At 40.7% G+C, this 60,948-nt stretch overlaps 1 protein-coding gene across 1 annotated transcript; it reads right to left on the bottom strand.

Annotated features, from left to right (window-relative positions):
• Positions 1-30,082: 30,082 nt before the first annotated feature.
• Positions 30,083-50,991, bottom strand: LOC308290086 (tyrosine-protein kinase SYK-like; the record flags this gene model as incomplete). The annotated part of the gene is made up of 9 exons (XM_080731861.1): positions 30,083-30,244; positions 31,421-31,610; positions 31,857-32,048; positions 40,320-40,407; positions 41,847-41,960; positions 44,073-44,222; positions 44,413-44,516; positions 50,057-50,141; positions 50,973-50,991. 9 exons carry the CDS (start codon positions 50,989-50,991, stop codon positions 30,083-30,085), a joined length of 1,104 nt encoding a protein of 367 aa, XP_080587987.1.
• Positions 50,992-60,948: the final 9,957 nt, after the last annotated feature.

A 60,948-nucleotide genomic window follows, 5' to 3' on the forward strand; every position in this document is an offset into this window, starting at 1 on the left:
ACAGGGACCAGGAATGCAGTGGCCGGTCAGTCCTCTGCTCCAGGGCCATCGCCAGCTGCAAGTGGTAAGATAGTGACATATGTAAGATATTTGACATGATCGTTCACTAATATATTATTTCAAAGGAGGGTGAGAGGAGCACTTGTCAACAAACAAAAATGCAAGGAGACTAAACTGAGTGCTGGCATCTTTTCTAAAGTACACTAATATATTATAAAATGTGAACAAAGGGGTTCTACAGCGCGCCTCAGCCTACACGGCTATAGTCTGGTGCATCACAGGAGCAGGGACAGATGTATGCAGTAGAGAGAAAGACACTGGAGCAGCTCAGACGGTTCTAGCCTTTTTATTCAGGTGCCAGTAAAACAATTGACAATTGTTTCGATGCTAATGCATCTTTGTCAGAGATGACTCTGACAAAGATGCATCGACACGTTAGTCAATTGTTTTACTGGCACCTGAATAAAAAGGCTAGAACCGTCTGAGCTGCTCCAGTGTCTTTCTCTCTACTGCATATTATAAAATGCATTTGAGCTAAATGTAATAATTGGGGGGCGGCCGCTGGCCTGCTGGTCAAGGCGCGGCACCGAGTGCCGCGCTGCGAGCTTGTAGATCTGCTATTTTTGTAAAAGTCATCAACATGTGTGCCAATCTTTGAATATGCATTTTCAAAGCAAAGGTTTGTAACTCAAACTTTGCTTCTGGTTGGTCCCTGGAACTAGATATTTTGAGATGGGGGTCCGTGGCCAAATACATATAATTTTGGTGGTCCTTCACATGAAAAGGTTTGAGAACCACATAGCAGTCTCTCATGAACAGGCTAACTGAGCTCCAGTTCAAGTGAAAAGGACCTTTTCTTTGACGATGGCTGGCCAGATTGCTGACATCGGGTCAAATTTCTAATTTTCAAGATTTTTTAAAAATAGCCGATCTACAAGCTCGCAGCGCGGCACACGGTGCCGCGCTGTGTTTTGAGTCGGCCGCATGGCGGCACTATGAAATGTTAAATGTAGGACTGTCACAATTATTACATAGTCGTCTAATGGTGATTATTTGACATTATCGCAATTATTGTGTCATTATCGTCATAATCGTGAATGTTGAAAAATGTCTGAAAGAGTGGAAATAGCCGATCTACAAACTCACAACGCGTCGCATCGCGACGCGTTGTGAGCTTGTAGATCGTCTATTTCCACTATCAAAGTTATTTTTTAAGTAGTAAGTTGTGAAAAGGCTAAAACTCCACACACACTGTCTTCCAATGCAAAAAGGGAAATTTAATAAAGTAATGCAACATTTCGGTATTTAAACCTTCATCAGGCAAAACTCCAGTTTTGCCTGATGAAGGTTTAAATACCGAAACGTTGCATTACTTTATTAAATTTCCCTTTTTGCATTGGAAGACAGTGTGCGTGGAGTTTTTGCCTTTTCAGTTCACCGTGGTCTCTCCTCGACAGCACCTGTCGCTGTAGGTGTGCAAAAGCCTTTCGTTTCAAGTAGTAAGTTGTCAAATATGTCAGTAATTTATTTGTGTATTTAGGTTATGTTTCATATCTGCCATGTGCAATTTCAAAGCCTAAAAACCAAACAGAAATGTAATTATCAACGACAAAAACACAATTCAATCGTTAATCGCCAATTATTTGAGTGACAATTAATCGTCCTGTAAAAGTTCATATCGTGACAGCCCTAGTTCAATGGCAGTCTTTTGTTTTTGCTTCATCAATTATTACACGTTGCAACCAGGGTTTCCGGCCAATCAATTAATTTATCGGCCATATTATAATGAACGTCACATATGTGTTTGCAGATGAGATAGGTCTACTGTATGTGCGTGTGTATGGTGCACCCAAATGATAATTACACCATTTTATGTTAGCGCTGGGCTCCTCTTTATTACAGATGCAATTGCAATCTTTTCCTGAGTTAACGAAATAATAGCCTAACTATCTACTTATGTAGGTCTAGATCGCTTGCCAAAAAAGAAGTGAATAGGTTAAAGTGGACGCAACTCAAGCGAACCGTTTGCGTGCCCTGCCACACAGTGGCCTACAAATTAATAAGTTAATAGTACTATATGATTTTGGCTTCACGTCTCATTAAACCTTAATATGCAAACATACAACCTTTGTTTTGTTTTGTTAATGTTATGTTATGATATGACAATTAAATATTTAACCGGCCAATGGCCGGTAAATACCGGCTAACGGAATCTCTGGTTGCAACACTTCAATTGATGCCATTTGTTAGATTTTGTCTTTATTTATAAATTGATTGTGGAAAAGGAAAAAAAAATGGGATCAGATTGAAGAAATTTGTATTTATTTTTGTATCGTTATTATTATTGGAGAAAAATAAACCAGTTCTCAAACTACAATGTTTTAGTTGTCTATGTGAGGATTGACATGATTCATTCATTAGATTTGACCTTGCATTAACAATTAGGAAATGTTTTGTTAATGTAGTTTGGTCACATGGAAGTGAGCATTGTCTAATTCACTGTGTGACACCACTTTGACCAAGTGTTACAATAATTACCAAGTGACTCGGGAGGTTGAATGGCCGTCTTGTAATTGGAAGGTTCCCTGTGCCATCCTCTTGCTGTGTGTCGTCTCAACTCTCTCTGATGACCAGCAGTGGATTCCTAGAGACACAAAGAGTCTGCTTTATTCCCTATGGAGACACAAAGAGTCTCCTAAAGTTATTGGTTTAGGAATGTGACAAAAACAAAATAATGTTTATCCATAATTTCTTGTCTCCATGGGGTGAGAAATTGATAGAAAATCTCATTTTGGGGGGGAAATATCCATTTAAAGCCACAACTGCTACAACAGCTGTATTTCTTTTTTCTAAGATTGTTGGACAACCACTTCAAAAGCTATATACCTCTCTGTATGATAACAGCATTATAAGGTTGGCAGACAATGCGCTCGTCTTTATGTTTGCTGTGTTATGTCTATGTGTGTATGTGTTTTGCATACAGGGTTCCTGGGTCACAACTCTGAAAGGTCTGTGTAACAATAACAAGAACATACTATATGATATTATGTTAGTACTGCTTTACAGGTACTTTACCTGGGATCATAGTTTCTTCTGTCGCTGCACTAGTGATTCCTTTGGTTTGTAAGGGTGGCTGCTCAGAGGGCTGTGGAAGCAGTCACCACTCACTGTCACGTAAAGAGCAGAACGTGCTCACTATGTGATGGCAGCAGTGAGGGATTAAGATACGACTGAAGCTTTTGGAAATGGAGTAATCTGTGAGAGGTTGAGAAAATAATCAGTGTTAACAAACAAGTGCGGTTGATATTTATTGTTCAGGTATATAAACCTCTGCATGTCTATATAGGATGTGTCATAATGGCTGAACATTCTGCTGAGGTGGACAACAAGCAATGACTGGTACAAGCTCATAAAATAGATGTATAACAACACAATATGTTTAGTCTGCTCCTTTTATAACGCAATTCACATAGAATGATTAAGAAAACACTCTCTTGACATTTTAAAGTAAAGGTTTTCAAAAGGTTGTACTAATGGAATGTTGAAATTATAACTTTTCACTCTATATGTAATACCATTACATATTAGTCTCAAATGGGGGTATGTGTACAAAAGGGGGAATGTGAGAGAAAGTTGAAATTGGAAAAACTGAACAATTTGGAGTTAATGTGCTCAGGGTGCTCTAAAATCTAGTCTTTCACTTTCCTTATTTTTAATTATATATTCTTCAAAAGGTGGCTTTTGGTTCATTCGTAGCATGGGGTTATGTCCAAAACCCCCAATTCAGCTTTTCTGAATTTCAATTCAAAAGTTACAAAAATAGCAGATCTACGGGCTCCAAAAGCAACATGTTATGAGCTTGTAGATCCGCTATTTTTGCTGCTTTTGTATAACACTGTAGGTGTTGTATGTCAAAGTATGGCTTTAATCTACAAATCCAAAGGTAAAATATGGAAATATATAGGTTTTGACTGACAGCAACGATATGCTAAATATAGTTTGTGTGAGCAAACACTTTGTGGGAGCATTTAGACCAAGTGTAACAATATCATTATTACCAAATAAGCTGGAGGTGGAAGGGCCGTCATAGAATTGGAAAGTTCCCCGTTTCAGCCTCTTGCAGTCTTTGGTCTCAACTCTCTTTGATGAACCGGCTTACTACGTGACAGCAGCGATAAGGGAGTCCGGTGCGAGGAAGTGATAGGAATGACCAGTGCCAAGGTATCTGTGAGAGAGGTAGAGACAATCACAATGTTAACAAGTCTGTTTGAGATTTATAGTTCAGGAATATAAATGTTATTGAACCTTTGCATGTCTATACTGTGTGTGTCATAATGCCTGAACATTCTGCAGAGATAGGTGGCCATTAAGGAAAGAAAGCAGATGTCCAAGCTCACGGCGTGAGCATGTTCTCACACAGTGCAGTGGGGAAAATTAGAAGACAGATTACTACATGATACAACTGCTTTACCTTGCATCATAGTTTATACTGATTTGCACCATGCATCTTCCAGACAGTCTATTTAGTGACTTCCAGGTTGTGGCCACTAGCATGGCTTTGCGTTGGTGTGAATCCCCTTTCCAAACATTCAGGAGCTTGTGTGTCATTAGATGTTGGCCCTTGTTTCTTGTTTGGTTTTCTGGAGAGGCATGTCTGTCTGCATGAAACTGTCTCAGGATCGGAGCCTGCGTGGGGGTTCTATGTGGGCATGCAAGGGGTGTCTTATGTCCATGTCCTGTGCTCTCCGTCCATCTTCGATACCTAGTCATTTTATTCGCGGGGGAGAGATGCCGGCTAGCACACAGAGGCAGGACCAGGTGATGTCTTGGCGCATCCGGTGATGATGTGGCAGGTGCTTTTTAAGGCTTTGTTGACCATTTGGTATGACGTGATCGGCTCCAGCTTGAGCAGCCAGTCTCTGTTGTAAAGAAACACAGGGCCATGGGAGTTGCATGGACAGTTGATGGATCTGTGCGCCAAGCGGGGGGGGGGGGGGGGGGGGGGGGGGGCTTCTTTTATAGGAAGTGGGTGTGATTTCCAGAGGGTGGGGGCTGCAACTGATGGGGTTTTGGTGAGGAGGCAGGCTGCAGAGTTTTGCACATACTGAAGTTTTTTTTGGTACTTTGTAGGTGTCACCGTAGAGGAGGCTATTGCAGGAGTCGAGTCTAGATGTGCAGAAGGTATGGATGAGTGTCTCTGCAGCAGTTAGGGATAGTGTGGGACGGAGGCGAGCAAGGAGGAGGCCAAGCACAGAGCCCTGGGGGGCACCATGGATAACAGATGTTGTGATGGATTTGAGGTAAGGTAGGATTTAAACCAGGAGAGGGCAGTGCCGGTGATTCCAAGGGTGGACTGGAGACAGGAGAGGAGTATGGGGTGGTGGATGGTGCCAAAAGCAGCAGTGAGGTGAAGGAGGATGAGGATGTTGAGTGAGCCGGTGTCGGAGGAGAGCAGGAGATCATTTGTACTTTGATGAGGGCAGTCTCTGTGCCGTGTCTGGAGCAGAAACCGGATAGGATTTTTCAAAGAGGTTATTGGAATCAAGGTAGATGGTGATTTGGGTGGTGACCTGGTGACAATGCGTTCCAGGATTTTTGACAGAAAGGGTAGGTTGGGCCTGTAGTTGTTGGGGTAAAGACCAGTTTTTTTGAGGATGGGTGTGACAGCGGCAAGTTTGAGGGGAGGGGGGACAATACCAGAGGAGAGGGAGGCATTTAGTCAAGAGAGCGTCCTGTCCAGTGTAACATCAAGATACATGGGGAGTGTCTGGTTTCGCAGGGTGACTGCTCACGAGCAATAGTGTGTAGCTACAACATGTGGTAGTTGCTCATGGTGACACTGCTCACTGTTGGAGTTAGGCTGATGGCATCAATTTCTTGTGACAAAACCTTGGAGGTTGGCCAGGTAAAATGAGGGATGCCATGGGTAGGTTCCCTTTCTGGAGGATACCTGTGCGTCTGTGTTACATGGGGAGACAGTCGTGGGTCAGGATCCAGTCGCTTAAGCTGGCCATACACTAGCCGATAATCGGGCCCGACTGAATCGGGTAGAATTAAACACTACAGGATCATTTTTTCAGATTATTTTACCAGATAATCTAAACGGACTCAGACTAGCCGTTTTGAACAGTCGGGCGCTCCGCACGCTACAGGATTCTATCCCGATTGAGTCGGGCTCGCACACAGCAATAATAAATAATATAATGAATACAAGATGCCACGGGGGTGTTCTGAGAGCTGTGCTTTGCAACACGCACGCACACGCACATACAAACACATGACGTTATCCACTGACTCAACACACAACACCGCCTCACGCAACGAAAAAAAAAAAAGCTTCAATATGGAAGTTGTGTCCTATTTTGACGATATGAGTTCACTTGACACGTTTCATGTACATCCAACTCTGACATCCCCTCTCTCTCCTGCGCTAAAGCACCGCTCCGTCCTTCTCATGGCTGAACAGGCTGATGGTGCCTGATTTATGATTAGTCGTATGACTGTGTAGCGCACCCAGAACAAGATCTCCAAGACCAAACTGTGTCTGTCCCGTGCCACGTTGTAAGCTTGTAGATCAGGATGGGCGTGTACTTCTTTGACTCCTAGAGATGGGATTTATGGTCCTTTGAAGTGAACCGGATCTCTGGGATCCGTTCCTTTCAAAGAGCCGTTCAAAAGACTGGCTCATTAGTTACTTTGTAGATTTTGATTATAATTACAAATAACTTCAACCCTATATACATTTATTTCTGCCATATATAGGTAGGCCTACATACCTGCCATTTGTTGCATTGTGAGCTTGTAGATCGGCTATTTTCAAAAGATTTTTCTACATTTTATTCATTGGAAAATCTGTGAAACAGGACATTCTGCCTACTTTCTACTATTGGTACTCTGTAGGCTACATTAATTAAATATTGAATGATACCAATACGTTTGTACTTTTACTCAAGTATATTAGCATTCCAAAAACCTCTACTTGTGGCAGAGTATTTGCTATTTTCCCACCACTGTTCATTAGAAAGGAACGGCTCCCTACTGCGAACCGGATCCCATCGTTCATTTCAAAGAGCCGTTCAAAATACTCGATTCGTTCGCGAACGTCCCACCTACTTGCAAGGGATGTGTGCTGGTCGCGGTCTTTCTTCTGTATGTTTGATATGCGCTGCCGTTGAGTTTTAATTTAAATCCCAATCATTCATGATACAACCTGATGGACGGACGGACGCTATGAAAAGTGTGTCTGTGTGCGGGCGCGCTTGTGTGTGTGTGTGTGTGTGTGTGTGTGTGTGTGTGTGTGTGTGTGTGTGTGTGTGTGTGTGTGTGTGTGTGTGTGTGAGAGGCAGAGGCCGGGAGAGGTGGAGAGAAAAAAAAAGAGATGGATCTGTCACTCAGTCAGATGTATGCTCAGAGACTTGCGTCTATCAGCGGCTATTTTCTCTCAGTCCCCTGCTGCCCTTCCAGTCTTCCAGACAAGTACTGATCCAGGAAAATATCAAACATGTTTGAAAAGAGTCGGGCTACCCCCGATCGTCCTCCGAGCCACTCGGCTGGGCACCGAGTGGATCTGTGAGACCTCACGCTAGACGACGTTCATGCCCGATTGTCGGGCCCGTTTCAGTCGGTGGCAGCCCGATTGTCGGGGGGGTAATTAAATAGCCCGATTATCGGCTAGTGTGCGGCCAGCTTTAGAGTCCAATACAACTAGGGTCCGAATGCTGCTGCAGCCTAAATATTCGCCTTCCCAGGTGCTGTGATGCTTAGTCAGCCTGCCTCTTGGTTGGATCGCACTTTGTCTGGAACCTCCCCCTTGAGCTTTCCGCCATGGGTGACCCTACCAGGAGCAAAGCTCCCGACGGCATAGCTCTCAGGTTCATTGGAACTCACAAGCTTCTCTACCACATCAAGGTGGCGATCCGAGGAGAAGAAAAATTAAATGGAAAAGAAAATGAAACCTCCCCTTTGACCTTACCGCCATGAGTGGCCCTTACAGGAGCAAAGCTCCAGACGGCATCGCTCTCAGGTTCATTGGCTCCACAAGCTTCTCTAAAAGAAAAAAGAAAAGAGAAAAAAAGAAAAGAAAAAGAAACCTCTCCGTTGACCTTACCGCCATGGGTAACCCTACCAGGAGCAAAGCTCCAGACGGCATCGCTCTCAGGTTCATTGGCTCCACAAGCTTCTCTAAAAGAAAAAAGAAAAGAGAAAAAAAGAAAAGAAAAAGAAAACTCTCCGTTGACCTTACCGCCATGGGTAACCCTCCCTCATCAAAAAACACTACTGAATCACTACTCATCACTACTACTAAATGTCTACACAAACACTACAATTTCACTACTTGATTACTATTGCAATGTGTAGTGATTTATGTAGTGATTCCCAGTAGTAATGAGTAGAGAAATGGCTGGTTTCACCCACTGAATCACTACTGATAATCACTACTTAATGACTATTCAAATCACTGCACGACTGCTACTTAATTACTACAGTATCACTATTGGCTTTTGGGAAAGTACTATCCAATCACTACTCAATTCTTTCACATTTATTATTGAATTACTACACAATGCTTACACGTTCACTTCTGTATCTCTTCACAATCCCAATGGAATTAATACATCCTTGTATGTGTAGTGTTTATGTAGTGTTTCTGTAGTGTTTTATCACTACTGAATTACTTTTCATCTCTACACAAACCCTTTTGAATCACCTTTGAAACTCTACACAATTATCATTCAATCACTTCTGTCTTACTATTAAACAAACCCCTTTGAATCACTTTTGAAACTCTACACAATGCTTACACATTCACTGCTGGATCTCTTCTCAATCCCTGTGGAATTACTACATCCTTCTGTAGTGTTTAGGTAGTGTTTTATCACTACTGATCACTATATGAATTACTTTTCATCTCTACACAAACCCTTTTGAATCACCTTTGAAACTCTACACAATTATCATTCAATCACTTCTGTCTTACTATTAAACAAACCCCTTTGAATCACTTTTGAAACTCTACACAATGCTTACACATTCACTGCTGGATCTCTTCTCAATCCCTGTGGAATTACTACATCCTTCTGTAGTGTTTAGGTAGTGTTTTATCACTACTGATCACTAATGAATTACTTTTAGTTTCTACACAAACCCTTTTGAATCACTTTTGAAACTGTACACGATTATCATTCAATCACTTCAGTCTTACTATTAAGCAATGACGACAACTGCTCATTCCTTTTACTTTTACACACTGCAAAAAAGCCCCAATTAATCCAAGCAAAATATTCATTAATCTAGACAAATTGTCTCATATCAACCAAAATGTTTAAAATAATGTAAAAAGATCATAATGAGAATGAGCACAGAAGGAACACATGTTTTCTTCATTTACTTTTTATTACATTTTATTTTAAATTTTAAATTCTCATGCTTTTACTAAAACTGCTCTTCTTACTGAACAAACAGTATAGCAATGATTGCTATGGAAAGAGATATTTAAATCACATTTTAACAAAGACATCACTTACAGCACCTTTAAGGTTAATGATCAGTTCCGGGGTCAGCCGATACAGTCCACTGTGCAACCACAGACTTTTTTGCCTTCGGGCCATAGTATTTTCCTTTAGTCATGTTGCACTTGGGGTATGTGAGGTGAAAGGTGAACACGTTATGAGATACATCGTCAACACAGGCATGGCCCCAATTGTGCAGTTGGTTTCACCGACGATCACGGCAGGCCGAGTGGTCTCGCCTGCAGAAAGGTATTGGGGTCTTCTGCAGATTGTCACAAACACAAAGAGAAAAACAAAACAAACAATATCACAAACAATTCACTTATTGTATTTTTAATCGTATAGTCAAATATGAAAGTTTGTCAAGCATGTGATATCCTAGTTCTGGTCCATAGCGTTAATGAAAAATAATCCACCTGACGGAGACACTCTTCCTGGTTGAAGACTATTTTATGAAACAGCGCTTCCAACGTCACAGAGATAAATAACACCCAATGAGACTTTTCATTTCGCCTATATATGTATTTTAAGTGTGTGGTGGGGGGCCCAGACTGCATCCACTAAGTAGAGTAAGCTTTCAACTGTCCACTAATACCTTTGGTTTGGTGAGGGCGAAACAGTTTTTATTTTTTTTCGGACCAGACGAGCGGGCTTTCCGATTTTGCCAAGGAGGTGTGGAGGTAGACTAACATAGCGTTAGGGAGAACTCCACTAATGCTATGGACCAGAGCTAGTGATATCCTAACGTCAACTCATGTTATGGAAACATGTCGGGCATGCTGCAATGTTACGTGCTGTAATGTTAAAAACATGAATTTATGCAGCCAGTTATTTAAACAAACAATACTTCCTACCTTTCCAACTGTTGAACCTCCTCTGGAATGCTGCATCCAGATTGTGTTGATCCAGATGGTGGAAGATCTCTCTCTCTGAGATGGTGGAGTCATTGGTGTCTTGACTGTCTTCATTGGAAACGTATGGCTGCTCTGAAAGCAAAGTCTCCCTCTTCTCTTTCTTGAAGGGATCACTCCTTTTTTGGAGTTGTTGCTTTCTGAACCGTCTTCAGAAGCTGCATCTTCACAAACACACAAATTTGTTTTTTGTTGTTATAATTAATTTAAAATATATATATATATATTGCCATAGTGGGAACAATGAACATCAAAAGTGAAAAACAAACTATATAAAACGTGGTCAAACATTGGCCAAATTGTCAAATGATATAAGAAAGAGGCAACAATTGTGAATAGCAGATCTACAAGCTTACTACACAAGCTTACTACTCCAAGTGCTTGTCAGGGTGGAGGGTCCCCAGCTCAAATATGATTATTTAGGGGGTTTGAATGGTTAACAGTCAACAGGGTCACTGATTAGACCTATATGAATTAATATTATGTCAATACATCTATGAATGAATGCAGATATCATCAATGAGTTATAGGGGTGGATATCACAGTCACTATGCACTAGCAATGTACAAATTTAGCCGCAAATTGCAACACTAGATTTTTTTTAATTGGTTGAATCTAGGGTTGCAATACCTCCCATAGGCAGCCAATGCATCAAAACAGTTTTTTGCAATCTGATTATATTAAACGACGTCAAACTCACCAATATTGCGCTCTATGGAAAGCTTGAATTACCGGTATCCTCTTGCTATCTGCAAAGTGTTTGTTACATAAAAATCCACATAGACATGTTATGATCTCTGTCAAGAAATTCAGTTCAGGTTCTAAGTGCTGGAGTTTGGAAGCGCTCGTGGGAAATCACTCAATGGTCCACTGTACCACCTGGATCTAAATGTCACATAATGTAGGAGGCAGCGGGACGTTGCGTTATTGAAGACGAGCACTTCCAAAGTTCAACACTTAGGAAAAGAAAGGGAGGTATTGCAACCCTAGATTCAACATATTAAAAACACACACACACACACACACACACACACACACACACACACACACACACACACACACACACACACACACACACACACACACACACACACACACACACCTCAGCTGAGCCCAGAACTGGTTCTCCAACGTTTCAATTTCAAGGACCCCCAGTTATGCATTTGGCTATAATCCCCCATAACTCCCCTATACAGTGTTCAAATGGGTCAGGTCCATTTGGTTCCCAACTTCTAATAATATAGCATGGGGTCCCAGGAGGCTTTACAAACAAATAGCAAATAGCTACTGAATGTAGACATAATGAGAAACAGGAATGTATAACATTCTTGTAACAATAAAAACAATAAATAGCTTCTGGATGTGGATACAATACAATGAATAACCATTCACAACAGTGTTTCTTCAAATGTCAAGGTCTTCCTTAACTCTGACAGTGTAGAGAAGAAGAACTGCTAAATAACTCTGTTAGCTCTGTTACCTACAAATACTACACATCAAAACACCTTATGATAATACAAAACAAAAAAATGACAGCTTCTATCAAAAGGACATAGGCCTACTATAAGCTGTCCACAACACAATTTGAAAATTCAGTTCCTTTAGGATGTACTGTAATAACTTTAGCATCAGCTAACGTTAGCATTAGCTTAGTATTTGTTTACTGGTTAGCTGCTAGCAGGCAGGAAAATACACACTTTCTACAAAAACACAACAGAAAACATTCTTAACATACATGTAACAGCTACATTATCCAGTGTTTTAATTTTCACCTACCGAAAAGGAATAAATGAAATGACTCCATGAGAGCTGGTAAAACTCCTGGCTGTTAGCAGCAGCTTCCCACAAACCGGTTTAAACTGGTTCCAAGGTAGAACAAGTAGTGTTTCTGTAGTGTTTTTACTACATATTCACTATATGTTTTGGGTCAAACACAGGTGTTTCAATTGTTTGATTGGCATAGAACTAATAATGTTCTACTCCAATCAGAACACCTGTGTTCCCCCCCCCCCCCTAAAAAACATGGCCGCTGTAGGACTACAATTGCCACACACTATATGAGCAAGTAGTAAAAAACTCTACTTGTTACTACATATTCACTACACAAGTAAGTAGTACAATCTCTACATAATCACTATTTAAATGCCCTTGTAGTGAAGCAGTAGTGTTCTAACAGCTTTTTCACTACTCTGCTTGATTACTACTGGAAACACTACTGTTAAACTACAAAACTCTACTGGTGTGTCATGAGTAGTGAATATGTACACTGTAAAATAATTCGCTGTAAATTTACAGTAAATTACTGGATAATAATTGCATTACTTTCACAGTAATTTTCACAGTAAATATTGAGCAGTAAATTACTGTAATTTCACAGCTGTGAAATGTTAGTAATTTACTGTGATTTAGCAGTATGTATTGCAGTTATTTACTGTAATATTACAGTAGTTGCCTGTATTTTTACACTATTACTGTGAATGTAAGGCTGCTCAGTAGCCAGTAATTTACTGTAAATTTACAGTAAATTGTATCTAATACAGTAAAATATAGTAAATTTGAATTCATAGGCCCATTCCCACTGGGCCAGATAACAGATTAAAAAAAGCTCTTTCTCCAGATATTTTTCCATTCAAAGTGGATGGTAGATACAGATAAAAAATATCTGCCACAGATATTTCTTTTATCTGTGACAGATATTTTTTATCTGTATCTATCATCCACTTTGAATGGAAAAAATATCTGAAGAAAGAGATTTTTTTTTATCTGTTATCTGGCTCAGTGGGAATGGGCCTTAACTGTGATTTTACCATACATACACAAACATGCTAAAACAAAAACAAAAAAAATACAACTTCATTCATTTAAACTTTTTATTGTACAATTCCAACACAAAGTGCAACATTTCAAATGGACAAAGAAGAACCACACCAGTCTCTCTTAAAGCCTTTTACTCAGTAGAAGTGTTAAGTCTACAAACACTCCTGGAGTTTGGTCAGGTGTCTGGAGGCACTCTTTTTTAACCAGTTTGAAAACTGGTTGTCATAGACTTTAGTTATTTAGGAGACTGCAACACAGTTTTCCTGTGAAACTCCAGGAGTGATTTTGTGGACTAAAAAACTTCACCTGACTTTGTATCAGCATGGTGGTGAGTAGATACAACATTTTCCCTTTTGGGTGAACTGTTCCTTTAACTGCAAAATAACTAATCTACTCACCCTCATGCCAGTTGGAACAGAGGTGAAATGTGTCCATATAACACAAATGGAGGTTGCCTTCACAACTTGGGGAGAAATGGAGACTGGTTCTCTCTGGCAACCCTCCTGTGTGTTATATGAACACACTTCAGCAGGCACGAAGTATGTGAAGTACACCTCAACATTGCACTCAGTCACATAAGTCCTGAAGGTATAAGGCAACACAGCAGTGTTAAAAACAAAGCTACCTAATGATTACAGTATGCACCTTGCTAACATGCAGGCCGAGACAGAAGAGACAAAAGTGAAAGGGCATCGGCAAAGAATATTGGCAATTTTACATATCCAGATAAGAATAATGGCTGGTGGAGTTGGACAAACAAGAGTAGGGCATCTGAAACACGTATGAGTGTGTCTCATATTGGAGTCCTGAATGCCATCGACCATTCAAAGTCCACAAGTTTTCTCAAATGCGTATGAGTGTGTCTCATATTGGAGTCCTGAATACCATCGACCATTCAAAGTCCACAAGTTGTCTCAAAAGTGTGCTCACGTGTGGGTTGATACCGCCACGCTTCTTCGATTTGGAGCCTCTCTCCCACGAAGCACCTGTAAACAATAAGACAAGACAACAACTTTTAGTTTCACATAGATATATATTGCATCGTTTATACAAGGCACATGCAGCGGTTCCCCTTTCCCTTAAGTAAACGCTACACCAGGGGTTCCCAAACTTTTTTGTCTCAGGGTACCCCATAAATATCTTTTTAATCCGAAGCACCCCTACATTATAATTTTCACTCCCAGCACCTTATATTTATAGCATATCTACGTTGTCGGGTGGAAACCTTGTCCAAAACCGTTAGTTTTGTTTTTATCATCCATAAAATGTACTAAACTAGTGAAAAGTGATTATGTTGAGAGGATAACGTTGCGATAATAGCCATTTTGGTTAGAGCTGTACTTAAATGATACTAAATATTTGTCCAAATAAATACATTCCAAATATTATCAAATGATCTCGCGGCACCCCTGGACTGCCGTCGCAGCACCCCAGGGTGCCCCGTTACCCACTTTGAAAACCCCTGCCCTACACACCACAGAAAGAAAGTAGTACTGAGAGTAAGTAACATTCAAGTATCAATGTTGCAAGCAATCCAGTATAATGTTTCAGTACACACCATCCTCAGGAGCAGATTGAAGTTGTAGTAGATCGCGAAAACCACAGCTATCCAATAATGATCCCATCGTGTTGTCCCATCACCACTTGTTCTTCAATGGACAGCATCCAGGCCATAGACTTCATTAAATCACCTGAACAGAGATACCCATTATGTGATATTGTAGAGGTGAAATGCTAATTGAACAAGAGTAGAATTTCAATGATCAGCAACATCACAAACTGTGACACAACTCACTTTATTTTGATTTAACGGGCATTTAGGACAATTCTCAAATTAGGGTCAGATTCAGCAATGTTTTTTTGTCTGGGATTTTGAAGGGTTTTTGAAGGTAAGACAGAAATATAAGCCAGATTTAGTCACTTTACTTACACTATTTTTACAACCAGGTTGATGAATCGTCTGGGGACCCCCAGGGGTCCTTGAGGGAGTTCTAGGGGGTCCCCAGCTAAATGATAATTAGGAACTAAATGGACCCTCATTGGGTATGTAACTCAGAACCAAATGGACCCTAACATGTCAATTTTGTTCCCATTTGTACACTCAGAATTAAATTAACATAGATTTTACAATATACTGTAGATTGGGGTCTCAGAGATTGATATGCTATTAAATGGGGGGTCTGTAGCCTAATCTTCTCTTATGGGGGTCCCTGGCATTGCTTTTCAAATGGGGTCTACTGGCTTGTCAATTCGGGGGTCCTTGACACGAAAAGGTTTGAGAACCACTGCTGTAGATCAAGACACTGATCAGCTTATGTGAAAAGTAGCTTATGATCATGTAGATTATAATATAAAATCCAGATATCAACAGTACCTTGAACAATCAAGCAGGGGGTGCTTGGTAATTTCTCTGTCCTCTGCACATCGGCGGCTGCGGCACACGCCTGTAAAATAAATAAGACAAGACAACAACCACCTCAATGACCATGCCCAAGAGATCTCAAGCTGACACCAAACTCTCTCCAGGACCTCTAAAACCTTATCTAGAACCTCAATCAATTTGTCAATCACATTAGATCTACTTTGTATTATTCTATGCCAAATTCTATTAACAATGTTAAATTCAGTATAATTAATTTTCATTAGCCTATAAGTATAATACCTTTGGATAAACTCCAGAGTGCACGTGCCATCCTCAGGATACTGCAGACATACTTGTTCTTCAATGGACAGCATCCTTCCAGGCCCAAGGTTTCATTGTATCACCTGAACAGAGATACCCATCGTGTGATATTGTTAAGAGGTGAAATGCTAAATGCATTCCACAATCCACACACACACACACACACACACACACACACACACACACACACACACACACACACACACACACACACACACACACACACAATTTATTTATGCCCACAGAGTGGTGTATCACTCTGTGGCATGTACTGTTTTGGTACATTAAAAAAAAAAAATCTTTCCAAAATGTTCAGTTTATTTTACTTTAATATTATTTGATGAAGATAAAAAATAAAATCTCTATTCAGACACATTCCAGTATTTTCTGACTTACATTATTTTCTAGGTATGCTTACATTATGATATTAAGGGGGAAAAAAATCACCCTATGTCACCCTAATGACCATAATGTCTCACATGTGGAGAAAAGGGGAGGGGCGAGGAGATTCCAACAAAGTCAAAACAAAGTTTTAATGTAGGCAATTAAATATATAGATGTAATCCATGCATAAGGATTTAAGGACATTATACTTATGATGGGATTTCTGACAGAAATTGAATTTATGCTCCTACTGCAGTGGACAGCACAACGTCAGGTATGCTAATAATCAATCATTAATCTGATGGTGTCACCCGTCGAATATAGACCAACTACAGCAGTGGTTCTCAAACTTTTTCACGTCAACAAACCCCAATTTAACACTTATCTGCCAGTGGACGTCCATTTGAAAAGATATACACGCCAGGGACCCCCATAAGAGAAGATTTTTAAGGCTCTGTAGTGATTCCATTTTAATTTCAAGGACCCCCAGGACACCCATTTAATGGCATTTCTATCTCTGAGATGATATATGTTAATTTAACTCTCAGAATGTACAAATAGAACAAATGGACCTGTTATCATTTAGCCAGGGACCCTCTGGAACTCCCTGAAGGACTCCTGAGGGGTCCCGGACCCCACTTTGAAAACCAATGATCTACAGACTCCTGTGTCGTGACGCTTGGCTTGTGTTGTGGATCGGTTGCTTTTACAACAGCAACTTTTAGCCACACTGGAGCATAAAACCTCCCCCGCGGTGCAAATATTATCATTGATATAGTTGAGAACCAAATGGACCCGGCGTAAGTAACGCGTAAGGATACAACAACTGACACAAGGATTGTCTGTGGTTCTCAAAGTGGTGTCCGGTCATTATCGCGTCTGGGTGATGAAGTTCCAGGTGGTCCACAGCTAAATGATAGGAACCAAATGGACCCGCATTCTTCCCCGCGCGTCGGCTGTATTGAACCGGCGGGGCGAACGTTCCCTACCGCTAGTAAGCAGCCAACATATGACACTAAGCCCCGCTGACGTGAGCCTGTGTCCACACCGAAACCACACAATGGACCCGCGTAACTCGTGCGTCGCGGGAGAGCTCCCCGCGCGTCGGTCGGCGAACATTGCGTAGCCGACTTACATAACACTAAAGCCCCATGGACGTGAGCCTGTGAGCGGCACAAACCACACACACACTGGCTTGGCTTACAAGCTCACAGCGCGGCACCGAGTGCCGCCGCTGTGAGCTTGTATATCTGTTATTTAGTTACTTATAACGGTGTGTGAGGGAAACACACATTTAAAATGTTATTACAGACATGAAAAACTTCGGCGGCAGTGCTGCACACAATTTGCTGGAGCAAGACTGATAGCACAACTATAAGGTGGAGGAGAGAAAACTGACTTACCTTAGCAGAGCACTGTTATGAACTTCACACGACTTCTGAAAGCTCCTTTGAATTGAAAATAATTTCATAATTCCATCTTCACCATCAGTTCACTGCTTCTCCCTCTCACAATGGATGAAAATTTGAAATGAAATCCCACAATGCAGCGCGGTTCAAGTTATTTGTTGTGATATCACAATAACATTCTGAACACAATATTTTATTGTGAGATATATTGTAAAGTGTTGTGTAATCCTGATAACAATTTAGAGTACAGTCATTCGTTGTGTTATCACAGAGGATGGTGTGATTACACAGTAATATTCAGAATACAGTATTATATTGTGAAATAATAATGTAAAGTATTGTGAGATCCTGGTAATAATTAACAGTGTAGTGTTGTGACTACATATTCACTACACATAAACAAGTAGTAAAATTTCTACATAATCACTATTTAAATGCCCTTGTAGTGAAGCAGTAGTGTTTTAACAGCTTTTTCACTACTCTGATTGATTACTACTGGAAACACTACTGTTTCACTACAAAACTCTACTGGTGTGTCATGAGTAGTGAATACATTACAGATTTACTACACAATTGCTACACATGACTACACAGTCACTACTACACGAATAGGTTTTGTGTAGTGATTCAGTAGTGTTTTTTGATGAGGGCTACCAGGAGCAAAGCTCCAGACGGCATCGCTCTCAGGTTCATTGGCTCCACAAGCTTAAAAAAAGAGAAAAGGAAAAGAGGAAGAACACAGGGGATTAAAAACGGTCATACTGCCAAGGCACAGCACCGGCTGGTGAGCAGAAATACTCCATGAAGGTGTTTTGCACATAGAGCTCCTCTGTACCAGTGAAATGCCTCCTCACTGTTCCACCTGCAGCATCTGGACAGATGTGGGCTGTGTCCTGCTGGTCCCATCTGAGGAAGTTGTGGAGGACAGTGGTTGCTTTCACAACTTTCTCAGCGTGCTCAGGGGTCAGCTCGATGAGGCCTTTGTAGACCATGAACTTGGAGGTCAACACCCCAAAGGCACTCTCCACAATATGGCGCGCACGGGACAGCCGGTAATTGTAAATCCGATGCCAGTCGGTGTGGAGCGATGCGCGCGTGAATGGGCGAAGCAGATTCCTCCCCAGAGAGAAAGCCTCATCAGCCACAAACACATACGGAAGGGGCCCCAGGTGCTCAGCATTTGGGAGCGGCGCTTCATCGGGAAGGTCCAGTGTTCCCTCCCTCAGAGCTCGACCAAAGTGAGACACTGCCAGGACCCCACCGTCACTGCCACCGCCAAAAGCCCCTACGTCCACCACACGGAACAGGCGGTTTGCATCTGCCACGGCCATAAGGACGATTGAAAAGTAGCCTTTGTAGTTGTGGAAGCGGCTTCCTGACCTGGCGGGTGCCTTGATGGCAATGTGTTTGCCATCGATGGCACCCACACAGTGAGGAAATTGCCACTTCTCACAAAAAGCATCGGCTATAGCTCTCCAATCATCCTTATCTGGCACTGGCATGAACTCCTGCACCATGGTATCCCAGATGGCAGCTGCCACATCGGGGACAATACCAACCACAGTGGAGAGGCCAACACGGAAGGCTTTGGAGATGGAGGGGAAGTCATGTCCAGTGACAAGATATCTGTAAAAGGGGTAGAGACAATAATCACAATGTTAACACAGAACTGACATGTTACCAGTGTAACACAGAACTGACATGTTACAGGTGTGGTTAATAATCATAGTTCCAGTGTTGGGAAATATTACTCAGGAGAGCAATATGTTACTTATTAGATGGCTCTCCTTAAGTAATAATATTATACTACCTATGTTTTGGAATAAAGTGTTATACATTTTTACCTATTGTATTACCTTTGAAATCGCAATAATAATAATAACAATAATACACCAGTTAAAATTTAAATATTGAAGTAATATATTGAAATGTAATAGTTCTGGTATATCACAGAACCTCAGCATCCTTCTACTGGATGTGTCATAAGGGCTAAACATGTTGCTGAAATACGTATACATAGGATAAAGACAAGCTCACGAAAGTCTGAGAATACATATTATCAAATTTTCCCTTTTAACTGGGGACCCCTACACCCTGACGAGCACTAAGAGTTGAGGCATTACATTTTGTATAACACTGTTCTATTGTGACAATAGCTGATCTACATGCTCACAACGTTGTGTGCATGTAGACTGGCTTTTGTCAAAATTTCAGTCTAAAATATTTGACAGTTTGGCCTAAGTTTCATTTGTCAAAAAGTCCTGAAATTGACACTTTAGAAATGTGCAGATACCCTCTTTATACACTTAAACTGTATATGTGTTTCTTTACTGTTGACTGTGAGGAACAGTGTTGCACATTGAAGGAGCTTTGGTTACATTTTTCTTGAAAAACGGATAGTAAAATAAAACTAATGTTTGGAATTAAGCTTCATATGTGTTGTTTTTCAAAAATGACCACAAAAAGCGGAAAAATAATGATAAAATACTAATTGTGGCCGTTGTCAGGCTGACTTTGGTTACATCTCTCTTCTATTATTTTATATGGATTCCATATATAAGAAGGGATGTAAACAAAGTTAGCCTGACAACGTCCAAAATGAAAAGGTTTACTATAGCTCCTTTAATTAAGTTCGGGTTAGGGTTTATGAAGCAATCTGCATGGTCACAACGCATGACTTTTTAAAACAACAAGTGGATGGGGGTTCCCATTCCAAAGGATCATTTCAGTGAATGTGAATGTGAGCGTCCTTGACATGGAAAAGTTTGAGAACAGCTGCTTTATGCAGTGGTTCCCAACCATTGAGAGAGATTAGACACTAGCCCAGCACCAAAACAAGTGAAAATATCAAATCTACAGCCGCACAACGTGCCACTTTGTGCTGCATTGCAAGCTTGTAGGTATACGTATATTTCACTAGTTGTTAAATATGTTTTGTTATATATGAAATTTCTAAGATTTGTCTGTTTGTCTCTAATTGTGATCCAGACAAATTGGTTCATGACCCACAAATGGGTCCTGAGTCCTGACCCACTGTTTGGGAAACAGTGCTTTAGTGCTTTACAGTAACCAGATCATGGGACCATTTGGTGCTCACAAGAACCAGTACAGTAAGCATAGTATTATGATATTTCATTCCCTCATTCGTTCGGTGTCACATATTGTTGCTGATGCAGTTTACTTTAGTTAGTCATGTATGTCACAGACTCACAGTCAAGTGTATTTAAGGGTCCACATGTGGACGTGCTACATGCAGTACAGATGTGTGACAGATGATATAGGGAACCAGTGCAGTACTCCAGTAGCAGGTATAGCAACCTCATGTATGCTCTGCAGTATGCTAGATAGGAGGTTGCTACAATCCTGTTGCTATTATGGTTTACAGTTTAGACGTTTAAATCAACCTGCCATTTGTTGCTGAACAGCTTGATTACCTAGTTTGCTAGCTACTGATCACTGGGTAAAGGGCAGCAAGCAGGGATGTACGTTGGGATTAGCGTTCATTACCGTAAACAGATGGCGAGCCGTTCAGCTGGGCTGATGGCTTCCCTAAAGAAAGTATCTTGCCTCTGGATCTGTGGCGTCACCCTCTCCAGCACGAAGTCGAACTGCTGCTCCGACATCCGAAATTCTTGATAGAACCTGGATGGATTCAGCCGCAGCTCCGACACGAGCGTGTGGAAAGCCCCCAGCTGTTTACGCAGCTGGAATATGGGGTCGACCCACACCCTCCTTCGCCTGCGGGCCACTTCAACCCCCCTCGCGGCTCTTTCCTCCGCCTCTCTCCGCGCAACTTCGCGGAGCTCGCGCTGTCTCTCCTCTTCCCTCGTTCTCCTGGCCATTTCAAGCCGCTTCTCCCTCCTTCTCCTTCTCCTCGCCACCAACACCGCCAATATAAGCGCCCTTTTGCGTCCTCTAAACAACATTTTGCCCAACAGGTGTCACCAAGCAGCAGCAGTACTGTCCACCGACGCCAACTCCAAAAAGACTACACGCTCGAAATCCACTTCCACTTCCGCCTCTCGCTGGACGGCCCACGTCCGCAAAGCATTGTGGGAAATGTATTCTTTTTTGGAACAGACTTTGACTGAACACACAACTTGCACTAAACACACAGTGAGTTTCAGTGTGAGTGCAGCCAGAGGAGCAGACAGACACACATGCGCCAGCCCAGTACACACACACACACACACACACACACACACACACACACACACACACACACACAACGTGCTGCAGGCAGCCCCTCGGCCCCTCCCCTCTACTAGTACACACTGCACTTTTTCACGTGTAATGTTGCTGCCGCGGGACATACTGCTTCGTATCGTCGCTACTACTCGCTGCTAAAAGCACAAGATGGCATCTGCGCAACAACCACAACGACCCACGTTGGTCGAAAAACAAAACGCCAGGAGTGAAGTGTGGAAATACTTTGGTTTTGAATCGGATGATCACGGAAGGGCAAAGGACAGCTCCAAGCCAATCTGCAGGAGATGCTACAGAAACGTTCCGTGCAAAGGAGCCAACACCTGGCAAAGCATCTCAAGGAGTCAAGGACAGACATCCTGATCTATACAAATAATTAAGAGAGGTTGGTAACAGTATAACTTGGCATTAAACTCGGCCCGCAAGCCCAGTAAACCTGTTGACGAGTGCATTGTTGTCCTGTTAGCAATAGCTATTGCTTTAAGCTAACCAACAATAGCTGTTGCATTATGCATATCCGGTCTGGAGAGGATACGGAAAAGATTCTAAGTTTGCATGTGTTTGGGAGGGAGTGGAACTACTTTGAGTAGGCGGGCTTTAGACCGGATGCATGGGTTAATATGTGATTAGAAACCAAGCTGATGCTGTTGACATGGTTACAGTGTTAGGTCCGTACCAGAGCCAAGTGGTTATCAACCTGTGGGTTGGGACCCCCAGGGGTCTCAACAGTAAACAAACCAACAAAGTTTTGTTTAAAGTGACAATTTGAGGACCTTTTAATACTTTAATACTAAAATGACAAATTAAACAAACTGTATTATACTATGGTCAGAAATTAATTAATGCTTCACTACTTTACTTTTATGTATACTTTGGTTTATTTCTTAATTTCTCGATTAATTGATAAGATAATAGTAATTTTAAAGGCCTAATTCAAAGAGAAAAAATGTTTATAAAAAGACTAAAAAATATATTCTCTCTCTTTTAGCACCAGAGAGAAGCTGAGCAGACTGAAGCTCAACATGCTGCAGCCAGACCAACACAGTCACAGCCTAAAATAACAGATGCCATAGAACAACAACAAGTATGATGACAACTCACGTGAAGCCAAGAGGCTGGACAGAGCTGTAGCAACATACATTTGCATGGATCAGGTCCCTATTTATACTGTTGAGAAACCTGGATTCCGACAGCTTCTCAAACAGTTAAATCACAGATATTCCCTTCCCTCACGTAATTATTTCATGGACACAGAAATCCCTGCCCTCTACAATGAAATAAAAACAGAAATCCTAGACAGTCTTATGGGCAGTCCCTTCTTTTCATGCACCACTGACCTATGGAAGCTGGAAGCTCTTGAGTGTTACAGTATTTTTTGCACTGTTTTTGTTTGTTGAAAATGCAGGTCCTGAAAGCTCTGAGTAGCTTTATTTTTGCACTTTTTTTATTTTCCAAGGGCAGTAAAAAAGTGCCTTTACAGTGTGACAATCTGAGGCTTTTGAATATGCACACTACCTCAATATTTACAAGTGCAATGCATGCCATGCACTCACTGTTACTGTGAAAGAAAAATATTACTGTGAAAGAAAGTGTAGTTATTTCTTCCAGACAGTTGATAGTTAATTTTTTTATTTGTGTATTTTTCTTTAAATAAAAATATTTTTTTTTGCACTAAATTCTCCGTGGTTGCGTGGTATCGAAAATGGTATCGAGTATCGAAATTTTTCAAAATATCGTATCGAAGTTGAAAATCCAGTATCGTGACAACACTAGATCAGGGGTCTTCAACAGGGGGTCCAGGACCCCTAGGGGGTCCTCAGAGTTACTACAGGGGGTCCTCCAAATCTTTGAGTGATAGAACGTTTTTTTCTCCTTTTTCATATTAACCACTTGAACCCTAGTTTCCATATTCTGAGAACTTTAGACAAAAATAGCCGATCTACAAGCTCACAACGCCTTGTGCTGCGAGGCGTTGTGAGCTTGTACATTGGCTATTTTTGGAAAAGAGCTAGAGCTGTAGAGGGGAAAAAGAGCAGACTAAGTACAGAATGAAAGGTCAAATTTATTAACTATTGGCATAGTTCAAGTAGTAGTTCAGTTTAGTTTGATGAATATGAATCAAACTAATTTGATAATGTTCTCATCTTTCTGTTTAGTCTTTGCATCAGTGGTTCCCAAACCTTTTAGCCTGTGACCCAAAAAGAGAAATTAGATATTTGCCCTAGACCCAAACTAGTGAAAACAGCAGATCTACAAGCTCACAGCGCATTGTATTCATGAAAATCTTAGCTTCTGTTTTGAAATAATAATTGGAAAGTAAACATTAAGGGACCCACAAAAAGATGTATGCGACCCACAAATGGGTCCCGACCCATTGTTTGGGAACCAGTGATTTACATGAATATAAATAAAACTAATAAGATAATAGGGTCATGAACAATTAGATCACCAGGCGTTATATTAGCCTACCATACATTACTGAAGGTGAGTTAAACGCAAATATACTGTATGCCTATTTATTCTTTTATACATAATATGAAATTGACCAATGTATAATATATGTACCAGAGCAATATTGTCTTTCCTAAAACTACCAAATGTTTTTCATGAGTTCTTTATTTAATTTTTTTTTAAGAACATACATATCAGGCTTGAAGAGAATAAGATGATGGTTAAAGTATTATTTGTCGTTGACATTGTGTGTCCAAAACCATCACTTGTCACGAAACCCCTGTTCCAACGTATACAGATTATGTATTCACAAGCTCGTGTTAATAACTTCATTTGTTCAATATTAAGTAAAGAAAAACAGACACACCCAATGGGGTTTAAAATCTCATTGTGGTCTTGTACAAAAAAAAAATGAACGAACTTTTAACAATGCAATACATACGCTCAGTTTGAAAGAACACATCGCAAATCTTGTATGGGGATTCCCTGGAACAACATATTTTCAGATGGGGGTCCGCGGGCGGCCATGAATTTAATCTGGATGTCCTTGATATGAAAACAATTTGAGAACCAACTGATCTAGAGCAATGGTTCTCTAAAATAATCATATCTGTGGGCGCCTGCTGGCCTACTGGTCCAAGCGCACACCACATACTGTAGGCTATGATGCCTGACGGCGTGTTGCCGGTTTGATTCCCGGTCCGGACGACCTTTCCCGCATGTCACTTCCCCATTTCCTGTCAGTCTACTATCCTGTCTATGAAGGCATAAAAGCCCCAAAGCAAATCTTAAAAAAATATATAATAATAATCATATTTGAACTGGCAAGCACATGGAATTGTAGGGAGTTGAGTCATCACATTCAGTCTGAGTCGGTTCCACAGATACATTTATTTTCACAATGTATGCTTCATTAATGTTCATGGTAAAATAGTAAAAAGAAAATCTACTCAGTCTGTGTCTCATAGGAGGGCTGTGGACAGGTCAGAAACCTATCGTCCAGTGACATCATCGATAGGGAATCCAAGCTATTAGAAAATTCAGGCTTGATGATGATGGGTTTCTGAACTTCCCACAAAATTCCCATGTAAAATGTTACCGATATATCGTTTAGCTTGCGTTGAGGGGAGCAAATGTAAACATTGTCTCACTTTACCCTCTGTGAATCCTCAAGTGCCGCAAAGGTAGGCCTACCTTGTTCACTTTACCCCCTTGATTTCTCTCATCCGTCTCAGTTTACCCTGCTCAAAAATTGCTTGTTTTTCTAGACCAGTTGCCTTTTTCTCCCAGAATATATGGCAACCACGCGTACACGCACACACACACACACACACACACACACACACACACACACACACACACTACATCCACATTTTTTATATATATTTTCAAACATACAAAACGACATCGGTGATGAAAATATGATGTTATTGATACATGTTATTATTATTGCCTTCATGCAAGAATTGTTTGACTGACTGATTGATTGATTAAATACTTTATTAGACCAAATGTAAACAGCCCAGCAGTACAGAAACACAGAAAGGAGTTATGTGTAAATAATAATCAAAATGAAATACATTTGATTTGATCAGTAGTTCACACATAGAGCAAAACATTAACGCATAACCATAGTGGGTCTCATTCACCAAGAGCCTGATCTGATTCTTTACTATATTTCTATTTATCATTTGATTTTTGAATCTCGTTCTTGACCACCAATGAAAAAATCTGAGACTAATAAAAACTAAATTTAGAACAAAGCATTTTCCCCGAATAAGAACTAAACTTGCAACCCCCCCCCCCCCCTTTAAAATGAAAAAGAAAAAAAAAAAAAAAAAAGAAACAATACAACATATTGTATAGATGAGATAGAGAGATATAATACTAGCCTACATGTTGTATAAAATCGTCCTGCAGATTAAACTTTTCGTACATTTCATAGATATATTCATAGACTCCATAGACCAGTGGTGTGTAAATCAATTGTGTTTACACATTCATATTTTTCTATATATTATATATTTCCTCTTACTTACGCTGAATAAAAAAGTCATTAAATACAAGTAAGAAACCAACATAAAACAGAATAAAACCTGAGATAATAGTGATCCGTGGTTACTTAAAGCTGCACTATGTAACTTCCCTCTACTACCCCGGATGTGATAAATTGAATATCGACCTTCAGGTCAAAATCGGTGTAAGATCATGAGTCTAGAGGAGGCATGACCTTTGACACCATCTAAACGTCTCAATAGAAGAGTAAGGAGACAAAATACAACCATCCCAATTGTAGAAGTCATATAATTACCTTTCAAAAAAACTTTTGGTCATTTTATCATCTAACCAGGCTTTTATGAACACACTGAACATTTGTTTAATTAGCTTCATTCAATATTTAGATATTTGATGTAAATGTTATCCTGCCCTCCTCCTCCAGGGCCTCTCCCCATACACACCTATTGTAACTTCAAACTCCATTTTAACCATGATAGATATAGACACATTATTTTTTTCTGGTGACTCATACTACCCTCCTAATACGTGAGCGGCATGGAGGGCCTGGTAACATTTACATCAAATATCTAACTGCTCAGGGTGTTCATAAAAGCCTGGTTAGATGATAAAATGACCAAAGGTTTTTTTGTTTTTTTTAAGAGAAATATCCCTTTCACATACTCTATACTCTATAAGTTATATTGTATCAACATACGGATTACAATCAAATTACATTTTATGAATAAAAAGTTTACATAGTGCTGCTTTAATGAATTGAAGGTTGCAATCATGACATTCACCCTACATTTCAGGGTTAAAATGAACCCTTTTTGGTTTAACCCTTCTATTGTGTCAATTTTACATTTCTTTATTGCAACAAGGCTTCATGATATCCTCAGAAACAGCTATTCTAACACAACGACATTCATTTTTATCATCATATTAGCATCTCCTACGGATTCCAAAATAGCATAGACACACGGACGCCTACAAATTCACGCCCACAATTGAGACAGCGGCCCCACTTAGGGTAAGGGAGAACGGTGCACTGCAAGCCAGCCCATAGAAAGTCATCGCAATTCAACTGTGGTTAGCCTAATATTAAAATAATCCTACACGAACTGAAGACTATAGTGATTTAAATAAAAATATGTTTTCAAATGTATGGCCTGACCCTGACAACATATCTTCTTGTTTTCTAAATGCATGATGTGTGTCACGTTTAATTTGCCACTTGAATGGATTACCCATAATGTTAACAGAGAAGAGGGGAAACGGCAGACAGAAAACCTGTCGCTTTTCAGTGACATCACTGTCTTTACTGCTATGCATTTACGAGCGCCGACTTTGAAGATCCCGACCTTTTCAACTACAGAGTGAATTCTCCAGGTTAGTATTAACCAAAAATAACCTGCAATACTCCGTTTGGAAGAAGCAAGATGCCACAATGTCCCAAAAATAAATAGCCTAATTAAACATGAGAGACAAGCGTATCTGAGTATTGAAAACCTCAAGGGATGCGTCCATGACGTGTGTACCATGCGACCACTTAAACTTAAGATTTCCAATGCTAGCACTTTTGACTCACAGATGAAGTATATTAAAGTATATTGTAGGTAGTGTATCAAGATGACAGATATGCCACTTTAAAAATACCAAATTAAACTCATGGGACACTTAATTAGAACACAATAAAAATCGCTACGGCCTCAGTAGTCAACCACTGAAATTATTATATTTCACGATGCCTCTCATTGGGATTACATTGGCAGCTGCAGTGCACCGTTCTTCCTTACCCGAAGTGGGGCCGCTATCACAATGGGGGCGTGAATTTGTAGTCGCCCGTGTGTCTCTATAGGCCAGTGTTGACATTTACAAAAGTGGATTTATCTTGTACCACCAGAGGGGGCTCAAGTTCCACCAGCGGTATTAGTAACACAGGTTGAGAACCACTGCTCTAAAGCAATGCAAACCACAACACAGAGCCATTTAACACTTACTTTAACCCCAAAACCCTCTTATAGCACCATTTCATGCTTTCATGTTTACATTCCCGTACTAAGCGTTGTGCGCGGTCCACCTCTCTAATCTTTGCATATTTTGATAGTTTCCAATGTTGGAAGGAAGAAACTAAAGCCTAATTCATGAAACGGGTCTTTAGTTGTACTTGTCGTAATAATACTCCCGTAGCCTGGACTCCACCCCGGCAAAGGAAGGCCTCTCCTCCCAGCTGGAATAACAGACATGTTTACAGTTAGTGTAGTCTCTCATAGCCAGACAACTATTCCACAATCTCAGAATGCTATATAGAGTCTGGAACTATACAGCTCCCAAAAGCTGCGTAGCGGAAGCTGGCATTTCCTTTCACGAAAATATATTTCGAAATATCATTTCTGAAAAGCAGCAATATATATGCTTAGATTATGTTTTATTTATATTAGGGTAAATGTGCGCGACTGTATAAAGAAAACAGGAGTGGGGAGGAGGCTTCACATCCGCTTTATCCCTTCTCATACCGGGTGTGCATGATTAGAACTTCTGTCTCCCAGACTTCTATGAAATGTATATAAAAAAAGACAGTCTCACCTGTAGGTCCAGCAGTGCTTCATGAGCTCGTACATCTCCAGAGGACAGTTGTTCGGGGGGTCCAAGCGTCCGCCCTGTTCGATCATCTCCATCACCTCTTTCCAGTATGTGCCCTGTCGGCACACAGTGATGATGTCAGCAGTGGTGTAAAGTAACTAAGTAAGTACATGTACTCAAGTGCTGTACTTAAGTACAATGCTGAGGTAATTTTAACTTTACTGAAGTATTTCCAGTTTTCAGTAGTTTTCTGTCCCTGTGAGCAGGAACTCGTTTCATTCTCAGTAAAGGGGGTTCAAAGCATTGGAACTCTTCACCTGTGGTTCTAAAACTAGACTCCTCTCCCTCCTGGACCCCTGTAGCACTTAGAACGGCAGACTGACTCCCTAGCTTCCACCGTGGTCTGAAGACTCACCTCTTCAAACTTCACCTTTACCGTGGCAATTGCCTTCCCTCAATGAACATACATGTAATTTAGATAGCATTTTTATTTTATGTTTATTATTTTTATAAAGTTTATACTGAATAGGTACTAGGTCTACCTATGTTCTTCTTAGACTGATGTTGATGTATTGATGTATTACCTTGCTATTGGAGCGTCTGCTAAAAGCCTAAACTGTAAATTGTAGAGACAGATGTAAATGTGTTTTTACAGAGGACTCAAGCTATGGTTGAAATCAAATCAACTTTGCTCAAATGAATAGTTTCTGGTTATTGGAATGATGGTTATTGGAATGATGTCTACTTTTGTTTACTTTTGTTTCACAAGCTAACATATTGGGTCAGATGTTGGTGATGTTAGTTGATTATTAGCAGTACAGTATAGGCTATACACATTCCATTTTGTACTTGATTGGGTTTTAGACTAGTATTGTTGTATTTTAGAAAAGCCAGGGGATGAAAACTAGCATTTGTGCTACATTCACTATAATAAATTCATCTGGTTCATCCAATGTAATTGTGGTGTCCATGTCAAATACATAAAGACAACACAACACAACACAACACAACACAACACAATACAACACAATTAACACTTCTGACGTAAACAAGACGTGTTTAACTGTACAACATTTTTTTTATTGTATTGACTATTTCTGTTCTCCATTTTTTGTCTAATAAAATATTCAATCAATCAAAAACATAACCTACCCTGTAGGGTTCCTGTCCATAGGAGTAGGCCTCCCACATCAGCACCCCAAAGCTCCACACGTCACTCTTGGTGTAGAACTTCAGGAGGTTCATACACTCTGGAGCGTACCATTTGAAGGGCCACTTCCCGGGGGTGTCGGCCTGGAACGGAAGGAAGGCACACAAATCTGGGGGTCAAGTGTTGCCAGATCTTTTTTATGAAAACAAGCTTAAAAGAAACAACTGTAGGCCACGTGAGGTATTTGAAAATAGCCGATCTACATACAGTAATCGTTAGCTCCTTTCAGAACCTCTCCCTCCGCTGCTATGCAGCTCCGAGATGAGGATCCTCCCTGTCTGGGTGGAAAATCCGCCGTTAGCGATTACTTCTTACCTTTTGTGAACATTCTATCCAAAAAAGTGAAGGTTTTCTGCTGATATCTCATCGTTTTACTTCTCAAGAGTGGAAGGAAATCGAAGCAACGTGTTGAAATAAAGACTTTATATCGTTCATTTTGTCAGCTGTTTCTGTGTTTTCCCCATAGACTGTAGCACTGGAGCCTGGTGGTTAGTCAATGGGGAAAACACAGACACAAACTTTCACTTTTTGGATAGGGAGGAACCTCATCTCGGAGCTGCATAGCAGCGGAGGGAGATGTTCCGAAAGGAGCTAAGTAATCACCTAAAGAGACACACACACTGGCTGCGGACACCGCACGCCAAAACAGCCACCCCCATTATTTTCAATGAACATACCCACACCGGCGGCGCGGGGGTGCACGTTCACGCCTCACCAGCTGCTCCGATACAAAGCAAAGCTGCCGCTGTGCAGACAGACAGCGGCAGCTTTGCTTCGTTAGTTCTCGTACCGGCACATCGCTAACTGTTCAGTAGAGCACTACACTGAATGTGAATCAAAATGACATGCTCTAAGTTCGCTAACAAGAGAAAGGCGGACAGTGAAAATTGTCCGTTCAAAGAAGAAATATGGACAGACAAATATGCTTTCATCCTACCTCCATCAAGTAGCATCAAGTACTGTAGTGTCTTGACACAATGTACTGTAGGCTACCATAGTTACTTTTGCACATTTCTTGACTGAGATAAGTTGAGGTCATTTACCAGAGGATAAGAGGGTTTTGTTTTAGTTTTTTTGTTAAAAGGAAAAGGACATTCACATTTGTTTTATTTTAACATGGTGTGAATATTTGACACTTGATTCCCTTTTAGTGGAAGAACAGCTGACCCCTCCTTTTCCTATGCTCCCTTGAATCTGTATTCATACAGATACAAGAAGCTTCTTAATATAATAGATACATATATATAACTTATCCATACCTGATAGAAGTCCTCCTCCTCGGTCAGGGCCTTGGACAGGCCAAAATCAGTGATCTTGGCGTAGTGCCGGTTGAACAGCAGCACGTTGTGGGCCTTTAGGCCTCTGTGCAAAAAGTTGCGTTCCTCCAGGTACGTCATGCCCATGGACACCTGGTGCACCAGCCCTGTGATGTTCTTCACCGTGAGATGCCTGGCACACAGTGGTGGAAAAAGGACTCACATGTTTTACTTGAGGAAAAGTATCAGTACTGCAATGTAGAAATAGTCTGTTACAAGTAAAAAAAAGTTTGGCATACAAAATGTACTTGAGTAAAAGTAAAACATTTACCAAAAGTACCTGGGCCCGTGTTGATCGGGCCCAGGTCTGCCAGCTCCATGATGAGCATGAGGCTCTAATGTACATGAGACAGTCAGACAGCTAGAGGGCAGCACTCACTTGTTCTTCTGCAGGAAGTTGTTGAGCGGGCCCAGGTCTGCCAGCTCCATGATGAGCATGAGGCTCTCTGCCTCGCAGATGCCGATCATCCTGACGATGTATGGGTTTTCCAGCTGCTGCATCACCTCCGCCTCGTACACGGCGGGGTCGTCACTGTTCTTCAGGATCTTCACCGCTACCGCCATCTCCCTCCTACGAACAAGCAGGGTTAGAGTTAGGGTTTGGATTAGGTTTAGGCATAGTAGCATTCACCAGTTTAGCATTTCACCAAGTTAGCATTCACCAGCGCCAAACTAATGACGTCGAACAAATGTTACGTCGCAATATCGACACGCTCCCATTTTGTTTTAGTCATATTTTAGTCATCTGAAAACGTTTAGTTTTAGTTAAAAATCTACAGTCGAATTTTTTATTTTGGCAGGCATTGATAGTGATTTCACACTTGGTTGCTTGCTGAAAATAGCTGATCTACAAGCTCACAACGTGTTGCACTGCGACACATTGTGAGCTTGTAGATCAGCTATTTTCAGAGCGCAACACCGGAGGGCAACCAAACATAAAATAACTTGTGGTTTGGTTCTACTAGATCTCTTCTCCACTAGTCCCTCCCTGACGTTTTAGTCTAGTTTTTATTTGTTGACAAAATATATCTAGAGAGAGAGGTCAGTCAGTCAGTCAGTCAGTCACAAAATGCATTATCTATTCACTCGCTTCAGCGACTGATCTCAAATTTAACATGGCATTGGCCATTAGCATTATACACACGGTGACGGAGCCCGAATTTCATTTTTCCCGAATTCAAGCTATTTATTAGCGTTTCTTCTCTCTACAGCTCTACAGCCTGTTGTCAGGGTTACGGTCCGTTCCTCCAGGCCATGGGATCTGTAGCCCCGGGCCCACACACACCTCTCTCACAGTTAGGAATGTTATCTCCCCCCCCCCCCCCCCCCCCCCCCCCCCCAACGGGTATGGAAAAATTAAGCAAGCACATACATCCCCATACTTCTATTCACCTAATTTAGCTGTTAAATTATTTGCATCCATCATAAATATACACTCCTCCATGAGCTGCTCCTTACATTATGATGCTCCCACATATTCTCACGCACGCACCAGTTACAGTTACTTTCCCCATAACCCACACTCTGCACATATTTTGCAGCACATATCTTCGAACGGGTAAGGTCTAGTTTAGTCTTAATTTTAGGCATCATAGCTTAGTTTTTATTTAGATTTTAATTGACATGAATCATTTTGTAAATATCTAGAACTGCTCTATACTCTCAATATAGTCTAAACTCTTAATGATTATTTAGTCTCCCAAAACTAGACTAAAACGAAAACTTTTCAGATTACTAAAATATGACAAAAAAACGAAATGAACATTTGTAACTCAAATGTCCCTCGAGATGGGTCAGCGGTCAAATACATACTGTATAATTCTAGGGGTCCTTGACATTTAGAGGTTTGAGAACCACTGATGATAGAAACATTATTATTTTTATTTATTTTTTCAAAAACCTTAGAAGGATTTAGAAGACATTTATAGATTGGGTCAAAAATATTCAAAGACTTGCACAAGTGTACACGATTTTTCAAAAATAACAGATCTACAGGCTCGCAGTGCTGCACTCGTGCTGTATGATTGTATATCTGCTTTTTTTTTATAGTTAAAGCATAAAATAATGGTTAAAGTAATAATGCGTAATAATGTGTTGCATACTTCTTCGTCTTGTAGATTCCTCTCATCACGGTTCCAAAGCTCCCAGAGCCCAGCTCTTCCTCCAGGAGGATGATCTGTTGGGGATCTACCTTGAAACTCCTCTGATCGTCAGGGTCTCCGTAGGGGTCCTCGTACACCTCTTTCTCCGCTGTAAACACTGCACACACACACACACACACACACACACACACACACACACACACACACACACATGATTCTTAGTTTTTTGGGGAGTTTCTACCAGCATTAGATAAAGGTCCCTAGATGTATGTACTGTAGAATGTTTCATGCAAATTGCTAAAAAAAATCCCAGGATAGAAACAGGTTTAAGTGTTTAACAACCTGCTAAAATAGCTGGAAATCTAAGGGCGGAGCTTACTGAACATAGACAAAGATGTGTTCCCTCTAGTCAAGGCACGCGTGTAAGCAAGTTGCATAGGTCAAATGAGGCATGACTTAAGTTGGCATTTTCCAAGAATTGCTATAGTAGTGGGGTGCCTGGACGCTCAGTCATTTGTGGTGGACTTGATCACCTGCAGTAATGTAGACATCCTTGTCCTCTGGAAACTGTGCATCTGTTAACAACTTCATCGTCTGGGACCAGTATCGTGAACCAACAATCAAAGGAGGCACAAGGGAAAAGCGGGGAACAGGCACCCGACAACGTGTATCTGGTACTGCCAAAATCCTAGGAAATTGGCAAAGGTTTCCGGCAAACATTGACAACAAGAAGGAGCTGTTCTCATTCCTTTCAAGTAAGTTGTTAACAGATGCACAGTTTCCAGAGGACAAGGATGTCTACATTACTGCAGGTGATGTCGCCAAGGACATATTGAAGCTTGATGTGAAGTGCACTTGTAAAAGTCCCTGTATGCCAACCTGCACTCGATGCAGTTGCATGAAGGCAAAATTGAAATGCACACGTCTTTGCAAATGTACTTATGAGAACTAGCTAGACCAGAGCAGACTGTATATTAGATTAAAATGTTTATTCTTTGTTAAAATATTGTTCTAGTAGTTGTTAAAGCCAATGGTGCTATATTGTGGTACAGTTAAAACAAATGTAACTGTATTGTTGATTTTGAGTGTAATAACCATGTTATTGTCTAATTTGTGTGAAATATCAGAATATTCAAAACAAATATTTGACTCCAGTTGATTCCTCACACAGTATTGACTTGATATAGCAATAGAAAATATATATTACACAGCAATTGTGGGAAAATTAACACACCGGGTGCCCACGAGGTGTTAACGCGTCAATCTCTTTGATCTTTACGAGTGCCCAACGACGCGTTTGACGCATTGTACAGTAAACTATACTGTACTGTGCTACTGTACTTGGCTACCGCGGTGATGAAACAAACTCCATTTCCCAACATGCAGCGCGCAATTACGTCACCCGGATGCGCCGTCGGCCTCGTTGACTTCCTGTCTAGCGGCTGCACAAAAGTGCTGTTTTCTACGGATTCTCTTCCTTTTTTCATTTTTTTCTCAAAACGGCAGCCTCTTCTACCGGCCGTCACACAAACAATGTGGCTCAGAATTGATAAAAAACGGTCCTGACTGAAGGAGAAGATTTTCGCGAAATAAACAGGACATACTCCGATTACATTTACTCGGATTACTTTTCTCGCCAGTACTCTCGCCGGTAGGTAAAATGACGCATTGCCATGGGCACCAGCAAACACACACACGTCATACATCCGGGCACCCGATGTGTTAAGACATGTAAAAAAATCGTAATTCCGATTTTGGTTATTTTTGTTAATAGTGTAGTGAACCTGTAGATGGAGATGACGTAAGCAATGACAAGCGTCACTCACAGACTGATGGCACACACCGGACTTGAATGAGAGACGGAGCGCTGATCAGTCACGGCTGGACATGATTGCGTTGGGTGAAAGGACAATACAAAATGGTTTGCTCAGTACGACAGAGTCGTGTCTGGAGAGTGGAGCTCAGTCCACGTTACAGAGGCTGTTAGCCTGCTGAGCTATCGAACAAGTATACGTGCACTCACTACGGGGGTGGGTGCCGCTCGCACGCTGTTTAGGGCTGCCGGCGGTGAAGATAGAAAGTGGGACCAAGGCCAGGTTCCTGTGTTAGGCAGGGCGAGACATGAGATAGTGGGGACGCAATAGGAGTGCTTTAATTCCGCTCTCCAGTGTGTGCGAGCTGTCTCCTATTGTCGACGGAGACTGCTCATACGGCGTTGGACGGCACCGACGCTGACTCCCACAACACCTGTCTAAAGCGGCCGTCCCACGCCAAGCTCAAAGTTAAGTACTGACTTGAGTGGCTTCGCTTTATAGGATATGTCAATGACTGAATAGGCTTATGAATTATGCGGCTGATGATGAAATGTAATGCTGGCGAATGGTAATGTTGATGAACTAATGGGGTTGAATTAATGCTGATGAAATGTGTTTGGGCTCGTTATGAATTAGACTAGACTGTGACATGATTATGAATTCAGGCTTTTAGAATATCAGACTATCTGCTGGCAGCTCTGGTAATGGGGTGGGAAATGAATGGGGTTATTAATGAATGAATTCAAATGCGTGTTCTCTGGTACATTTATTTAGTTTTATTATTGTAGGCTATCATGTGTTTTACTCTCTGGTGTAGTTTAATAAATAAAGACTGTTCTTGATAATTGTGACAATTGAAGTTCTGCCTCCATCATTAATGTTCACAGTAGAAATATTCTGTGGGCAGGCTCTTTACATTTCTCATACCTGAGACAAGGTTTATTACAATAGGGTAAAAAATATATTTTTCTTCAATCTGGTGTCTTGACACTCAAACCAAAATTGTTCTATAGACCATAATCTAGAAGTTGGAAGTGAAAAATAAACTTTAACACAAATTTAAAATGAAAACAAAAAATTATGTACAAGGAACCCCACTATAGCTCCCCCTTTGGCCAACTGGAGTAAGATTGGTTTCAATGTATTTGCATGTATGTGTTAGGGGCAGAAGAATAACTTTTATAAAACTGCAATAGTCATTGGCTCATAAAAAGCATATTTTTTTACAAAATAAAAGAAGAAAACACTCATAAAGAATGTGTAAAACGTTTGTTCTATCTCCTCCCAAGAGGAGATAGATTTTGAACTGTTTTTCAAATAATTCAAAATGATATAGGAGATCTAAAGGTCAGAGGTCATAGATCAGAGAGTAAAAGTTGTTTGGCGTGAGAAGATGCACATGTATTGAACATGTGTATTGAAGTTTCATGGCTGTAGGTCAAACAGGGCATGAGTTATACTGTTACAAGTTTGGATTTTCAATTGAGTGCTATTAATAGCACCACCCTTTGGCCAATGGTTGTGAGTTTTGTGTTTTCACCGTTTGATATAGCCCTCTACTATATTGCCAGGTTTGGTAAAAAGCGACTGCACGGTTGCGAAAAGTGGCGGAAGAAAAATTATGTCAATTTCAATAGTGGCTCAAGGCTTTCAGACTAAAAATCTACTTACAAAGTAACAACGTCCAGACAGACACATTAGGGTAACGGGTAAATCTCTCTGGATGTTCAGAATAATGTTGGTGTTGTGGTTTATAAGTCACCTTCACGTTGTCCTCTGACAGGATGAGCCGTCTGTTGTTTTTGTTTTATTCTGTGTTTGCGTCCAATGACAGGGGAGAGGAATCTGTGAAAAAAAACACATGATAAAATATCACAACTAATTAAACACTTTCTACCTCTATTCTGGACATGTAATATACGCCAACATTTTAAAATTAAAAAAAGACATGTAAAGATTAAACCCCATATCGGTGACAGGAGTACCTCAGGGCGATGTAGGCCAACTACGTGTTGCATCACATTGTGAGCTTGTAGATCCATTATTTTCAGCCAGATCTTTGTGTGATAGTGTGATTTTAACATTAGCCACTTGAACCCTAGCATCCCTATTCATTAGCCGAAAATAGACGATCCGCAAAAGAAAGAAAAAGGAAAAAAATGCTATTACTGCATTAAAAGTTTAAGTAATCAACAAACTATACCTAACATTGGTAAAACTATAACTATACCAAACATTAGTCAATATATAATAATATAAGAAAGAGGAAATGTTTTCGAAAATAGCCGATCTGAAAGCTCGGAATGAGAATTGTGAGCTTATAGATCGGCTATTTTCACAATATTTATCTTTCAACCTGTGAGAGGACCAAACCAAGGAGTACAATGATGAGTCACGTCACTTTGTCTGCTGACCTGACCTCACTCAGCAACGAAATAAACAGAAAATAAAAATAAAAATAAAACAGGAGGCAAGCAGTGATCACCCCATTATGTGCACTGCAATGTAGTTTCAAAAGCAATACATTGCAGGCACTTTTTGAGAGTGAAAAAATAAGAAGACACGTGTGACATGTGTGATCTGGGCAGCTTGTCCCAGGAAATGTGCCAAGCTCAATAGGGAACAATGGTATATATAAATATTGGACCACGCAGTTATAGAATTTCCATGTTCTGTCTGTCTGTCCTTCCAAGCCTTTTCAGCTATAATAACAAAATGCCCTTTATTGGCAAAGGGCGCTGATGAGGGAGTTCGTCCATCAATCCTCGCCCTCCTCAGGTGGAGACTAAAAAGGAGGGGGTGGGACTCTGCCCATGCTTACATATTGTAAGCATGCCCATTAAAAAAGAAAACTGAAATGAAGGTGAAAGGCTGAGTGTTAAGAAAACTATTTTTCGGAGGGTAGAAAGGAAGACCGGGGAGACAAAAAAACAACAACAGAAAAAGTTACATTCATGTTGTAGCCCCTTAAAATGAAAAGTTATATTGTAGCTAATAATTGTTTCTGTACCTTCCAGATGCTTCAGGTCTTTGGGTAGTAATGCTTTCCTGTGTCAGTCTACTCCTTCCAGGGACATTTGGACGTTTCCTGTTCAAGTAGAATTGAAACATTATCTCTCTAAAGGTCAGTCCATACTCTCTCTGGACTTTCCGACGTGCAGCTTCCTGAATTTTAATTCGGGGTAATGCTTCAGTTAAGAGTTCAGAGTGAAGTCATTTTGTAGTTGAATTCCGACGAAAAGTTTGGTTTCGAGAGCGTATGGACAGTCCTTTAGTTGTTTAATTACTGTCAACACAGAGACATCACCAGTTTACACTGTAAAAATTTCACCAACTGATTTATACCTGTAAACTTTACAGGTATAAATCAGTTGGTGAAATTTGTTCCTGTGCAACAAGCTCCATTATTGTGTTGTTTTACAAGAAAGAGGGGGCAAAGAACAACAATACAAATCAACTGGTGTGCTGCTAAATGCAACATTTACGCTTATTCACCCCATACATTTAATAGTAGGTAGATCGGCTATTATATATATATTTTTTTTTATTCGTTTTGAGGTTTTGTTTTCAATTACAGTTTAGTTTTAATTCGTTTTTAACACATTCCCCGCCATTTAACAATACCTTCGTACTCTATGGTGCCTCTGGTCTCCATAGACTTCCATGTAATTCATAGTGCACGGATCATGCACAGTGCACACCCATGCCTAGATAATGCACCACGTGTGTCCACATTGCTCACAGCTTTCAAAAAAAAAATCCGAATGGAAATCCGTTCAGGCATTCATGAGATACAAGCCATTATGTTTTCCTAAAATGTAAACAAAGATGGCTGCCATGTTTGATAGATGGGGTTGCTATGGGGGTTAAACATGCAATTTCGCGATTTCTATCATGACTACTACATTTTTTGGGGTCCAAAAATTTTTTTGAAAATTTTTTTTTTTGATTTTTTGAATTTTTTTTTTTCAAAATGGCGGAAATTCTCGGGACTATCGGGCCTGGCAGGGAAAGACATTAAAATAATCTCGGGACTATCGGGCCTGGCATGCAATGAGTTAAAGTGGGGTTGCTAGTTTCGTTTCGTTTTTATATTTTGATTAAAATTTTGATTATGATTAAAAAAGCTCCGGAAAAAGTATTGTCTAATAAAGAAAATCAACAAAACATCATATTGTTGAGAGTGGCAGGAATGTTGAGACATACAACTTCTCTCTTTGACCTCACCAACTGGTGTTTTTTATTTTTTATTTCCACGAAAGACAAAAGACGAAAACTAAAGGAGATTTTCTCTATAATTTTAGTTTATTTTAGTTAGTTTTGTAAACACACAATACCGTTTCAGTTAGTTTTTTTTTTAAAAGCTTAGTTTTTATTTTTATTTCAGTTAACTAAAATGTTTTTCCATTCTAGTTTTCGTTTTTGAGTTAGTTTTCATTTACTATAATAACCTTGACACACACACACACACACACACACACACACACACACACACACACACACACACACACACACACACACACACACACACAGTAGCACTACTTACTCCTCTGTCTCCATCAGGGCTGTGGTCACATAACTACTGGGGATGAAGCCTGCCTGACCTGTACTGATTAACATAGCCCACGACCACCCATCCTCATATCTGCAGAGAGAGAGAGAGAGAGAGAGAGAGAGAGAGAGAGAGAGAGAGAGAGAGAGAGAGAGAGAGGTGAGGGTGGGTAAGGAAGGAAGGAAGGAAGGAAGGAAGGAAGGAAGGAAGGAAGGAAGGAAGGAAGGAAAAAATGACATAGCAGATAACACAGCACTTTACATAATAATTAACTTAACACAAGATGTTTGTTTAGCTCTAGCAAGTGAGTTTGTTCAATAGGCCTTTATGTTTTAAACATGGAAAACTAAAATTGAAAACTTTGTCACACTCACTTCTCTAAGATTTTTAGTTTGTATCCCTCCTTGAAACTCAGATCTCCATCCTTTAGGGCCTCATAGTCGTACAGAGCGATGGCATCTTCTACAGGGAGGGATGAAGAGATGCATTAAAGACAGGACTCAACAGTCTCACATTACACACTGTTTGTTCAACAAGCTTATGTAAAATGCACTTTATAAGCAGTAGCAGTAGTGTGGGCTAAAGGGGTTTAACTGTTTTCTTTTGCAGATAGCACTGAGAGGGCAGGTGCTCAAACCCCAGAAAAAGCACATAGGCCTATATGCATGCACCAATTTGTGGTGGGTCTTTTTGTCGGTGTACGTTGTGCCATTTCACACCAGAAGTGTAGTACTTTGGATGTCTTATGCTAATGGGGCAAGATGTCCCACAAAAAACTTAAGCAAAATAAGCAATATGTTGTCATTACCATGTAAACAAATTTAACATTTCTCTTTAGCCTATTGGCAATTATTCCAAGACTGGGAATGAATAGGCTACAAAGAGAAATGTTTGTAGTCGAAAGGTTATCGAGGTTGGAGGGCACTTGACATCTCTGTATCAGGTTTATTTGTTAGGATCCCCATTAGCTGTGCCCTAAGGCACAAAAAAGATTCTTGTCAACAAAGATTTTATGACAAGATTTAGAAGATTTTCAGAACATGTGTGAGCCCTGGCAGCTTCAAGAGACACTGCACTGACAATGGAGAGAGAGGTGAAAAGTCAAACAAAAACTGACTGATTGCATTGGGGTCGTCTGAGATGTATGTGCAACTGGGTATCATCTGTGTAGCAGTGATAGTTGACTATGACGTGTGATGATGTGATGAATTAATTTATTTTCCAGGAGTGGATGGGGATGGGGGGCGCTTAATATTAAGGAGCACAATAATCCCCAGGGGTGGAGCGTCAGGGTATGCGGCCGGTACCGGGTGCCCGTAGGCGTCGGTGTTTGCGGGCTGCAGCAACAGCTGCCAAAAAAGGAGGCAGCTGTTTGAGGGGCTAATGGGGGTGCTAAAACATTAACAATTAAACGGGTTACCGTCTTATGCATGAAGACGCTGCACTTTGATCGAACGATTAATTAATCTGCCGTAGATGTTAACCGATATCCTTGCATCTGTCCATTATTACGGTGTAGTTCCTGACGAACAAAATCTACAGTATATCATCTGATTTTGATTTCATGATTGACATACAGGTCTTCCTAAGACATTTAAACTGTGGACCTAAGTTTGACTGATTTAACCCATCAATGATTACGTCCCACAATGCAAAGTGAGAAAGCCAGGCAGGAGGTAACTGTGGACCTAAGTTTGACTGATTTAACCCATCAATGATTACGTCCCACAATGCAAAGTGAAAAAGCCAGGTAGGAGGTAAATTTCATATCTTTATGGCATACTTACTGTATATGAAATGAAGATGAATAATTATATATTTGATTCCCTTTTCTGCATGTGGCAATATTACTTTGATTGTAAAGAACCTTATTTCCTGAGTGCAAAATACATTTGACTCACCATCACACAACCTCTTGTCCAGTTTCAGTGACTCTCTGGGGACCTCCCAGGGTGTCTTGGGCTTGGTGCTGAGGCAGGGTCTGGTCAGGGTCCGGCAGAGACCATCTGACTGCTCTGGAGTAGTAAAACACACATAACATGGATACTGTAAATGGAGCCTGGAATTCCTACAATAACTATTACTATCATGTTTGGCCAGCAGAGGGTGCTGTGTTGCCACTGACTGGAGGTGTGGTTAAATTGTGAACAAAATGTTTCATGTCCTCATTTGGGTAGCACTTTACAATAATGACCTGTTATAAATCATTTATAAACATTTATAAGCAGTTTGTAGATGAGTAATAAACATGAACAAACTATGAACAAATGTTTATCTAAACATTTATAACTGTTTTAAACATCATTTACATGTTATTAGTAAGGTATTAGTAAGTAGTAAACTGATCATGAATAAACCATTTATATACATTCATAAATGATTAATAAATCATTTGTAACAAAAAATTATGCGTTATTTATATGCTATTTGTAGATAAGTAAATAATCATTTACAAGCTATCTATATACCTTGTAAAACATTCCTAATATATCTATAAATCATTAGTAGATGTTATCAAGAGCCCTAATGTAAAGTGAAGACTAGGTCGCAAGTTACTATGAAAACCTCCACCGACTGTCTGTCAGTCCCTCTGTCAGTATGTCCGTCATGTCACGTCACGTCACGTCACGTCACGTCACGTCACGTCACGTCACACTTTTGGCCTTACTTCTATCTCCGGCACCGTTGCCCCTATATCCATGCCAAGCTTTGCACACACACTCCTTGGCTGTCTGTTAATGTGGCCTCCTTGTTTGTTCATGGTTAACATATGCTTTGTAAAACATTCCTTAAATATCTATAAATAATCAGTAGATGTTATCAAGAGCCCTAATGTAAAGTGAAGACTATTCATTAGTTACGAATGTCTGTTAAATATGAACAAACATGGAGGCCACATTAACAGACAGTTGACTGCCAAACCACAACCTCCACCCCTCATTTCTCACATGGCCCTCTTCTAGCGCCACCATGAGGCCGATTCTTGCAACACACATTTTTGGACACTGCTCCTATGAATGTTGCCCTAAAATCACACAAAGCGGAACACAGTATGTCTAGAGTCATGTCATCAACATGGATCTGTCCCATTTAGCATCACCATCAGGCCGATTTTTTCAAACACATTTTTTAACACTGCTCCTACAGATTTGGGCCTAAAATCACGCAAAGCTAAAGTCATGTCATCAACATGGATCTGTCCCATTTCCCATATTCCCTCCTGATTGGCTACGACTGCCTTCTAAAGTTTGTGTATGCGATGTGACGGTCGCTTATCTCCCTAATAGGGAGTCTTACTGGTAAATAATGAATAGTCTTCACTTTACATTAGGGCTCTTGATAACATCTACTGATGATTTATAGATATTTAAGGAATGTTTTACAAAGCATACGTTAACCATGAACTGCATGACAACAGACAGCCAAGGAGTGTGTGTGCAAAGTTTGGCATGGATAGGGGCAACGGTGCCGGAGATTAGAGTAGGACCAAAAGTGTGACGTGACGGACAGACTGACAGAGGGACTGACAGACAGCCGGTGGAGGTTTTCATAGTAACTTGCGACCTAGTCTTCACTTTACATTAGGGCTCTTGATAACATCTACTAATGATTTATAGATATATTAGGAATGTTTTACAAGGTATATAGATAGCTTGTAAATGATTATTTACTTATCTACAAATAGCATATAAATAACGCATCATTTTTTGTTACAAATGATTTATTAATAATTTATGAATGTGTATAAATGGCTTATTCATGAATGGTTTATTACTTACTAATACCTTACTAATAACATGTAAATTATGTTTAAAACAGTTATAAATGTTTAGGTAAACATTTGTTCATAGTTTGTTCATGTTTATTACTCATCTACAAACTGCTTATAAATGTTTATAAATGATTTATAACAGGTCATTATTGTAAAGTGCTACCCTTATTTGTTTAGATACAAATTAGCAAGAGAGGAATTACAGTAAATGCACTTTCTGTAATTACTGTGTGCACTATTTATGTTGCCTACTTTATTTGTGCCACTGTATATATGAGCTTCATTTTACTTAGCTCATACTATGTATTATGTAGGCCTATACTTATATTTGCAAACATACACTGATGGAACTCACTCTTATAATGGCTGACCAGGTCCTGCAGGGTGATGAAGGTCGTATAAGGAGAGATGTAGAAGCCTCCATGGTCCAGCCTAATGATGTTGTAATGCTTGACCGTGTCTCCTTTCTGGACATCACAGTCCCTCACTGACAGGCTGTAAGTGCCTGTGGAGATACAGAGAGAAGATACTTAGCACAAAGGATGAGAAACATGGAGACTAGTGAAGAGATTTCAAGAAATTTGAATCTGAATCTCTCTATCTGTTGTATGCACATAAACAGTTGTATAAACAGATACTTCTTCACTTTTGGTATGTTGTCGTTGTCATGCTGATGTGTTAACATGATGTCTCACCTATATGGTGCTCACTGTCTCTGATCAAGAAGGAACCCAGTTTGTTTCCAGGGGCCAGTAGCATGCTCTCAGCATCCTTCCTGCTCACACCCTTAAAGAACCACCTGAATCACAGCAAACAAGATCAATCAATCAATCAATCAATCAATTGTCAAAAGTGTCCATAACAGTCAATGCTAGTCAGTGCTAAGAGTATCTCACCACCATGTCAAACACAAGCAAAATACTCAATACTACTAATACAACCTAATGGTGCAGAGACAAACAAAAAGTGTCCAAATGGTCAGTGCAAGAAACACAAATTAAAAAATTAAAACAAGAACGGGTGACACAGCAAGATGCACATGAGCACCCTCCCTGGAAAGGTCCTTAGAGAGTCAGCACAACTATAGTTCCAGTTAAAAAGGCTACCATCGTCCTAGGTTAGGAAGGTAGTCCTTGTCAAGCAAGCGTCTCATTGTATAGCTTGAGAGCAGCCGGTACAAAAGACTTTCCCAGTCTCTCGCATCTCCGTCCTGGGTAGGCGAAACGGTCATTTCCTCTCTTACTCCAGTAACTGAAGATCTCAATACAAGGTGGATAACGTGGGCTATGTTAATCAGTACAGGTGGGATGAGTTCTTCAAGATGGAGTCCAGCTTCCTAGCCATTCGCACTCTGGCCACTTCCTCCACCCCCTGCAAAGAGGACCCAACGACAGAGCCTGCTTTCCTCACCAGCCTGTTTAGGTTAAAGGTGTCACCCGCTCTGTTGTTGCCACCCCAGCAGGTTATTAAAAATCAAACCTCGGTTCGAAGTGAAGCGGTGAATCTTAGTATAGAATTGTCTGGAGAGCCGGTATGACAGCCGGTATAATAGGTTTAAAAAAAAAACAAAAAAAACAGATAAAACCTGAGGGCCGAATTATCATGTGAAGCTTGACCCATCCTCAAAGTATCCAATCATCAGACCGGGAGGGACACTACACACATATTCTGGACGTACGGGACAGATAAAACCTGTTCATTCTGAACTGAAATGGCCATATATGGACATGGGACACACATTTTGCTTTTTTAAAAAGCCTATTAATTCTGGACTGATATTCTGGACGTACGGGACAGATAAAACCTGTTCATTCTGGACTGAAATTACCATATATGGACATGAGGTGACAGACATTTTGTTTGTGAGAATGCCTGTTCATTCTGGACTGAAATGACCATATGTGTCCGAGGCTGGAGGAACCGTCCAAATGTCGGCAATTTTAAAAGTCAGAAAACAACAAAACAAGAGTGATTTAGTTTTGTCTTTGTTTTTCGTTTTTTTGATATAAACACAGTTTGAATATATTAGAGGGTTTTCATTCCATAAGATATCTTTGTTAAGGTTGCCAAATGTTAACACTGGTGTAGTAAAGTTGCCTTACTTTGGGAGAGATTACAGACCGTTTCTGGAGGCGGAGAAGTCAGCTCTTTAGATTTGCATAGCGTTTCGATTGGCCGACGGAATCCATTGTTCCTCAGGTTTCACTCGTGTTCACGCTCTGAGCACCGCCCATACAGTGGTGCATCTGGTTCTAGTGTGTAAACACTCTCTCAGTGACTAACTTCATCTCGCTAATGTTATTGGTTTGCAGAAGACAGTATTCTGGAAGGATTTATTTTTTGATTTATACGTCGTGATCTGACTCTCTGAGTCGCTCTCGGGCACACAAAGAAAGACGCAGCAGCGATGATGTCTTCTCGTAATGGAACAGCCGGCGCTAATGGGAAGCTAACGCTATACAGCGTATCTCACATCTCAGCCTCTCGTCTGTGGTAAAAAATAAAGCCCCGCCGCTCACGAACGCTTCATACCTTTTGTGAACATTCTGTCCAAAAAGTAAAGGTCCTATACACTTCTCTCAACTGTTTACTTTTCAAGCGTGGAAGAAAATCCAATCAGCGTGTTGAAATAAAGAGTTTATATCGCTCATTTTGTCAGCCGGTGCATTATTTTCCCCTCTATTATTCGTTGTGTCTATACCACGTGACCAGGGGAGGTAGCATGTCTAAAAACAAAGGACCGGCTGACAAAATGAGCGATATAAACTTTATTTCAACAAGCTGCTTCGATTTTCTTCCACGCTTATGAAGTAAACAGATAAGAGACCGGCATAGGACCTTTACTTTTTGGATATAATGTTCACAAAAGGCAAGAAGCGTTCGAGAACGGCGGGGCTTTATGTTATACTACAGACTAGTGGCCGAGCTGCGAGATACGCTATAGCGTTAGCTTCACGTAGTTAGCAGTGGCTAACGGCTAACGCTAACGTTAGCTAGCGCTAGCTGCAGGCAAACGCAGGCATCGTATACACAACTGGAATTGTTGCTCTTCTACAAGCTCACAACGCGGGCGGTTAAGCCTGTCAGAACCGTCAGATTATCCTTCTGACTGAAGTTACACAAACACTGATGATGTTACATGTATAGCACAGTTAGCCGGCGACCAATTTTCGATAGGTCACAAGTTACGGTGTTGCGCACGTGCATCCCCGTAGAGCAACGTGGACTGACGAAAACTGGTGCCCCATAGAACTTTGTGCCTTTGTGGTTAATGTATGTTTTGGACTATTAAAATCAAAATCTACAAAGCAATAACTAAAGTTTAAAACATACATAAACCACTTTAGCCCTATGTTATACCAAGGCTATTTGAAAATAGCCGATCTACAAGCTCACAACGCATTGCGGTGCGACGCGTTGTGAGCTTGTAGATCTGCTATTTTCAAACATTTTGTACTTTTACTTTTGGTACTTTAAGTACATTTGGATACCAATACTTTTGTACTTTTACTCAAGTACATGTTTAATTCTGGACTTTTACTTGTAACAGAGTGATTCTACATTGCAGTATTGATACTTTTACTTAATTATAAAATGTAGGTACTTTTGTAATACACTATTTTAGTGAAAAATAAAAACTAGAAAGAAAAGAAAATGACAGGATGAGCATATAAGGAGGGGAGGAGGTAGAAAAGACCACTGGCCACTATTTCTGACATGGCTGCAAGCACTATAGCACAATATATTACCACAGGTCTACTACTAAATAGTAGTTTTAAATAATTGTAGTAAATAAAAGTACATTTGAAGTTGACAGCTATACCACTGTGGGTGTGGTTTGACTTGGGGGGAGTGATTTAGGGGTGTAGGTAAGTACCTATTGTCCCTCCCATTGTCACACCCACTTCTGGCTACCTAGAGGTGTCAAAATGTTCCTGGCATTCAAATGGCTTTTTAAGCACTTTGGGTTTTATGGTGCAACAAGTTTAAAATGTCCATAACTTCTTCAAATATGCTCCAATTCCAACAAATGATACATCATATGAAAGCTTAGATTCTGTACTTGGATAATCTGTACAAAAAAGAAAAATGACCAATGCAGACATAAGGAACAAAGTACCAGACCTAGTCACATATATGGACATGAAACACACATTTTGTTTTTGAAAAAACCTGTTCATTCTGGACTGAAATTACCATATATGGGCGTGGGACACACAAAGCCACTCATTGGAAGCGGCTTTCACCGCTTCAACAAAAAAAGAACACTCGCCATGACAGACTGGTAGAACATCTGTAGCATCCTATTGCACATGCCAAACGATCTCAGACTTATCAGGAAGAACAGCCTGCTTTTCCCCTTACTGTGAATCGCATCCAGTCCAGTGAGATGTTCAGGTGCACTCCTAGGAATTTGTAGTTGTCCACAAACTCCACCACCTCTCCATATATGGTGCTTGGCACCTGGGGAACTCTCTTGGAAGTGCGGAAGTCCTCCAACATCTCCTTGGTCTTGCTAGAGTTGAGCCTGAGGTGGTTAGCCTCACTTCACTGCACAAAGTCCCTCACCACACCATCGTGCTCAGCCGTGTTGTCGCCCAAGATCTGACTGACCACCACGGTGTCATCCGAGAACTTCTGCAGATGACAGGTCTTAGAGATGACAGGTCCGATGTGTAGAAAGTGAACAGGAAAGGTGAGAGCACAGTGCCCTGAGGGGCACCCGTATTGCTCACCAGCACATCAGACCGACAGCTCTGCAGCCTCACATACTGTGGTCTGCCTAAAGGTAGTCTGTGATCCATGCCACCAAGCCCTTGTCCACCCCCATCAGCGCAAGCTTCTCCACAAGCAGAGGGGGTTGGATAGTGCTGAAAGCACAAAGTCGTAAAAAAAAAAAAAAAAACACAATTTTGTCCATGCAGCCCATAGTGGGAGAAATATGAAACAAAAATAGGCTAATGTGTTCACTTCCGGCAGAAAGCTTGAAAATTTGCACCTAGGGGTATTTTTGTGCGCCGAATTCAAAAATTGACGGATCCAAGCACTTTTCCCATGGGATCTGGTGGCTCTAATTCACTTACCATACAGGGAAAAAAGACCCCCCAAAAAATCTTCTTTAAGTAGCATGTGAGGTCTATCTAGGGGGTTTTCATGATTCTGAATCCATTGCAAGCATTTGTTTTGCACGAAAAACATTCCTTGGGCTAAAAATGGACCCTACAAAACTGTGAAAAGTGATGACTCATCACTAAACTGTAATTTTGTGGGGTCCATTTCTAGCCCAAGGAATGTTTTTTGTGCAAAACAAATGCTTGGAATGGATTCAGAATCATGAAAACCCCCTAGATAGACCCCTCACATGCTATTTAAAGAAGATTTTTGGGGGGTCTTTTTTCCCTGTATGTTAAGTGAATTAGAGAAAGTGCTTGGATCCGTAAATTTTTGAGGTGCAAATTTTCACGCTTTCTGCCGGAAGTGAACACCTTTTTCACATATTTCTCCCACTACCAGATCTTCCAGGTGGGTGAAGGCCTTGTGGAGCATGTACTATAGGTGATGGCATCGTCGACCCCAATGTCAGCCTGGTAGGCAAACTGAAGGGGGTCCAGGTGTTCACTAACCACCGGTCTCAGTTGGTTCAGTAAAAAAAAAAAAAAAAAAAATCGCACCAGTGCGAAGTGAGCGGTGCGAAAATATTTAGGGAGTATGATATATTGTGGACTTCCTTTTCTTTAAATAACTAGACCAGGTCAACCTGGTTGTGCCAGACCCCCTGTCTGTCATCATCATTTATGACATCATGCCTTTTGTAGGCATGTCATCATGTCATCATCATATATACCCTTTATATAGAAAAGGGACAGACCGACATTTGCTTATGTAGGCCTACCCATTTCATGGGTCTGGCAATCATAAATGCTTTTCCCTTTTAAATTGAAGATATTAAATAATATCTTTATTATTACACACATTACATATAAATGTGGTTAATATATGTGTGTGTGTGTGTGTGTGTGTGTGTGTGTGTGTGTGTGTGTGTGTGTGTGTGTGTGTGTGTGTGTGTGTGTGTGGCCATGATCAATCAATGGCTAGCTGTTCTAACCATAAATTAGCCAAATTCAACACTAGCAGTTTAGTATTCACAATCACCAAGTCAGCATTTATCAGCATCGACAAGTTAGCATTCACAATCACTAGGTTAACATTCACAATATACATCATCAATATAAACCAATCCTATTCAATCATGTACATGATGTCATGTCTACATCACAATAGATGGTATATAGTAAACATAACATAGGATCCAGTCAAAAGGGACAGCAATAGACTCACTTGTTTAAGATTCTGAGTTTGTCTCCCTTCTTGATTCCCAGGTCTTTGTCGTGTTGGGCCTCATAGTCGCACAGAGCGACGGCATCTGTTGCAGGGTTGGATGGAGAGATGAGTGAAAGAGAAATGGTCAGTCAGAACATTTTTGAAAGAAACCAGTGATTAGGGATGGACCTTGTTAATTTTTTATTGATAATGAGCTCCTTATCTATCCTGCTTATTTATCCAGACCACTATTGAGTGTTTTCTAATATTTTGTGGAAAGACATGAGACCAATTCGGAAGAGAACTGGTATCTTTTATTATTGGCCAATTGTTGTGAGTATTGTATTGTTGTAACAAATATTATCATTAAATATCATTAAAACAATCATTCATTAGTGTGCAATAAGTGTTACATGGCTTATATTAGGAATAGTACTGTAATCATTTCTTGATCGCCTCTTGTCTTGATTGTTTAAACATGACGTCGTCATGGGCCCAAAGCTTATTGATACTGGGTACTCGATGCATTTGTTGTTGAGTTTGTATCGAGCTCCATCCCTACCGGTGATACATACTGTATCCTTTAATGGATGGTGTCAGGACATTAAACATCCTTTAAAGGCCCACTTCCCCTCTGGGACAACCAGATCTTATTTTATTGTTGTTTGGGACATGATCAATACAATACAAGAGTTATTTTTTTGTGTTCAATCTGTGTTTTGAGATATTTTAGTATTTCAGCATGACTTGTGATGCATTTTGCATCATATGATGCATCATGCTGCATCAATGGCTGGCAAAGGTGACAGAGGCATGCAGACAGGAGGCAAACAGTAGACCTTCCACTCCAGGCAGACTTCTCATCCAGTTTGCTAGGGCTGGAGAGAGAGAATCAAACCCTCCTGCCAGGGAGATACAGTAAGACTCCTCTCACCGGGCAATGAGTGGACCATGAGGGTCGACCTGGGGAAGCAGCTCCAGTCCCCCAGGGAGATTATGGAAACATCGCTAACACGCTATAAGCACAACGTTAAAGACATAATTGATGTCGTTATCACCTTGTATTATTACCATGTGATGTTACACCACAGTCTTTAAATGAAAGGTTATATTAATGTGGTTGCTACATGCTATGACTATTGTTCTAGTATCTTCTGTAAATTTATATTTCACCTTGGGTAAGCCTGTTTTCAGTTAACTCTCCTGTAACCCCAAAGTCCATTGTGTTCAATGCACTTTTTCTGCCTCTTTTCTGATTGGACATATCAGACATAATTGGTCATGCTTCACATGACATCACAATATGTATAAGTGAAGGAACCACTGCGCTACGGCCCTCACACCTACGTCACACTGCCACCCATATATGGATATCTCAGTATCTGTCAGTACTTGTAAATCAGTTATGCCCATATATGGAGATCCCTGTCATCAGTATAGGCCCATGCATGGGCATACTTTTGTGCCCATATGGAGCTGACTGATTTGTTAGTGCCTGATGCCATGACAACACAGACCATGAGTTGTCGCAACAGAGCATGTACCGTAACCTACAGAGCATAAATGTATATATCATCATAATATAATAGAGAGTGGACTGCCACAGCGTTACCCACATCTAACTATTAATTTAGCAAATGTCTGTCCGCCGGCTGATCTGCATGCTGACATCACTGATACTAAACAGTGTTGCCACCTAGGTAACAGCCGCATGCTGTGACATCACTGATACTAAACAGTGCCCAAATTTGGAGATACGCCATAGTCATCACAGACTGGCCTGGACACAGAACACCATGTACTGTATGGGCATAAAGATCTGCTCAACAGGCACTCCAACATGGAACACCATATATGGGCATAAAGATATGCCCAACGGCCACTCCAACATTACTTCTGTGACTCCTACATTCAATCCCTCATATACAGTACCCCGGGCAGCAGGACTAGTTTGTAATGTCTCTTACCTTCCAGATCCTTGGGGTCTTTGGGGTTGGTCTCCTTAGTCTGGAGAGAAGGAGGGCAGAGGACAACAATACAAATCAACAGGGAGGCCAAATAAGTACGGTGCAAAATATAACATTAAAACATTTACACTTATTCATACCATACATTAGTACATTATGCTGTAGGTCTTATTATGCTAATGAAGGCAAGGTGTTCCACAGTAACTTAATGTTGAACATTACTGAAATAACGGACTAGAATATGCTCAACACACGTCAGATTGTTGCCTTGTCAATAATAAGTTAATTAGGTGTGGCCATTTCATCTAATGTTACAACATGTTGTCAATAACACTCCCCGGGCCGGGGAAGAGAAGTAGACAGATAGACAGCCTCTGGTCTGGAGAAATGCAGATAAACACAGCGTTTCCATTTCATCAATATATATCCTTCTTCAAATCACTTACTTACCCCCAACATCGTTCCTTATATTGAAACTATTAACGTTATGGAGAACGCATTCTAACGCGATTAACCAGCGCTCACAGCCAGCCGTGATGTCAGAATGGGGACCAGTGACCACCGTGGCATAAAGCTATACTGTGTAAGTTGCTCAACTGGTGGTCTGTAGCAGTATAGCAAACCGCGGTCGCGTTTGCTTGTTTCGTCCGTTTTTCGCTCGCGGACCGGGCCGTCAGACCACCGCGTCCGCCTCGCCTCGCCGAGACGCTTTCAATGAGGTCTCCCGTGTCCTTCTACGAGCGGCGGTTGGTGAGTTACATGCTAGACTCCTCCAGTGTAAACACTGCAGTGTACTTCCTGAAGGCGTGTTTCCTAAACCCACCAGAGAGCCCGGCAGTGTATGTTCTGCGCTGTGATTGGCCGGCAGTGTATAACCCTCGCTGTGATTGGCCGGTAGTGTGATGACGCAATTGTGTGAGTGTGTGTGTGTGTGTGTGTGTGTGCGTGTGTGTGTGTGGCTGTGCGAGGCGACAAGCGTGTGCGAGTGAGGACAAAGGGGCGGGGGGGAAAAGGGGCGGAAAAAGGTGGAAATTCCCCCGCTTTTAGAGCCCTGCTTCCCGGCGAGAGGCAATCCCCCCTAGGTGAATTTTAGCGTTTTCGTTATTTCAACAATTAAACATAAAAAAACATATTCTCATGAACAATGGTGAAGTAACAACCAGATTTGGGTGGAAATATATTTTTTATATGCACAGATGTATATATAAATTTGTGTCTTTAGCTTTAGCTTTAGTGCTAGCCCAGTAGCCCTGTGGGAGCAGAGAAGTTGCTTTCTGAGGGCTGTGACTGCGAGAGCGGTGCTGCGGGCGATGGGAAGAGAATGTACATTGTACAGACATACAGTCAAGTACAGTCAATAAATTAATTTGATTGGCTTATTGCGCATTCCCACATTGACATCATAAAAATATTAACTTATATTTTAAAAGGATATTCCACTTTCAAAAAAACTTTTGGTCCTTTTATTGTCTAATCAGGCTTTTATGAACACCCTGGACGGTTTTTAATTTGCTTGATTCAATATTTAGATATTTATGTAAATGTTATCAAGCCCTCCTCCTCCAGGGCTTCTCCCCATACACACCCATTGTAACTTCAAACTCCATTTTAACCATGATAGATTCATTAAAAAAATATATATTTATTCTTAAAAATTAATGGAAAAAAGTATCGAAAAAAACACGGCCTGCTCACGTATTAGGAGGGTAGTATGAGTCAACAGAAAAAATAATGGGTGTTTTTTATTGAATCTATCATGGTTAAAATGGAGTTTGAAGTTACAATTGGTGTGTATGGGGAGAGGACCTGGGCCTAGAGGGCCTGATGACATTTACATCAAATATCTAAATATTTTAGGGTGTTCATAAAAGCCTGATTAGACGATAAAATTACCAAAGGTGTTTTTGAAAGTGAAATATTTAGGTGACAGTCCTACTTTAACTTCTTCAGTGCCATATTTAAAGTGGGACCTCTGATATTGCCGGTTCGCCAACAAAGGGTTAAAAAAATAGTGTGCACGCTGGTGCACACATTCGTGCACAGATCATGCACTATGCATGTGCATGCTTTTCACAGCTTTCAAACAAAAAAATCCGCTTGGAAATCCGTTCAGGCATTCAGGAGAAGGCAGCCCTTATGTTTTCTTCAAATGTAAACAAACATGGCTGCCATGTTTGAAAGATGGGGTTGGTATGGGGGTTAAACATGCAATTTCGCGATCGCGATCATGGCTAGTACACTGTTGGAGGTCCATTTTTTTTTTTTTTTTCCAGAAGACGTCTGGCAGGGAGGTCCATAGTTAAAAAGACGTTTTTATTATTTTTGGCAGGGTATGATTAAGTAAAATGTTGAGGTACTTTTACTTTACTTTCCATTTCCAATTGTCAATACTTTTACTTCTACTCCATTACATATCAAGAGGCAAATTATGTAGGCTTAATCTTACGCCATTACAATAATTTGAAAACTTTAGTTTCTTTTGATTATTATTACAAAATCAACATTAACCACTTGAGCCCTACATTCCGGACAGGTAGAATAAAAGTGCAGTGTGACCGTGGCCTAACAGAGTGTTTCTATATTGCAGTATTGATACTTTTACTAAAGAGGATAGAAATTATATGAATGTGAAACAGACAGATGTAAATACAGCCGGTTGGCAGAGGCTTACAACTGCCATGGAGTATTTCTAGTCGTTGCAGACAAGTTTTGCAGTTGACTTTATTTTTTATGGAGGCAGAAAAGAGTGTCCATTGAGTTTTGTTAGATTAGGAATGATGAATACGCTGATAGACAAATTAAAGTACCTACCAGCTGTTTGGAGATGTCAGAGACAGCAGCATCGATTCCATCCTCATGTCTTGAAAAATAACCACTTGTCCCATCAACGGATTCTGAAATGAAAACCACCATTTACAATTACAATTTACAATACAGGCATTTATCAGATGCTCTTAATCCAGCACAAGGTAATACATCAAATGCATAGAGGTAGTACTCTTAAAACGTAGGTAAACCAAGGACCTTTTCAATAAAATCTAAAACATCAATAATCTGTAGCTATAGCTAAACACAGTCAGTCTATATAAAAATGCTATCTAAATTACATTTTACCTTTGCATAAGCCTGTATGGTCATCGAGGGTAGGCAACTATTATGCTAACTGCTATGAGCTAAGGTGGAGCCTGAAGAATGTTCAAAGCATAAAAGCATTAAGCTATAAGCACAATGCTAAAGCAATAATAGATGCCGTTATCACCTTGTATTATAACCTTGTATTGTAACAGTGTGATGTTACACCAGAGTCTTTAAATCAAAGGTTATGTTGTTATCAGTCTCTGTACAGTACCTTCTAGATTCTTCAGGTCTTTGGGTTTGGTAATAAGTGCTTGTCAGGGTGGGCGGTCCCTAGTTCAAATATGATTATATTACGGGGTTACCGCCTGGAAAGGTTGAGAACCACTTTACTATGCGGCCCTCACACCTACATCGCACCACCACCCACATAAAGGAGATGTCAGTACTGATTGTCTTTGTACCGTCAGAATCAGAATCAGAACCAGAACCTTCCTCCTTGGGGTCTTTGGGGTTGGTCTTCTTAGCCTGAAGAGAAGGAGAGAAAAGGACAACAATACACATCAGCAGGGAGGCCAAAATAGGCATGCTGCTAAAAGTAACATTTAGGTAGAATAGGTAGAATAAAAGTGTGGTGTGACAGTGCCCAACCAGTGTGTTTCTACATTGCAGTATTGATAGAGTTTTGTTCATTTAGGAATGCTAGAAAAAGTAAAGTACCTACCAGCTGTTTGGAGATGTCACAGACAGCAGTATCGATTCCCTCCTCATGTCTTGAAAAAACACGACGGCTCACCTCAACGCATTCTGAAATGAAAACCACCATTTAATGCTCAAAGCAAAAGCTAATTTGATAGATCACCAGCATGTATTACATGTAACTAAGGTACAATGTGGTCTATATTTTACATTTATTACATACATTACATGTATCAATATAGAGCGTCGCAGAAGAAGTGGTTTCCTGGTGCCACTTAATATTCCCCATAAACTTTCGCCATAGACTTTTACAAAAATATTTATAACAATTATGTTAAGCCTCGAACCAAGCCATCCAGGATGGCAGTGAATCATGACAATACAGCCCTTGATCCTATGTGAAAACATATTTAATTTTACTTTATTTGATATACTGCATTTAATAACTACCCTTTGTTTAGCGATTTTCAAAATATTCTTTTCATAGAAACAAAGGTTGTATGGTCATGATTCACTGCCATCCTGGATGTAGGCCTGGGGCCAATTCTGATATCTTCACAAATTGGTACCACCCAAGGTGACCGTACATTTTTTACATTTTTGACTTCCTACATGTCTCTAGTTTACATTTTGGTATGATAACCCTTTCTGAGACCCAGCTTAATTGATGTTATCAGCCGCTAGAGTCGGTCTCCCATCGACTTTCTATACATGAGGAAAATACCCAGAAAACATTTTTTTTCTTTTTTTTCCACAAAAACATTCCTTGGGCTATAAATGGCCCCAGAAAACAATGGTTTAGTGATGAAAAGTGATGAGTCATCACTTTTCATCAGTTTCATCAGTTTCGTGGGCGTTTTCTGGGGCCATTTGTAGCCCAAGGAAAGTTTTTTGTGCAAAACAAATGCTTGCAATGGATTCAGCATCATGACAAACCCCTAGTTAGGCCCCTCACATCCTACTTAAATACCCAGAAAAAAAAATGTTTTCTGGGTATTTTCCTCCTGTATAGAAAGTCGATGGGAGACTGACTCTAGCGGGTGATAACATCAATTAAGCTGGGTCTCAGAAAGGGTTATCATACCAAAATGTAAACTAGAGACATGTAGGAAGTCAAAAATGTAAAAGATGTACGGTCACCTTGGGTTGTACTAATTTGTGAAGATATCATAATTGGCCCCAGGCCTAATAATGGCTTGGTTCTAGGCTTAACATAATTGTTATAAATATTTTTGTAAAATTCTATGGCAAAAATGTATGGGGAATATTAAGTGGCACCAGGAAACCACTTGCGATGCTCTATTGGGCAAAGCAGATACTGTATGTCTAAAGTATAATTTGGAATTACTGGTACTTTAAATATAATTTAGATATAGATTGGCCACTATAATAGCCTACATTTCTCCCATATGCTGTTTGCTCAAAATGAAGCTTTTGTGAAATTTCAACAAGGAAGACATTTCCACTGTTTCATTATTTCTACAGGCGATTATGGCCCTGTTCAGTTATAAAAGCATGACGCTATAACCACAATGCTACAGCAATAATAGAGACTATGACTGACAGCTGTCAACTTTAATTATTGATCATTATAAATACATTCTTTTCAACTTGAGCTCTCTTTATGGAAGTACATTTTGGCCATGTTTTGTATATTTAACAACTTGAAATAAGTATTATGAATAATAAGTAATATAAGAGTATATCTGACTACAAAGGTAGATTTACCTCCAAACGAAGGCCTCTTATAGGGCTCAGGGTCCCAGCATCTCTTCATGAGGTCAACCAGATCTTCTAATCCAGCTGCTTTCTGGACATCTATTTTGTGAAGATTGGGTCTGTCTCCCATTTTAACCCTGAATTCCAACCTGGCACGATCCACCCCTACATAAAATACAGGAAACGTGTTTGTGGTTGATATGGTGTGCATACATGCATGTGTGTGTGTGTGTGTGTGTGTGTGTGTGTGTGTGTGTGTGTGTGTGTGTGTGTGTGTGTGTGCGTGCGCGTGCGCGTGCGTGTGTGCGAGCGAGCGAGTGAATCATTTACCTGGATAAGGACTCTCTCCAGTAAGAATAGTCCAGAGCAGTATACCGTAGCTAATAAAAAGGGGGAAAGCATAAAAAAAGGTTGAAAAGGTTTTCACTCAGTAACATGTATTTGATGACTCTGTATCAACAGCATTCCTTCTAGAGTTCACCTGTAGACATCATAGGATCGAACACGACGGTATGTATCTCCAAAAGCCTCAGGGGGGGTGTAGGCGGCGGTGCCTCCTTTGTTTTCACCTATGGTCGACTTAACACTGTTGGACACCGTAGTCAAGCCAAAGTCTGCTATCTGTTGATAGAAACAGGACAAAAGAGCATTTTATGAATTAACTTCCTCCAGGCTACCATCAGACTGTTGAACTATCAACTGTAACACTTTACTTCAAACTTTGCTCCCTTCATGTTCATATGTTACTCTGTGCACCCTTTACTTTCCCTATTTTTTTATTTTTTAAATATTAACCCCACCCCCCAAATTGTAGGTGAAATGCATGGATATACAGTATACAAACCTTGGCATTGAAGTTGGCATCCAGTAGGATATTGGCTGGTTTCAGGTCCATGTGCACAAGGTCCCTCTTACTGTGGAGGAAGTCCATGGCCAGCGCCACCTGGTGGGCCAGACGGAAAGCCAGGGGCCAGGGTGGAGGTTTAGACAGGGTCTGCAGAAAGGACTGCAGGGAGCCTCTCTCCATCAGCTCCATCACTATACCATGTCTCTTTTTAGAACCATGGCCAGGGACACGACCCTCGTACATTCCATAGATTCTGGGGACGTACTGTTGGTCGGCAGCTGCCATGTAATCAGCCTCTCGACACAGGCCAGCATACAAGGTACCAGAGCTGCAAGATAGGAGGAAAGAGACAGCCAGAGTAAAACCAGTTACATAAAACTGAAGATTGTGAAATAAGTGATTCATGTAAATCAACATGATTGATGAATATCTCCACGAGCCAACTTTTATTTATATTTATGATCATTGTCATCGTACCCATCATGAGCATCAAGCAGCTTAATGACCACTTTGATGCCCAGGTCCTTGTGTTTGGCCTTATAGACCACTCCAAAGCCCCCTGAAGACAGGTATTTCCACTTCTCCAGGCTGTCATGGCCAAATGTCTCTCTGCCACATTGTGCCATCTCTCACCATCAGACACCACGAAAGACTCCAATCTAGAGGGAAATAATTACAGGAAAATTAATTGCATTCATGCTCATACATTTATTGTAGGCCTACATGATGATTTGCCATGATCATGAATATTACTGTAAACCCATGCTGCAAATGTACAGCAAAATCCGAACAGTAGGATAGTGTATTGATATAATACAGTATGTGGCGGGCGGTGCATTTTATACCAAGGCCTTCAATAGAAATCAATCCTCCCAAGTTCAAGGTTTAGAATTGTGCACAAAGTCACGTTATTATACAGTGCCATTCGACAACCAGGCAACATCAACAACACAGAGTGGAATAACCTGATTCAACACAAAGCTTAATACATTTAAGAGTTACATTTAAAATACAGTATATTGCAGAGATGTGAGTACTGAGTAGCCCACATGATTGCAGAAATCCACCACAATCTGCCGATATTGCACAGTTGCATGACATTGCTGCCTGCTGCACAAGCATAGCCCAAATTAAAACAATAACCCACTGAAGTCACAGTCACAGCCAGTCATATTTTCTTAAAGCCTACAACAACACAAAAGCATCCAACAGATATGTGGAAGACACTCGACTGACTGAGTTACACACTGCAGCGCACGCACGCATGCATGCACGCACGCAGGCACACAAACACACATACACACACACACACACACACACACACACACACACACACACACACACACACACACACCAGCGCAGTCAGCCACTGAACTTGCGACTCGGTCACACACACAGGCTGCACCAACAACAATATAGCCAATAAAACGACCAATCATAGCGAGTACAAAATAATAGGCTATAAACTAGAAACTCACCATGGCTGCTCATGCGTCCTTTTCCCAAAACATCCTACTCGAAAAAGGTTAGCCAAATTGTCCAGTAAATCCACAACCAAATCTGTTTCAGTCCGTAGGATTGAGACGAAAATCGTTCACTTTTTCATACAAGCGTGAAATTTGGTACACTTGTACAGTTTGGGCCCCTGAACATTTTCAGATATGGAGCCATCGCAAAAACGCCCCCTGGTGGCCATGGCGGCCATTTTAATTTCCACCATTACCAATTAATGTATTTTGCAACATAACTCCTGAACCAAACATGATACTACAGAATAGGTGATGTCTACACCTATGTTTTGATGGTCAAGGATTTCATTGATATCATGTAAAACGTCATAAACTGTTCGGGTGAATAATTATATTGTCAATTCAGTGATGTTGTGAGGTAGTCCCGTGGTTTTGTCCAAACATTTTTCACTTTTTCATAAAAGCGTGAAATTTGGTACACTTGTACAGTTTGGGGCCCTGAACATTTTCAGATATGGAGCCATCGAAAAATCTCCCCCTGGTGGCCAATTGGGCCATTTTAATTTCCACCATTACCAATTAATGTATTTTGCATCATAACTCCTGACATGATAATACAGAATAGGTAATGTCTACACCTGTTTTGATGGCCAAGGATTCCATTGATAATGCGTACAACATCATAAACTGTTCATTTGAATAGTTAATAGTCAATTCAGTGAGGATTGCATGAAATAGATGAGGTTATGCGGAATTAAATTTCAAGCATATTTCATGCCATCCCGCTAGCTGGGGCCTAATTTACTGTTGTTACTTATTAGTGTCTTTCTTTTGGTTGAAGCTTTCAGAAAGGACTCTGCAACTCGCTATGTTCATTTGGAACCCTTCCATCCAACCACTTCTAGCCAGTCCCCCAGTATCTTGAGAGCCACCATCTCAATATGCAGTCTTAAGACAATCACAACATGATCTTCTCCTTCTCCATGTGAAAGGGGCTGTATTTGTTTGGCTAAATTGTGCAGAGGTTGGTCCATAGTCACAACAGGTACTGTACTTGTCCTGGATGTACCCTCTGTACTCCTTGATTGATGACATTCATTGCATGATGAATCATGGCCACTGATTTTGAGTCAT

Source organism: Nannobrachium achirus (genome assembly GCF_963921795.1).
Source record: "Nannobrachium achirus genome assembly, chromosome: 1".
NCBI classification, from domain to species: domain Eukaryota; kingdom Metazoa; phylum Chordata; class Actinopteri; order Myctophiformes; family Myctophidae; genus Nannobrachium; species Nannobrachium achirus.